The sequence below is a fragment of the Taurulus bubalis genome (genome assembly GCF_910589615.1).
Source record: "Taurulus bubalis genome assembly, chromosome: 14".
NCBI lineage: Eukaryota > Metazoa > Chordata > Actinopteri > Perciformes > Cottidae > Taurulus > Taurulus bubalis.
The window spans coordinates 12,611,941-12,684,029 of NC_136602.1; the positions used below are offsets into that span (position 1 = coordinate 12,611,941).

Sequence of the window (72,089 nt, forward strand, 5' to 3'; positions counted from 1 at the left end):
TACAACCAAATTGATTTTAATTTTTAATCAGCCCTCTATGGGAATCGTTGCATGGCAAGTTGTTAACTGCATACGAGCTGAAGGCTGCGAGAACTGGCCAGCTACTGTATAAGTTCCTGGATGATTCATGGAACAGTCTCTGGGTTGCACAGGACCTCGTTTGTTTCTGCTGTTTCTGCCCCTGGCTCACCCTGCTCCAATAACACACATACTGGCTGTGGCAGAAGACACACACATAGAGACGCACATTCATGACCACTCATTGACGAAAGCATTCACAATATATGCACATGTGCAGGCCCCTCCAAGCTGGCAGACAGAGACACAATAATGTGCGTTATCACCCCCATAATATCCCATAGTGTCGCACATATTGTAGAGACAGAACTTCGAGGCTCGAGATAAATGTTCTTTTTTCTTGTTGTTGTCCGTCTCAAAATTATTCTTGTGCTCTTTTGCTTCACTCTCTTGTTGGTTACTGGTCTTAGTCTTGGAAAGAAAATTACTACATTACTGTACAATTTGGAATTACTAATTTTCCATTTTATGCTTTGTATTTTGACTCCACTACATTTCAGAAGGAAATATTGTATTATTAATGCACAACATTTATCTGGGAGCTATAGTTACTAGTTCATTTTTCAGATGAAACCATTGATAAACTACTGAAATAAATACATTGGCTTGTTTTTGGCGTGTTACTTGTCACATTTCACTTCTGTCTATGAGTTCAATTCTAAACTTCAACGATGGTTTTATTTAAATAACCGTTTGAAGTCCAATTAGGTCAGATTATCCAATATTATTAGTATTGTAATTATATAACAACACAGGTCGTAGAAGAATTTTTTTTTTTTAAGAATGAAAATCAGCAGAACTTCAGTGCTGCTCAAAGATTAATGCAGTACTCATAATAATAACACAATTTAATAATATAACAGTATGACACGAAACAGAGTCATTATGCATAATTTGCTTTAATTAGCATAATTAGTTGTCATATTCTAGGTACAATTTGCTGTTAATAATTGTTAGTTTTTACCTTCAGTAAGTAGGATTTTGAATGCAATACTTTTACTTGTGATGGAGTGTTTTTACATTGTTATATTATTACTTTTACCAATACAGTATTTCCTCCATCACTGGTCTATGAACTACTTGCACCCTCCGAGGGGTTTCCATTTGTTCATGTGACATCACAAACCACCCTGCGATAGTTACATGATGAAACGTGATGGAGACAAATGTCTCTCACTTTTCTGGGGCCGGCCTGACAATAAGCTTGACTGCATGAATTATCTGCATTGAAGGTCAATGCAGAGTTAAAGTGCAGCCAGATGCTGAGAGACGCTTCAGAGTGTTTCCATGGAATATGTGCAGATCTCACGTCCATCGCAGACAACCCTGCCTCATCGTGACTTTTCCATGCACACTATGTTCTTACTCTGGCAATCTGTGCATAGAAACTGACATAATAGAAGAATAACTGAAGACAGAGAGACATAGAATAATGTGTGAGGAGACAAATGAAAGGAGATGATTCACATCCTGCAGACAGACAAATTGTTACAACAGCGGCAGGCTGATGAAGCTGGAAACAGTCGAAAGACAAAGCGTTTGTCTCTGGCAGTGGTTAAAGCGCTGAAAAGGCAAATGAAAACCTTCCTGTGCTTTATTCAGTTTTTTATTTCCCCCTGCTCTCTATATTTGCTCTTAGCAGTAAGCTTTTGCTTCTCCTGTGCAGGTCTCACCGTTTCCACACAGAAGACCGCCATTAGTCACCAGCTGTCTGTGAAAATGCAACAACATCCCTTTTGTTTCTAGTATGATTCTCAATGCAGAGGTTGACTGTGTGCTGCTGTGGCCGAGCTTCAGCTGCTGCTATTAAGATCGGTTACAGAGATAGATTTGACCCGCCGATGCACCGCTACCCCGATCCCATGTTATCTCATCTAATCTGGCCACTGAGGAGGATGACTTGTGATGGGAAATCTTAGAGGAAGATTACAGGCCGGAGGGAGGAGTTAGAGGAGTGTATTGATTAGCTGTTTTACATCACTGAGTACTGGACACGATGAGGTCATTCTCGTCTGCCAGAGGTGGAAAGAAACATTTACTCAAGTGCTGCACTTACAAATATTTTGAGAAAAATACACATGATTGCTTTACAAATAAAAAAAAAGTTAAACATCGAGAAAGAATGATTTCCCCTTGAAGCTTCTCAGTTTGTGACCTTTAAATAACTGTTTGAGGCCCAAAGACGTCAAATGTGCAGCAAAACTGTATTATATTCTTTCCAACTCTTGTTGATCATCTCACCAGCCCTCAGATTTAGCTAAAACAGCTGCAACAGAAACATCCTGCTGACACATTGCATCGGTATTAACAATCTTAATATAATATGTAATGATGTATACGTGTTCTGCAGTACTTTTATTGATAATACTGACATTGTCGTAGAAGTACTATAACTTATGTAAAGGATCTCGTACTTCTTCTCCCACTGGTCTCATGTTTTTCCTCCAGGTGTACACTAGGTGAAGATATTTAAGGAATGCATTAAAACAAAGCTGGAGGGCCCAGTTTTGTACACGATGTATTCAAATAATAATTTCTCCTATTAATTGTTGTAACAACAGTGTTCCCCTGAGGTCTGAATATTAAGTCTGCTCATTACATTGACAGACTTAGACAGGCTGCCCTCTAGTGAGCAGAACTGGATCTACAGCGAGCCTGACCCGAGCTCCTCGGTGGCAAGTGAAGTGCAAACTAACAGCACTGGAGTTTAATACATACCCCGGATAGATCTATCAGAGCAGCACGGGCCAATGCGGTTGCCATTGTTTTTTTTCCGTAACCTATAAGATGAATGGCCCTCATTAATCATGGCCATTTGTCTTCAGTTGTAAGAGTAGAAGGTCAGTGATTAAACCTTGTTCTCTGTAACGTCGCCAACTCTCCTGCTATATCGCTCCTTCCCTCCCTTGTTCAGAGGTTCAGAGGGAGAGTTGAATTTCGCTGCTGCTCTGCTCTGCTCTGCTTTTCATGGCTCTGATGTTGTCTGCCACCAAATCCCTGCTGAATAAAAGTCAGAAATTGAAGCAGCAAATCATGTTTTATGTATGTGTGCTTACACAATGAAAGCAGGCTGGAAAGTGGGCCAAGCATCACACAGGGCATATTATGGCAACAAAGCAGCTTTCCACTTTCTTAGAAAAAAAAACGACAGCGGCAGGAGGCAATGCCAGGCTCAGAGTACAACATGAGTGTCTGGTTAATGATAGCGAAAATGGAAAGAGAAAATGCCATATAAATTGCAACACCTGGATGCTCTATTCCTGGGAAGTGTTTCACTATTCCCAGGGACTCTAGTCTGCTGTAGAAACTGTGCTGTTGACTTGATTTAATAATAAATATGTCTGGAGATGAACAATGTGACAATATACTGAGATTTTACACAGACATCGCTTAAATATTTCTCTAGTTATAGCAGGTTGCAACTTATCTGGTGCTTACTGTCTTGATTATTGAGAAATGCTTTTTGCCCAAATAATGTCAATAAATTGGGGAAAATGGTTATCACAAGTCTGCTCGACTTCTTAAGATTGCTTTTTCTGTCTGACCAACAGTCCAAAACCCCCAAATATACTGATTATATATCTGCACACATCTGAGAAGCTGCTACCGGCTAATTTGTGGTTGAATTTTCTTTTGAAACAATAACTTTTTGTCGATCAACTAATTGTTTCAGATCTATATTGGGTTATTGTGGGCAATGTTGCAAATTATTGAGAATATTTGCTTCATGGCAATGTTGCATTTACCAAGTTTTTCCACCAATGTGACTATTGAGATTTATGCGGTATGTAAAGAGAAAGAGATATTCCTGTCTGGTTATTCTTAGAGCTAAAGCAATTCGTTAGAAACACATTTAAATACATTTTGGACTGACAAAACAAGGACATTTTTCATTATGTTCTGACATTTTATATACTAGACAAGAAAACAATTATTTGATTATTCAAGATAATAACTGGAAAAGTAGGTGCCATGTGCTATATAACATAAACAATATATTGCTATTGCAGTGATATACTGAGTTTCTGTCCCTATTACCCTATAGATCAATCTAGCAGTGTGTGCCCATGTGTTTGTCATTCTTCTCTCCTTCGTATCATTTTGCAGAAGTCACCTTGGCACAGATTTAGCCACGCCTTTTGTGTGACGGCGGCTCCTTTATCCTTCACCCTCCTTTACTCCTCCCTTATCAGTACAGCATTGGAACACAGTGGAGACCTAAAGTAACCCGATAACTATAACGATAGAAAAATGGTGATTAACAGAGTGAAGGCACACAGGCTGCATAACATTAATAACAGCCTTAGCTGAAGTTAATGCTGCAGCACGCTGAATCATAGTGTCATTGTTCTCACATTCACTGTGGTCCCTGCAGTGAGCACATATGCTGCTATAGCGATTACTCTATATTTCAGTGATGTATAGGATTAATAATCTCTATCTAATCTTCTCCCATCGGTGCACATCAGCCCATCAGGGGTGAGATGTCATTCCCTGATTAGAAATAGTGCATGAACTCCAAACCCTGCAGAGATTATTACAGCATCGCCGGTCATGTCTTTTGGCCTCTAGGTCGGTTTTATGAAAATTAAAAGAAAGGTCAGAGCTATAGGTTAATGTCTGCATATACTGTACGTGTGTGTGTGTGTGTGTGTGTGTGTGTGTGTGTGTGTGTGTGTGTGTGTGTGTGTGTGTGTGTGTGTGTGTGTGTGTGTGTGCGTGCATACAGTTCAGTGCATATGCCTGTTTCTATAAGCTTTTCCTTGATATGTAGACACACTAGCCGCGTGACTGTACGTCAATGGCAGTCGGTCAGTCAAGTACTTTGGTCCAGACTGAAATATCTCAACAACCATGCGATGGATTGCCGTTGCATTTTACACATACATGGTTGCCAGAGGATGAATGTAGGGATTTGATGATATCCAGACTTTTCCTTTAGCACCACCATGAGGTTGGTTTTTAATTGAAATGTCCCGACAACTAATGTATGGATTGCGATGAATTGATGAATTGAGTTCATACATTCAAGTTCCTCTTAGGATAATTTATGATAACGTTGTTGATCCCTTAGCTCATCTAGTGCCATCATTAAGTCAAAATGTTAATTTTGTAAATGATTGTCCCATTTAGAGTAAAATAGACCTTAAAGCAGGATAATGCTTTAGGTGTGGCTACTTTGTGATTGACAGGTTGCTACAAAGGCGTTGTCCGGTCTGGGGGTTGACAACTTTTTCGTCTTCGACCTTTAACCCTTTCACAGTGTGTTTTCAGTTCATGAAGGTTAATTGTAACCATTTGGTTACCTAACATTTCTCAGCATTACTGTGTAACTGAAGGCTTCTAAACTTCATTTCATAAACCAATGGGTGACTACATCTACAGTCTATGCTAAACACCTGCTAAATTAATGACATATGTCGAAAGTTACCACTATAACTCTCTTTCACCCTGGTCACACCGGTAACCTGCATGTATTCAACATGGAGCTTCTTTCCATCTTAATCCCTATTTAGCCCTCCATATCTCTCATACTTGTGAAGTTTATATACATTACCGAGAAAAATTATCACTTTAAAAGGGGGTGGGACATCTGAATAAACCTCCATCTTGTTATTTCACTAAGTTCAGGCCCAATCCTCCCCTGTGTCCCCAAGGGAAGACCGTGACCATCTGTTCTCCTGGGGCTCCCTGTTAGGACAGATTGATGTCTTTACCCCCATCAGCTGCAGATGATCAGGCTGTGTCACACCGGTGTGTAATAAAAAAGTGCAGGGTATGTGGCCATTAAATCAGACCTCAAATACAATAATCATCTAATGGCAGGAATCCCAGATCCAGATTGCCTCTTTAATCAGTTGTACCTTCCCCTGAAGTCTAACTGACCTCCAGATTTCATGGAAATCCATTCATGAAGTTGATGTTCTGTTGACAGACCAACATATGATTTTGTGTCATGTTTACTCCATAATAATGCTATTTGAAATTCTCTTCTTTTCTTGTGGTAACGGCTAAACAATGCATGTGGAAGCTGTGTAATGTTTTCATCCATTGTTGATCAAAGTTTGACCTGAATATCTGATTTTCTATGCAGCCAAAAGACAACATCAAACTCCAGCAGTTGCTTTGACAATACTTTTGTGTGAGTGTCCATATTCCTACATTCTTTCTGTTTATGACGATAGCTGTGAAGGAGCCCCGTCAGCATCTGTTCGTGGCTCCTAAAAGCAGCTCGGAGGCTCAAGACTGACCCCAGCACCGGGACACGAGGGCCAGAATCAATACTTGTATGGGATCACTTATCAGAATGTAGCAAGCTGACTGATTGCCTCATTGGCTGCTTGTGTGGAGAGTGGAGAAGTGGTAGAAAGGGAGCAAAGAGACAGATTGGGTGAGATGAGAAGATGAATCATGAATGAAAAAGGGCAAATTAGCATTTTTGGAAAAGAAGATACAATCATTTTGTGTACAAATGGAAGAAACCCATATTTATTTTATTGGACACCAGGGAGTGGTTATACTGTCAAAATCCAACTTCAAAAGGTTTTACCAAACAACTGATACTTTACACACAAGAAGAAAAAGTAGTTCTGTGGATATGACATGATACGTGGTAAATGCACACATTGCGCATCAGAACTCCGAGATTTGTTTAACTCTTTTGCAGCCGATAAAACCAGGAAATACTATTTCAAGATATTACATTATAACCAAAATCAATTTTAATCTCATTTCCTTTCATAATTTCATCCCTCTTTTTTGTCTACTGCCTTTTTTACACGTCAGTGAAGTTGTTCTTTCTCTACACTTTGAAGCAGCAAGCACATGCAATGACTCACATTCATATGTTTAATATGTAAGATTAGAGTTTGTATCAAATAAATGCAGAGTATTATAATTGTCATGTTTGAGTTGGAGTCATCATTAGCTGCTTGGTATTTTGGGTTGTATTTGTCATTGCGTGTTCAGGGGCTAAACTTTAACTATGGAACTAATAGTCGCACTTGAGACATCTAAATTCCTTACTTGCACAAATCCGCCGGAGTCTTGATCATCTTAAGTAGATGCCTGCATTTGGCAGAAGAGAGATGACAGGAAATGAGGAGGGATAGAGATGAGAAAGGACAACAAAGGTCTCCGGACAGAACAGACAGCGATTCGGCACCTCGACCACTCAGTGCCCCTTAATACCGAACGCGGCTGTAATCGATATTATAATGTGAAAGATGTGTGAGTATGTGAAAGGAGTCGCTCACAGGAGTCTTGTTTTTTTTGCGACCAGAAGTCATAAAAGAGGGTGAAGTTAAAGCACAACCGAACTCTGACTAAGACATTTTTGCGAGACCTAAAAGGTTGCAATTAACTTTCAAGAAGTGAAACCACACAGCAAGGGTTAAAGCTGTAAACACTGTAAACTTACAGACAGACAGGCAACTCTGTGGCAGCGACATGTCAATCACAAGGTAGTTCCCGATGCACTTCCGCATTGGCTTCACTTTTCTATGCTGCTCTCGTAGAGTTGAGTGCATTTTGGGCCAATTCCAATCCTAAAGTGCACACATACACAACTCTAAATGAATAATAATGTTGCTCTGTAACTGCTGGATGTGTAAATAAAGTCAAGTTCACCAACTTAAAAGGTCAATGCTGTGTTTACTGCTTGTTCTTGCTGCGTCCAAGCAGGTTTATTACAATGTAAACGCTGCAAACATTAGTGTAATTTGAGTCAACAGGTCAGTTTTAACGTGTTGTGTTTTTCCCCTGAGGCCAGAGTGCAGGAGGAGAGGCTCAGAGAGGAGTGAGGTCCTGGGATGAGAGCTCTCTGCGATTTCCCTGTTTCCCCCAGACCTTCAGGTGGAACACGCTGGGAGACACTCTGAGGTAAAGGGCAACACACAAAAAATAAAACACCCTCTGCAGACAAAACCCTTCTCTGACGACGTTGACCTTCAATATTTGCTGACTCACACGTCATCCACTCTTCCTACGCCTCTTGTTCTCTCTCTCCCTCCCTTTCTCTGTTGTTCTTTTTCCTCTGCTGTCTTTCTGGGTGCTGAGGACATTGATCAATGGTCTTACTTCTTTGTGTGGGCTCAGTTTGGAGTGACCCGCTGTGGTCACTTTGTCACACACACACACACACATACATGCACACACATTTATGGAAATGGGGGTCTTGGCCTCCGTCTTTGAAGTGTCCGGTTAGGGATTGGGTTTGGAGATGGATGACAGTTTGAGTGTGTGACACAAGGGGGGAGGAAGGTTTAGAGGAGGAAGAGATGAGGGGTCAAGGGGTCAGGAATTTGTGGCTGAGCCTGTGTTGTTCCATACGGCAGCCGGGTGACAGCAATATCTCAAAGGAGTCAGAGAAGGTGTGTTAGTCCGTTTTCTGTTGCCACACATCTAATTTTGTCGATACACTCCCTCCTCCGCAAAGCCTCCATTTAAACTCATTTGTGTCAGTCGGTGTTGGATAGCTACAACACTTGTTTGTGTTTGGGTGACCAGCAGTCCCACAACAATGAGTTCAAGGCCTCATAGTAAATGGCAGTGTTTGTGACATATGTAGGGTGATAATTATGTGTGGTCCACACAGCAGCAGCTGTCTTCCTCTCTTCTTTCCACCGTCTACATTACAGATCTCCTGCTCTGCGTCTTTCCTCCAGTCCAGCTCAGCCTGTCCCAGCCCAGCTGTCCCCTTCCTTCATTAGTCCTCTCACAGCGATACCCACGGCCTGCAGAGGCAAAGTCACTTTCAAAATACATCGGACTCCTACTTAGTTCCTTATTTTGAGTTATTACGCATTTTACAATTTTACACAATTTAAAGCAGCAGAAATCAATGTTTTAATGTTAACAGTCATTATAAAAGGTTATAAAAGCCTGCAAAGATGCATTTTAGCATCTTTCAGGTCTTTGTTGTGATTTTAAGCTAAAATAGAAACTCCTGCTGACTCACACACACGCACGCACACACACGCACGCGCGCACACACACACACACACACACACGCACACACACTGTAACACACATACATAATAGACTCAAAAGCTTTCTGGTGTTGTATTTTGGAGACATGGGCTGTGTTAATGGCAGTAAAGTGCCAAGTCAGAGAACAGAAGGGAACTTTCTTCTCACTTGTTACCGTGGGACCCAGAGGGAGGTACAGGGCAGTTCCAGTAAAGAGAGAGAGAAGAGACACACACACACACACACACACACACACACTCCTTAAAGCACGAGTCAGTCAGGCACACAAGATAAAACCTCAACGGGTTAATTTTGTGTGATTTGTAAGTAGCTGTATAGTCGGTATGTTTACCATGTCAATATGCTAATATCGGCTTATTAGCTCTACACACAAAGTACTACTGAGGTTGATGGGAATGTTAGTAGTTTTGGAGGTATTTGCAAAGTGTGACCTAAATATGACGAGAGGAAAAGTCCGGGGATCCTCCATAGTCGGTTTATCAGAAGTGGTTTGGGCTTTGGCCTCGCCACCTTGTGGATGGGAACCATGGATATATTTACAAACCGTCATGGAGATCTATCCACTAGTTCCTGCGATAGTTTAGCTTTCAGTCAAAATGATAGACTGACCAACAGTCGCAATGCAATAAGTGTGGCTAAAAATGCTAAATAATTTCAATGTTCTCAAGTGCGAGGATTTGATGATCTTCTTAGTTTTATTAAATTAAATTGTAATGTTATTGAGTTTTGCACCATCGGTCAGACGAGACACAACATTTTAAGACACTACCTTTAGTTCCAGCAACTTGTGATGAGCATGTTTCTCTTTTTGCTGACTTTGTTCATTAGTTGACAACCAGGTTTCGAGATGAACCCGAAAGGTCACAGGATAAAAGGATGAGAAAGAAAGAAAAACATTTTTTTTACTTATTTAGTTTTTTATGTAATTTGTCAAATGTTTTCTTTCGTCAATGAAAAACAAAATACTTTTACTTCTTCCGGCTGCATAGTTTTTTTTGAAGAAAAAAATCTTTGTTTGAACCAAGGCCATACAATATGAGAGATCACAGTGTGATGCGGTCACATGCCCCAAATGTAGAATAATGTATAATCAAAAAATGTATTGAAAATGAAAATAATCACTATTTGCAAAGAAACAGCATCAACACATCACTCAAAAATACAAGAAAAACCTCTCCACTCATTCTGTTATCTGCTGATTATTACTCTGCACAAGAGAGTGTGTGGAGTGTGCAGGCACAAGATGAGCAGTAACATGTTATGTAATTTACCCCATTTGAGTGAATTGACCCCCTCCCTCCCTCTGTCGCGGCTGCAGCTCTTAATGCAGTCGATGTTGTTTGATAATTGCACGGCTATGTTGCCAAAGGATAGATGCTGAACATTTGGGTGAGAGGACGTGTTCCCCTGAATGCCCCTGTGGGTTATCCAGCTCGCACACACACACACACACACACACACACACACACACACACACACACACACACACACACACACACACACACACACAAACAGAAAGAGTGGTTACAATTTATCAAAAAAAGTTAAATCTGACGCAGGATTGTGTCGATGAAGAATGTGTGAAAGAGAAGGGGATGGATGAAGCTCAGGCTGAAAAGAGAAATGGGTGGAGAGAGAGAGAGGCGGAGGAGAGTAGTGTGTGTGTTGAAAGAGGGGAACTAGAGGCAGGGGGGCTGGCGGACAAAAGTGAGAGAAGGGAGGGAGGAATGAGGAGAAGGAGGAGGGGGAGGCGGTGCTAAGGCAGACAGCAGGGAAGGAAAGCTGAGAAGAGGAACAGTGGAGTGAAGTGAGAAGAGAGAGGAGGAGGAGGACAGGACAGGAAAATAAGGGGGCTTCCATTTGAAAGTCCTTGTGTCAGGATATGAGGTCCTAGCGCGCTGCAGGAAGCTGGAGTGTCGTAAAGAAGAGGTAGACGACGAGGGAAACGAAGGAGAGACGGGGAGAATCTGAGCCAACAGAGACTGGAGGGATTTTTACTTTACTTTTTTTTTTTCAAGAGAGACGGAGACAAGTGGAGGCAGCGATGCAGAGCTCTCACTGGGGTGAGTGTAGAGCAGTGTGTGCTGGTGCATGTGTCTGCATAATGAGTGTGTGCGCCTTAAATTCTCCAAACTCAGGCTCTCTTTACCCTGCCCTTTATCCCAGTTTGGTTTACATTTTAAGGCAAACTTGCCTGAGGAAACGTTATATTCATGAGCACCTTGAGTCAGTGTGAAGCCACTTTTGAGGGGCGTCAATTGTGAAAAATAATGGGAGGTTTTTAACGGAAAGAGTTTGAGACAAAAGTTGCTTTGCAGGCCCATTCACGCGCCAATACTAATTTTAACAGGATTGGAAACTAGTTTTGGAATGTCAGTGAAGGCCAAAAAGTTGTTGTCTTCAAAAATCTGGAGGAACTGAGATCTAACTGGTCAAATAATGATCCCTGGAAAACTTGGTTTCCTGTCATTTTGCCAGAGATTGAAGGCAGCTGGATGATTCAGAATCAGCTGACTTGAGTCTGAAGTTAGTTTTCTAAAGTTGTTAGCTGCTCTAAATGAACCTGGAGTATTTTGGCCTGCACAAGCCAGGACAGACAGAACCGCCAGCTTGGATTTGTTGAGGTAGGATGATGATACGTTTTTGGTGTGAGCCCAGTTTTTCTAATCCCTACCCTGAGTAATCTGCTCATTACGGATTGTCGGGGTATTGATTTGAAATTTCAGCCTTTCGAAAAGCTGTCCCACCCTCTGGACGGTTGACCTGGAGGAGGAAGAGGAGGAGGAGGAGGAGGAGGAGGAGGAGGAAGGGGTTATTCAATCTGCACACACACACACACACACACACACACACGTTTAAGATAAGAAAGAGCATGAGGCAGCAGATAGATTTCTACCAGAGCATCAATTAGGCTGCATCTCAGAAGTGTGACCGATACAAAACATGTTTTTATCCAGAAGACTCAAAGGGAATCTTGGTTTCTTTTGATGACGAAGCACTTTGGGAGACACAGGCTGTAGTTGTTTCTCTTCTGTCTTCCCTACGCGTGTAATTACACGACTCCTCGTGTGCCCTGGGCCACATATTGTAGTTTTTCATCTAGTTTGTTACGGCCCAAGAGTGATGTGTCAGCATATGTTTATAGTCAGGACGGTTAGAGGGCCATCCATTTACTCAGCTCTTATAGTAGCTGCTGTTGGACCGTGTCATGTTGAGGTTTCATTTGAGAGAAGACTGTAATTACGCAGAATGGCTTTTGGCGTTTTGAAGGAGTGACGTTCCACTCCATAAACATTGCGGCTGTAAATGAGCAGGTGACGAGACACAAACGTTGACGTGAAGTTTAACTCAAGGGGAGTGAGAGTTGGGGGACACAGAGGCCGAGAAGATGTGTTACCTCATCGGCTCTGAACAAAACAAATGAAGTAAATGTGTGTCACGTGTTGCAGGTTACATACGTAACGCTTTCCAGCTGTGTTGACTCATGCTTCCTGTGTGGTTGCATGTGTGTATATGTACAGCATTAAGCAGCTCCAAATAAAAGGTAGTGAGACCTCGTTCTCTTTTGGTTTCTCATCCCTTTCCACTTCTTTCTAAGGGTCCGAAGTTGGTAAAATACTCATATTTGTTTAGATGGACAAACAAACAACTCATCATCTCTGTCTCTCTCTCTCTCTCTCTCTCTCTCTCTCTCTCTCTCTTTCTCTCTCTCTCTATCTCCCATAGTTTCTTGTACCTGATAGGAACCAAAAACATTCGTTAAAGGATTCGAAACAGGATTCAGCTTCGATTTGACTCCCTATCCTCGGCTTCGTTGTTTTCCAGTAATCCCGTCGAGCTAAATGTCTGTCATGCCAGGTATTTATGTAAAGCCTCGAGTTGAGGAGCATGGTGGAACTCTGAGACTGAGAGAGAGACAGAAACACAGGAAGACCGAGAGACAGCGAGAGATTAGACGTCGGCCTGGCCTCTGTTCAGTTTGCTGAATGAGTGTTTTCCACACCAGTCTGTCCCCCCTCCCCTCCATCTTTCTCCAGTTTACAGCGACACGGACAGTGCGTCTGAATACGTGTGCACATGTGCTTCTTTGCCTTGTCGGATATTTTCTCAGATGAGTGGAAGTGAAGTATACATCGAAGCTGGCACAGTTTAAGTGAGGCAATGCTGCTTATGTAAGAGCTGCTGTGGAACTCATTTGCCTGGCTGTATTTAGTAGCACTGTGTTTGTGTGTGTGTGTCGTAGCATTGTGTGTGTTATAGACTGTGATTTCACTCTCTAGCTCTGACACCTTTGCTGGGCAGATATTGTGGCCTACTTTTCCTCACTGAAGCCTGGTATTAAGTTAACTGCTCTCCTACAATCAAGGCACTTCCCTCCTCCTCTTCCTCCCTCACATTTCTGGGTCACATTGTCAGTCAAAGTGTTGTTGCTTTCAGTGTGAGATAACAGGCCCAGAGGACTATCTGCCCTCTGTTAAACTGAAACAAAGGCCTTCCACTGTTCATTCAGCCAAAGCAGCAGGGGGTGAGGAAGGGAAGTTTAAAGAGGTAAAACTTCTCTCCACATTTGGGGCAATGAGAAATCAGATCAGACTGAGGACCTGGATTTTCCAAAATATACACCAGTAAACGGCATGCTAAAGTCAAAATGACCTGCACTGATGAGAGATCAGAGCTGCCCCCAATTATTGTATTAAGTCCCAGTCAAAGCGTGAAGGCTGAAGCGGCCACTGATCCTGACAAACAGTAGTCCACCGGCCAGACTAATCTCTGTGTCTCTACCACCGGCATTCTTGGTATTTCCAGTGTCTGCGGGTCTGACCGCTGACTGCCGCTGGATAACTGTCAGTGACTGGAAAACCTCCTGGAAAATCCAACATTTGGAGCTGACCAGGAATGTCCCCTTTTTTACTGATACCTCAATTTCCTCCGATGCCGGCTGACTGTAAACCAGCACTCTGTGCTGTGCAGGGCCGGGGAGTGAAATGTGCATCCAGTCTCAAAAACTGTCAAGTACTGACCTCAAATGTGTAGTCCATGCTCCCGGCCAAGAAATAGTTCAGGCTCATCATCCCTCATGATCACAAATTGTAATTTTTATGCAAACAAAATATTGCATGTTAATTATTTATCTTTAGAGGTTCTTGTAGGTGCATTTTGTTCACTTTGGACAGAGCAGGCTGCCTGTTCCCCCTGTCCACAGCCTTTATGCTAAGCTAAGCTAACCAGGTGCTGGCTGTAGCTTCATCTGTACCATACAGACAGCACAGTGGTATCAGCTTTCTCCTCTAACTCTTGGCAAGAAAGCAAACAAAAGTATTTCTCTTGAACTTTGACTTCTGGCTTCTTTTGTTTAAAAAGAGGTATTTTGTTGAAAAACTGCAGTTCTGGTATGTTATTGGTACTAGTATCAAAAGAAATGTCAGATGATACCATAGTGTTACTAAAACAAAAGAATTGCATTCAGTTGAGAGCTTTACTTTTATGGTATACAGTCATTTAGTGCAGCATGGTGACGCTTCAGGTGGGCTCAAACATATGCTTTGCAATACCTTGACAAAATATTCATGCAACCCCTATTTATTTAGTCAACTATAGTTTTTCAACTAATTTCAAAGAGGTCCTTTAAATATGCATGCGATTGGCAGTTGTTGTCCCCAAATGACCAAATAGAGTTTTCACATGCGGCTGTGCTGCTACTTTCATGTCATTGACGTCTACTGCATCCCATTTCAATACATTGCTGGCTGCTCTCTCTGTCAACCCCCACAGGTACTGTGTGAGTTTCTCTGCAGTGTGTGTGTGTGTGTGTGTGTGTGTGTGTGTGTGTGTGTGTGTGTGTGTGTGTGTGTGTGTGTGTGTGTGTGACTGATAGAGAAACAGAATCGAGGCTCGGTCACCCCGCTTCAGCCTCTCACGTTGGAATTGAGGCCAGATGCTCTGAGATGCTAAAGAGCCAAACTGTCTGCTGTCAGTCTGTCACACATACACAAGCCTCACTCACTCATTCACCTTTTCACTCATTCTTTCTCTTTCTCCCTTACTTCCCTTTCCCTTATCCTGCCTCTCTATCTCATTTTGCCCTGTGCATGAAAAATGTGGGCCTCCGCTGCCATAGCAACGCTCCCAAACAGAGGCAGAAGCTAAAGTCCGTAACGGCAACAAGTCGGTTGTAAAAGAAAAGAAAGTGGGGGAGCAGGACTTTGGGAGACCTGTTGCCAATTACTCCTGCACACTTTTTCACTTTTTAGAAACCTTATGTCTGTGTGTTTTTTTTTATCACCACAGAATACCTGAACTCACAATTTTTGTTAAGCTCCAATGACCATGTTACTTTGCCAAAAAAGGACAATGTCTCTCTGGTTTGAGTGAAAAGAGACTTGGCAGTGAGGGTGTGGGTTAATGAGGACTGAGTAGGTTTGCACACATTCAGCAATCTCGTACACACACACACACGCACACACACTCACACTCACACAATCACTGCAAGACCTTAAAGCCAAGCCATGTGGGAGGAGGTGACAGTGAACGACCACTCAGACAGACAGTCATTGTTTTGGAATGGAGGCATATTATAACCTCAGGTCTTCTGGCAAAACATTAAAAGACTTCAACTCATTTTACAGTGGAGTCGACTGACTTCACTCCAATACAATTTTCTTGCCTGTTTGAAGTTTTATTGTGGACTTTCAGTGAGTAGATGCGTGACAAATAAATGGGAGAGTAGATTAGGTGTTGAGTGATCGCCTCGGTGAGGTATTGTGTGTGTCAGTGTGTTGCTGCCTTGCCTGTACATGTGGATTTTCTTTTGTTGGCAGCCGTGGAGGATTATTGGGACTCACCTAGCCTGTTGATTTCCTCTCTACCTCTGTCTCTTTGTCGGCCTTTCTCACTCTCTCCATCCACTGGGATCACTGGTCTCAGGATTAATCAAGGCCACCCAGGCTCTGCTTACCAAAATGTAATATTTCTGCTGGTCTGAACAAGCTCTCAACTTCACACCACACTCTTTTAACATCCTGCTTTATTTTAAATGTGTGGGTCCCACTGACTACTGTTTTTGAGAACAGTGAAACTCTACCAGGCAGTAAATGAAAAAAAAAATTTCCAAAATAATGTATACAAATGGTTATGAATGATTCTTATTATCACTCGTATTCTGATACTTTCGTCCAAACAGTGCCCGCCCCGATCTCACAATTTTATACTTTCCACCTGTTGCTTTCCTCTTCACACTGGCTTTGCCTTCAGTTAGTCACGCTGTGGTGTTGCTGTTAAAGAAGGGGCCGACAATCTCACTGCACACACCAGTGAGCAGGGAGTCGTAGGAGAGGGGGGATGGAAAAGGAAAGAGTGACAGGAGAGCAAGAGAAGAGAGGAAAGAGATATGGGGGAAAATAGTCAGGAACAGGAAGGAGGGATGAAAGTGAAGGAAGGAGGTTGAAGAGCTAAAGAAAATCATGGCAGTTCGTCTGGAGGATGTCGCCTTAACCACTGGTTAAAGCTGCACTAAGCCATGTTTGTTATATTAATAATGGACTGAATGGCTCAAAGTGAAAGGAGTCGCTTGTAGTGAGAATTATTGCCCAACCCTGCAGTTCCTCTTAGCTCTACTTTTGGATTCTTTAGCTTATTGTTTTTGGATGTAGTCTTGATTATTTGATTCGCTGTAATTTTGACCTGCAGCAGGCTGATGTTTTTAAAAAAGGCTCTAAAAAAGCAAAAACTGTAAACTAGTTAATGTGGCTTCTTGTCTGCTGGATACACGTAATGAAGCACCTATTTGCTAACATGCCTGTATCAAATTGATAAGGTGATAATGTGTCGATGTTGTGTGCTAAAAAACTGAATTATTGCAGATTTCAGTGAGACAGAGATACATTTTGATTAATGAAGCAATCATATAAATATAGTTATTGAGTAAGAATTTCAAACATTTGCTGGTTCCAGCTTCTGCAATTTCATCAGCCAGCACACTGGAAACTTTGCATTTGTTTGAACCTCCATGAAACAAAACCAAGCATTAGCACAATGGCTAGCACCACACTTTATCCATGTTTGAACAACCCTAACCCTTGTCTGTTATCGTTACAATATCTGAAAGAGGCAGACATGTGGAAGTAAAATGATGTCTGTCTTCACATTGGATTTACATTTTAGGAGATCTTAAGGTGCTCAGACCTCAGTGTCTGTGTGTCAAATAATGTCTAAACAGGATTATAGATGCCTGATTTTCCCCAAGAGCTCAGGCCTCTTTGGAGCCGGTCCTTAGGCTACCTGCTATTGGAATTCCTTTAAACCCCCAACCGTCGTCCCCACCCTGCCCGCCTTTGTGTTATTGCCGCTCAACCCACTTCTTTTTCTTCTGACTCATTCTTGCTTTTCTAACTTTGTCCTGAGCCCAGCAGAGTTTCCGGAATAGTTCGGAGGTTGTATGTGATTGTGAGGGGCGGTCTGCTGCTGCGGAATAATGGGCTTCCTCTCCAGGCTAATATTGGTGTCATAAACAGACTTACCATACCGGGATTATTTCCCCATCACAGACCCCGCTTCTGGATCTTGTTAGTGAGCAACCTCTGAACCCCTTTTCTTCTCTTAGTGGAGGATAAATTCCCACAACCACTTTGTGTATTTCAAGTTCCTGTCAGAAGCAGTGAGGATGCTTTAAAGCCATTCAGCATCATTTGATAGTTTCGGGAAGCGGTTTAAAGTGGCCCTGGGTTGACCCCTTAGTAGCTGGCTGCAACACTATTGGAGTTTATTTTTGAACAACGAATCAAATGCCTCGCTGACAAAAACGCCTCATGAAAGACTATCGGAATGATTTCAGGCACTTGAGATGTTTTCTATTTTTAGTGGCAATGTTTTCTCTCTGCCTGTCTCCTGCTGTTGACAGCAGAGGAGGATGTGTGTAATGAGGAAAAGGAGTGGAGGGATGTTAAAACTATTTTCACTTTCTCAGAGGCATGTGCCAAGATGTGGAGGAGAGCTTCAATAACTTTAAGAAGCACAGCGAGCAACATCAGAGGGGGAAATTAGCTTTTGGGATTTGTTGCCTGAGTAGCCAGAACAAAAACAGACCCTTTGAGGTCAAAGGGGTGGGAGGGCCGAGTCAGACCAGCTCCCCTCATAAGGGGGTCACAGGGTTAGCACTGAGGGGGGTTCGGGTTGACGGTCACACAGGGTTGTTAATTCTATTATCCCTGCCTGAGAGGTCCTTGTCAGGGCTGGGAGTGAAGAAGAGGTGGGCACGGCTGGATAAAAGGTGAAAGGAGGTTCTGAGGGAAGACATCACATACCACACATATCTTAATCTCCTTGACTCATGGGTGCTTATGAAGTCTGTCTCCTTTCTTTCACTCCTCCTCACTCCCTGTCACATAGTCACAGACACGCTCACTGTTTAGTCATTATATAGTCAGCCGGCAGGAGTTGAACCACCCTGCTGCGTGATCATTCACAAATAATTAGATACATTTTTTTCTCATCAATTCCCATGTAGTGCTAGACGATAAGACGCTTTTTGATCTGACAACCACATCATTTGAAGCATACTGAGGCCCCGGGGCTACCAGAATATAAGATATGGTTTCACAGTATTGTGCTGTACTTAAAGTTGCTGTGAGGAACTTTGAACTGGTAATGAAATTCAATGTAATACGAATGCCTCTATATGACCTACATAAGTCAACCAGATCATCAGCAAGGCGATTGGCTGGTTTCTTTATAGTTGTTCTTAATGCTTGAGTGAAGGGAAGGGATGCCGGCAGAACCAGAACCAGGACTGCACACACAGTAACATTCAAGGTTTTCTATGGATTCTGGTGCTCGGAAACACGACCACTTCACGCCAAAATTAATACAATCAATTTCAACATAAAATAGTAAATGCTTCAATGTTTTTGTGTTTGTGTTTGTTTTTTAATGTGAAAGAGTTTGCAACAAACATATTATATCAGAGGATTCTGCAATCTACAATCTACAATCTAATCTGAGGACATTTTGTCCTTTAACCACAAGATTCGCTGTTCAATCCCCGGCTCCTACTTTCCACATGTCAAAGTGGCATTGAGCCACACTGCTACGTTTTTTAAAAAAAGACCACATTTCTTGACCCATAATCTTGTAAAACGTTATTTGTAAGTGTTCATTTGACCAACCAATTGGAAATAAATTCTAAAACGGTGCTGAAACGTGTGGATTGAGATTGTTTTCGGCATTTCAAAACAAAAATGTATCAGTGTGTAGATGTAGCCTCCGTGGCCACTTTACAGCAGCCAACTACTCCTCTTATGCTTATGGGTTCAATGCAGACGTCAGATTGAATGTGTGTTCCTGCATGTACGTGACCGTTGTGATCAAACATAATTGTTGGAATGGTATCAGACATTTTCTGTTCATGACTGATGAATGATGCATGGTGATGCATCCAGGATTTTGGGTGTGGATGTTAATGTACATGCACGTCATGTGTGTGTGTGTGTGTGTGTGTGTGCGCGCGTGTGTGTATGCGTGTATGCGAGAGTGTCAGTCAGTGTGATTGCGTTAGTCCTGGCAGTGTGCAGACATAGATGGCATGGATTATTCCACTAGGCCAGACAGATTTGGGCTTGGCTCCACAGACTGAGGACATGTGTCCCCTCTCTGTCCCCCCAGGAAACTAACACGGATAATACTATCTGCAAATGGAGGACTTAATCTGCTGCCACTTTATCATTGTGTTGTTAATAATATGTATCCATGGTTCTCATCCTAAAAATAGTGCAATGACCAAGTGAAGCGATTATTCCTTGTGCACATATTACTATAATAGATAAGATAATTTGATTGGCGTATGAGCACTGTGATCATGAAACAGTGAAGCCACTAGTTTTCAGATCCTTTTAGAAGTAATACATGGATGACTGCTCACCAGGCTTAGACATGGACATTCAGGCAAGCAGCTGCAGATGATGACCCTGACTCATTCTCTCGCTCTCTGTGTCTGTCATCCACAGTCTCCACTAAATCCATTCGCTTTTTTCTCTTCCTGTCTCGTTAATGACATTAACAATTATTAGTGGCGTCACAGAGACATGGAGTGTATTTAATGAGGGATAAGCTTTTACTGGGGGGAGGGTTCTGGGGATGTGTGGGGGAGAAATGTTTCAAATAAACAGCTGTTAAGTGGCTAATTATGTTTATGAGTGACAACATGCCTAAAATCAACAAATAATTTGGCTTTATTGCCAAAATTGTTTATTGTTTTAAATTGTAATAAGTTTGTATGGAAAGTAAATGTGTCACATTTGGATACTGCAATTATTAAAGATGCTGCCTTGAATTATTTTAATTTGAACAATTTAAGAATAAAGATAAGATGATTTGCCATACTATTCAAAGCTGACAGAATAACAATTTGTTCACATAATGAGTCTCATTCACATATTTTTAACACATGGATGAGATACCAAGCACCAAGCGCAAATTAGAGACTGTCAGCACCGTGCAAGAACCGTGGAAATTATGTTTCTTGCTTTATTAAAGCATACGATATCTATACAGTAGATACATACTATACAGTAGTATCACTTAGGTGCAAATAATACAATTATTAATAGCAGATTTCTATTTAGCTGCCTCGGTTTGAGGATCCTGGTACTGTCATGCTGGCTATTAATACTGGGACACTTGACTACGACTATTGTCGAGCTATTGTCAATGTTATTAGTAACCCCCATGCTGTTTCTGCTGTGACACATCAAAATGTCTGCTGTTTTTATTGTTTTCTGCTGAACTTACAAATGGAAAACATTTTCAAACATGCAGCACCCAGAGGTTAAATGAAATGCAGCCATCATTCATTTTATTATTTACACCTGTGCTTTTCCTACTGTCTCATGTCAAAATGTTAAAAAGGCAGCAGACATTTTTGCACAGGTGTGCAGCGGTGACGAGGATCTGTTCCATTCAAGTAAAACAATATGATCCTGAAACACAAAGATGGAATCCAGTCATCATCCAACTGTCCACTGTTAAGACAGTGAGAATAAAATGGCACTTCAGTAACTCTTTAGTAGCTGTATCCTTGTCTAGAAATATGTGGAAGATGCAACTCAAGAGTAAACTCAATTCGTAATCTTTACTGAATAAAACAGCTGCTTGACAGTAATAGCTCTTAAATCATATTAAAGCATATTTACTTCACTGCCCACTTTGAAATATCAGTGAGAGTTGATCACCGAACACTAACAGTTCAGTCTAGACGTGGTATCGCTACACTCTGGTGAAATATTTTAAAGATGCTGCGCATCTTGATGATGCTGTTTTCTATCTCTACGTGTTGCTGTGCAGCCTAAATACAAACTGATGGAGTTTCACTGGTTTCCACACCGTGCAGCTCGGTGCAGCAGTCTTGGCTGGGTCCTAGTTCCTGCCTTGTTAGTGGATAATAATACTACTACGAATAAAAATATGTATATTAATGATTATAATTATAACAGGGTTATTTATATTTATAAGTACATATCAAAACAAAGTGCATCACATACAAAACAATAAAAACACACAGCAATAACAAAATAAAATGAGTCAAAGAGCAACGTACAGATGAAATCACAGAAGGCAATGCGATAAAATTATAACCGGGGACTCTTATCTCAAAAGCTCTGTTCCCCTTAGTCTTCAGAGGCTGGAATATATAGAAGGCCCCTTCCCGAGGACGAGCAGGGTCAAATGGGGACAAAAGATCTAAGATATAATAAGAGTCAGACTATTTAGTACCTTGTAAGTAATTGCCTTGAAATTAATTGTAAAACGTACTGAAAACCAAAAACATGATGTATTTGAACATGTTTATTCTGGTTAACATGATATATATGGTATACATTTATGCATTATGAATCACTCAGAAAAGGCAGAATAAATGAATTGCGGTTAAAGGGCCATGAACTTGGTTGTGACATATTGGCAGTTAGACGAAAGTGTTATGCGTTATAAATATTGAATAGCTTCATCTGTTGCATCTAGGGTCTGAATACAATTTCTCATTTTCTCTCTCAGAGTGTGTGGTGTGTCTGACGCCGTCGGGGTGCCATGGCTTTGGTTCAGGCATTACCTGTGACCGTGACTGACCACCCGAATCCAGGTCTCGACGTGCAGCAGTGCCGGCCACTATCATCCCATTCCCCCTCAGGCCCCTGCCCCGGCCCCTGTGGGCCCTGCAGCTCCGGGATCGCGATGGGCTCTGTCAGCAGCCTCATATCAGGCCGAACGTATCAGGAGAGACACTGCCGGGCCGCCAGCGAATTCACCACCAAGTCACGCCGCTCCACGCCGGCCACGAGCTGCTTCAGGCTCCAGGATAACAGCCTCCGCAGCGGGAGCTCACTGGAGCAGCTGCTGGTTATCAGCAACCAAACGCTCACCCCGGCTCAGGTTCTTCCTCCGCCGCTACCCACCAAGAAGCAGCCCCGGCCTGGTAACTCTGCTGGAGCAGACGGTGGGGCGGTTGATGGAGCAGTCGATGGTGGCACTAATGGAAACTTGGGGTTTGTGAGCGACGAGGTGCTGATTGGAGACTGGAACGACAACCTGGTAGTTGCAGCTGCAAGCCCCTGCAGTGACTCAGAGGACCAAAGGGACAACATGACTCTGAATGGCAACATTGGAGGGCCTCCTCCAAAACTCATCCCAGTGTCCGGGCAGTTAGAGAAGGTAAGAGGAGCAGACTCTAGTGATTGGTCTGGCAGATCTACTCAGCTTATTGCAGGTATTTCAGTATATATGTTGGCCGATAAGTAACAAGAACCTGCGGCACATAAAATCAAGCAAAACTAGGTTTGAGGTCCTTTAAATATAGCAATGTCACTATCGGCCTCAAAAATCCAGTATCAGTCGAGCTACTGTATAGTACTTCTGATCAAATCTTTGAATGTGGCTGAAAGCTCTTGAAAAAGCTTAAAAGCGTATATGTAAGAAAAAAAGTAACTCTTTAAACTCCTTCATAAAGCAGGCTCTGAACAATTATATTTGTATTACCTGAAATTATATAGTTTTGAATGTGATATACATTTAGGGCAATAGGCTGGAATAGAAAGTAGAAACACTATCTCACTGGAAGTGTTGTAGCTCCAATCCCTACCATAAGTGCTGTTTCTCCTTCTTTAATTACTGCTCAAGACATTAAATATCCTCACAAGGACTTTTTCTCTTCTCTCCCTAGAATACACACCGATGTGAGCATTTCTGTAACATGTGCTGATGTGTTTTAAAGCAGATTACCTCAGCTTTTTAATTGGCTTTTTGTTTCCATCGATCCAGAGAGAAGCTTAATAACTGGCTTTACGGCTCTGGTGGATCATTCGACCCATCATGTTCAATGTCAGAGCTTGCTTACATTCACTGACGTATTTAGAGAACCCTGAGGAAGATTGCTGAGAATAAATGCTTACAGAACATATGAGGAGCTTTCACCCTCTCTGTCTTTGTCTCGAGTCTTCCTCCAATCTTTCTCTGCCCTTTAATCCCCCTCCCTCTCTTGCCTGTCTTTCTATATCTTAGATGATAGGAAAATCATTAAGGAAATTGCTTAATGACGCCCATGAATATCAATTTAACCAAATTAAACAAATCAGAGCCTGGAGGGGTGACCCGCCAGCATATCACTCACCTCTTTCTAATGAGTTTTATTCAGCCGGTGCTAATTAGCGCTGCTGAGCTTTTATCAACCACTAATGCTGTTTTTTTATAATGATGTACTTTCAGAACATGGAGAAAGTGCTGATCCGTCCTACAGCGTTCAAACCTGTCATTCCCAAGAATCGTCACTCTGTGCAGTACTTGTCACCACGGCCAGGAGGCAGCAGTCTGTCAGAGAGCCAGGCCAGCCTCAACCTCCTGCTGCCCCTTGGAGGGTCCAACAGCGGCAGCGGCGCCAACGGCATCGGAGGGAGCAGCAGTTCCGGCTCTGAAGGGAAGCGCAACTCCTACAGCGGAGGTCGTAATGCTCGGGGCAGCCAGTCCTACTCTATGTCAGATTCAGGGAGGAACTCCCTCTCCAGCCTCCCCACTCACAGCAGCACAGGCTACAGTCTGGCCCCCAGTGAAGGCTCAAGCTCCGGGTCTGGCTCCGGGGTTCAGCTGGAGCCCGTGACCGGCCTGGGCCGAAACAATTCAGGTCCAAGTGGGAGCCACGGCCACACTAACTCAGACAGTGGACGTTCCTCATCCAGCAAGAGCACAGGCTCGGGGTCGCTAAGTGGGCGCGGGCAGCCGCTGTCGGACAGCGGGTCCTGCGGACACTCACCGCCACTGGTGGAGGGCTACGAGGCGGTGGTGAGGGAGCTGGAGGAGAAACTGAGGGAACGAGACCTGGAGCTCCAGCAGCTCCGGGAAAATCTGGATGAGAATGAAGCTGCCATCTGCCAGGTGAGACAAACTGACCAAACCTATAACCTTTAAAACACCACTTGAATAACTTGATACAATGTAAGTATAGATAAAATATTGACCACCGACCTCTCACTCGTATCTTCTGCTCTGGAAGGTGTATGAGGAGAAGCAGCGTCGCTGTGAAAGAGAGATGGAGGAGCTGAGACAGAGCTGTGCTTCAAAGATGAAGCAGGCTTCTCAGAAGGCTCAGAGGGCACAGCAGGTGCTACAGTTACAGGTATGCTAAATACTTAAAACCCTTTTAAAACATTTACACAGAGAGAAAGAGGTTCAACTTGTTTTGCTAGTCTTGTGCTATAGTTGGGAGTCTAGAGATTCCTTCATTGAGAGTGAGTGCATGTCTTATTCTAGATCAACATATCTGTTTCAGTATTTAAGGCGGTTGTAAAATATGGATCTCTTTGTGTCGTCAGGTATTTCAACTACAACAGGAGAAAAAGAAGCTGCAGGAGGACTTCTCTTCGCTGCTGCAGGACAGAGAGACGCTGGAAAGGAGGTGCGCCACCATCCAGAGGGAGCAGACCCAGCTGGGGCCACGTCTGGAAGAGACAAAGTGGGAGGTGAGTGAGAGTCAGGCAATAGAGAGGTGGTTGGTGGTCACTCTTTGAGACTGGCAGGAGATCTTTGCTTTGATTTACTGATAAAAGCATAAAATGCCCCCAAAAGAAAGATGTCTGAGTTGACACCTATAGTTTAAATTAACCTCATGAGCAACTACGCTTGAAATAATTTGAGGTTTACCTCGAAGGAGCAAGCAAATCCAAAATGTCAGTTTGTAATCTGTCATAAGAGACCATTTGTTCTGTATTTTCTGCACTTACACCGCTCTCTCTCTCTCTAACTTTCTTGCTCGTGACCCTTCAGGTGTGTCAGAAGTCAGGAGAAATCTCCCTGCTGAAGCAGCAGCTGAAGGAAATCCAGTCCGAGCTCAGCCAGAAGGCCGGAGACATCGTGGTGCTGAAGGCCCAGCTGAGAGAAGCCCGTTCTGAGCTGCAAGCCAGCCAGGCTCGATCCCACGAGGCCGGGACGGCCCTGCGGACACGATCTCTGGAGCTAGAAGTCTGTGAGAACGAACTCCAGAGGCGCAAGAGCGAAGCTGAGCTGCTCCGGGAGAAACTGGGCCGTTTGGAAGAAGAGTCAGCCCGCCTCCGTGACACTCTGTCTAATCACAGCGGACACTCTCTACCTGGAAATCTATCCATGAAGGGGCAGTGCATGAGCCTCAACCTCCAACAGGGTAGAGGCATGGCAGGGAGGGCCGGTCCCAGTCCATCTTTGTATCGAGATGCAGACGAGACTCATCTGGTCTGGGGAGGGGAGAGTGATGAAGCCAAGGCTCAGAGGCAGAATGCAGAAGCAGTGTTGGGATTCAGACAACAGGTACAATGTTTTTATGAAGTAATGAAACTGTCAGAGGAAAATATTGTACTTTTTATTCTCCTACATTTATTTCATGCTTATAGTTATAACTTTGCAGAACTAAAATAATATGATCAGTTTCATTCGATATGATCCAATGTTATATATTCAACTACAAAACTAAAAAGTAGTTAGTGGTTAAAAGTTAAACTATTAATTACATAAAGATGCTCCTTTAATGGTAATGCATCAGTGTTAATAATGTAATATTGTAATGTATGATAATCGCAATTTCAATTTTAAACACAAAAGTACATATTGCTGAAACGGTGCAGTTTCTAACATTTCTTTTCATTCTCGCAGGTGGAAAGGCTGAAGGGTGAACTCATGTACGAGAGGAGGACTAGTGAGGAGCATCTGTCACGGTTTGAGGATGAGAGGAGGGTGTGGCAGGAGGAGAAGGAAAAGGTAAAAAGGAGCAAGGAGAAATTTAATTTTTTCTTAGTGATTGATTTTCAATCTCTGTCATTTTCATTCAATGTCATGCCCGACAAAATAGCTTACCGGTACTCTGATCCTCCCTACTGATTTACTTCCTTTCTGTATTTCCCCCACACAGGTAATCCGCTACCAAAAGCAGCTGCAGCAGAACTACATCCAGATGTACCGCAGAAACCGGGATCTTGAGCGAGTGATGAGGGAGCTGAGTCTTGAGCTGGAGAACAGGGACATGGAGGACTATGAGGTTCACAGTGGCAGCAACGACATCCACTTTGAGGAAATCACCGCCACTGAGATCTAAACACACACACACACACACACACACATGCTATTATAGTAATATGTGCACAGAAACATGGAAACACAACACACAAAAGACTCTGAGGATGGAAACCACACATTGAAGTCCAGGCCAAATACTGCACTATCCTCAACATGGCTTTACCTGGACCACTGAGCAAGCATTCACCACTGGTCACTGTCAAAAGGGAAATCTCCCAAAGGTGCGTTCTAACTTCAGTACTCCAATAAATCCTTATAAAGTGTCCCCTCTGGCACTTTTAACAGGTTTTACTCCACTACAAAGCCAGCACAAAGACGTATTTCCTTCTGTGGGAGCAAAAGCAGTGAAGAAGGTTTTTCTTCCTTAGACCACGTTCAAATCAGGGTATTAAAAATAGTCGGGAACTTGAAGCAAAAAAATGTTACTACAGGCACAGCAGTGTGGTCAAAGTGCAGTCACCCCTTTTGCACTAGCACACAAGGTTAAACACCCGGCCACCAGCTTGTAATGATGCATCATGACAGCAGTCATCAACACCACCGCTGCTGGCTATTGATGATGATCTCATCAACCGTCCAAACAGCAACAGCAACTGCACTAGTCCTCCAAGTAACTACTGAAGGAAGACTAACACCAACTATCTGCTCTTTGTACATCATGGTGTTCAGAGGATCTGCAGTTCATTTCATTTAAAAAAGGATAAAAGAATAACAACATTGTTGTTCTTGTGCTCGATTTCCTCAGCAGTGTGTATTTAAAAAAGAATGTATTGTGACTGTTATCACTCCAGAGAAATGCAGTATAAATGGTCATCTTCGCCAATTAAAGAATCTGCTCACCCAGGGAAACATGGTACCGTTTTGCACAACTTTTCTGTGCAATTTTGTTCGGGATACAACTCGTTATTGTGGAGCAAATCACTAAACATCAACATACCAGTTTTGACATTCAAATGTGGACATCCTAATCTGTCATTTCCCAAACCATGAGGACACAGAAACCAAATGTGTAAAGGACGCTGCTCATGTTTTCAGGACCACCAACGACTCAGACAACACAGCAAGCTCTGACATGAACATGTGCATTTTACAATTATGTAGCACTATAGGAAGCAGACCGTAGCATGGGAGATATCACCAGGATGCTGTTGATTCTCCTCTCTCTCTTTCTATTTCTGCCTTTGTCTCTATGTCTGCTCTCTCTTTCCATCTCTATCTCTGCTTTTTACTCAACTATTTTTATAACAGTCAGCAGTCGGTATCAGGAAGCTAAAAATGGAGTATATTCTTTCAGTTCGGTCGGGACGTCACTGAGAGAGTTAAGGCATGCTTATTCAGAGTTTCCTTTTATTCTCCTTCATTCCCATTAGTGCTCTTTATTTAGCTTTTGCCAGCCAAAAGCCAAATATCACTTTTAAAAGTCTTCTTAGTTTCCCCTAGACTATAATCTTCACTGACTGCTATACAGGTAGCAAGACTGGCATGCCTGCATGTCTTTGTTGTATCAGATTTTAGAAGATGGTGGTTCAGATAGCGGTGAGGTGAGAATTTGCAGATGCAGTATCTCCAGCGCTTAGTGTCCTCGAGGCAAGTTGGCTGTAAACCGGTGGGGAGCATGTTCACATTTGAAGCTGTTTTTTCACAGTATAGGCAGGGCTGTGTATAACACTGAGCATGATGGGTCTCTACGGGGGGGAAAAGTAGTGGTCTGATAACTTTTATTTTACAAAGAGTCTATATCAAGGAATAACAGTGAAATGGAAATCTATATAATGGAGAAGATGTTGTATATTTTTCTATATATAGCACCTGAAGATATTTTGTTGTAGTACTGATATAAGTGTGGGTTTAATAAACAACGAATAAAAAAAACGTCTATATGTACATAAATATATATATTACACAACCAATATTTCAAATGATAGATCAGTTGTAAATGGAAGCGGCAACATAGAAGTGCACCCAATACTGTAATGCATGAACATATGTTTACATCAGTTATCTGTGTCACACAAACTCTCTAATGACCAAACTTTGCAGCTGATAAACACAGTTGGGAGCTTTTATTTTAGGCTCGTGTTTGACCTGTCGTCTCTCCATTTTAATTGATCTTTCATTTGATTGTCAGTATCATAATATCGCACCAATTCATGTCTCCATCTTTGGGTTTCGTGCTCGTCGTTAGTTTATAAAAGCATGAGACGGGTCATTTTTGAGTGACTTCTTCGTTAAGTTGAGGTCAGAGCTGATGCAAACCAAGAAAGTGTTAAGTTTCTTATACTTGAAAACTCAATAGAACCCCTTTCAGAAAATGTGATCAGCATATTTGATCAGTCTATATTTTGCATGACCTTACCACATTCACTGTGGTTTGAGAGGTTTTATAGATTACTACAAGCCTGCAACAATTTACATAAAGCCATGGGAAGTGGGCAAGTTGTGTTTGTCCCACCATATTTAGTTTGTTAACAAGACCTAGACTGTTACTCACTCACCACAGATGAGGTTCAGATTAACACAGGTGATGCAAACCAAACTGAAATGTACTGTGTGCATCCCGGACTTCCGCTTTTTCCTCACGTTTCAGTTCTCTTCATCGTTGCATAACTGTTTCTGTGTAAATATGTAAAACACTAAATAGTATAACAGAGTGACATTGTCTTTTATTTAGACAAAATATCTATTTCAAATGTAGCCACTGTGACTAGACCAAAGCAACGTAACACATTTTCTTTTTTTGTGGCATTTTTCTCATACTTTTGTGTGCTTTTTTTAATTGTTTACTTACATTGTGTCTTCAGTAATTCATAAAGTATGTAGTTGTCCCATGTATATTTTTATGTGTACATTTCTTGTACAAATGACTGTGTTTTTAATTAAAGAACAAGTTGTCACACCTTAAAGTTACTGTTTGAACTTTTTGTTTTTACCTGAAACACATCAAGTGTGAGCAAAGTATACTGAATGAGTGTTTATTGCAGTCAAATCAAATACCTGAAATCAATTTGTATTATCTCAAAGGCATAAACAGGCTCAATTTCATTTTTTTATTAAATTGCCTGTCTGAATTGAAACATTTCACCTTGAGCTTTCCAACATTCTTTAATTTAGCAATGCTTTCCCACCACTGGCCATCTGCAGAAATAAGGCACTATGCACACTCATTCCAGTTACCTTGCTGCCCATATCTCCTCTACCCTACTTTGATTTAAACTCTGCCACTGGCCTTCATGTCCTGCATTTCTCATTGACATGTTTTTCCAACTCCTCCACATGTCTGCATAAGCTCAGGCCACAGCGTGGTGTAATTAAGCCTCTAAAGTGGCGGATTGCTCCAGAGTACAAGCACTTCTGCCAGAGAAATGCAGCACAAAAATACTGAGCAGCAATTTGTAATAATCCCCCCAGACATCCACTAAACCCAAACTATCAGTTTTGACATAATACAGGGGTTTAATCTGGGTATAAATCTCTAAATCTCATAACACAGGCTGGGGTAATCTCCCTCTGGCAGGCCTGCGGGGCTGCAGGACTGAGATGCTTCAACTGAAAAGGGCAGACCACTGACTCCACAATCAGAGGTCATGTCAAGGTTGATTTGTCTCAAACAGTGGCACAACTTTAACCAAGGAGGAGTTCATGAACCACATGAGCTTGTCATAAAACACATATTACTTACTTTTTGTGTAGTTAATGTGCAATATATGCGTTTAGTAAAAACAAAGCAAAAGTAGCAAAAGTGATCTATAACAATGTTAATCTGGATAACAAACTGTTTCAACATGTCCACCTTTCTCTTTGACATATTTACTATAACTCTGCCTTACATAGGACACATGCTTCTGTGCATCCATTCCTCTCCCCTATGACCGAAGATGTACTCGTCCCGTATCCTCTCTTCTGGAGTGATTCCTGTAGTTTATTCAATCCCGCGGGAGTTGCAAGTTTCGGTGTCCTTCATGCAGTCTGACTGTGAGGCACACACAGGTTAGTCTGCAGGTCTCCTGGGGCTGCTGGGGATGGTAGGGACCTTGGAGACCTTGACCAGAAAAACCATCGGGTCTTTGGCTTTGTTGCTGAACGCTCTGCGTATCACATCCACTGCGTGCTGATGAGTCACCCCCTGCAGACTCTCGCCGTCCACAGACAACAGCTCATACCCTGCCTGCAAATGCAAACACAGGGCAAACAGCTTAATGTGCACAACTCTGTCTTTACAAAGAACAGGATTGATTATTATTCATATGCCATGATTATGTATATCTTTGTATGTTTTCCTTCCCCTCTGTATCTTTTTTTCTGAAGCAATCGGTGCCTTATGCACAGTCCCCATGAATCTGCACTGATTGTATCCCTTAGCGGGAACCGGATTTATGCCAGAGAGAATTGGGGCTCTCCCGTTAGTTTAATATATTCACACTGAAGGCCGTCACTAGTGCACATATAACGTTTCCCCTTCAGCACAAGGTTGTTGAAAAAAAAAACATACACTGAGACAACCACACATAAACACACACGCACACAGCTGGGACCGCTTTCTCGTTGTTTCCTGCAGGATGCGAACAGAGTGTGGCGGAACTTTGGAGGCCTGAGGAGAGGAACTTCCTCTGATGTCATGCCCATTTGACGAGGATGCACCTGCCTCGTGTGCTCAGTCTCAGTGAAGGTTAGCAACACACAACAGAAACACACAAGACCCATAGCCATTGTTGTATTATCACGTCTTTTCCCTTTCCCTTTTCCTTTGTGATTAGACACAAAGAGATGTGTTTCCTCTTTATTCCGCACTTGATCTACTATAGGTCAAACATATTTGTATAGGAGGCGGTTAGACTTGTGCTGCCCTGTGTTTTTGCCCAGACAGGTTTTCTTTCAGCTCATCACACAGTCTGGTGTTCACCAAAAACCTTATAGCCTTCCGTGAGGACAGTATCAAAAGATTTATATCCATTTAACCAAAGAGGAGATTAAAAGTGCTTTTTTCATTTTTGAAAAGTAATTTATTTGAATTAAATAGATCCCAACCTAATCTGCCCCATCCTCTTTACAGCCATTTATGGAGTGCATTTATGAGGTTCCTCTTTTCTCGCCAATGGACGTCACAATCTAAAAATAACACGGCCTGTAAAAATTGCTACATGAAAAGATCAGTGAATCGTTCACAATGTGGTTAACCAAGCCAATACAAATATATTCAACTAGATTATTTAGCTAAGGAGAGGAGAAGTATTGGCTCTGTGTATTATCCATTGTAATGGGAATCTCTAAAGATAAGTAGACATCTATCCATACACACAAACAAAAGTGGTGCATCTCATTGTGGAGGATAAAAATTATTACTAATTCTACCAAAATCCATATTCTCTAATTTACCGCTCATGACATCTAGCCAAACCCTTGCTCGGGTCTGTCCCTGAAACAAACTGTGTAATGTGGATACCAACCCTTTCCACACACAAGCCTACATGGAAAAGGCAGGCCCATTCCACTTTCACATTTATTACGCCCTCTTACACTGCCAGTTAAATACAGGCATATGATACACAAGCACGTACACAGGAAAGTATGTATGCATATATCCACACACTAAACAATACTGTTCACTGTATTTTATCATGTGGGGAGGAGGTAACAAATTCACTCACATTACTGTTACAAAGTTGTACTTTGTATGTGTTCTTGTACTTTTTTTTTATTTAAAAAAAGAGATAAATCAGCAGCTGCAGGGAGAAGAAGCTGCATGTGTGTCAAATGAGCAGAGCTCCAGAGAGGAAACGCTACGCAATCCGGAAATTATGAATTCACGTTTGTGTTCACGAGAATTGAGGAACACAAATGGATTATAATTATTGTACGTCCCGGCATTGTTAAAGATTGCATCACATTTAATTAATTCATATCCTGGCGAGCACGCTAACACCTACCACGTGACTTCTAGCGTTCACTGAGGATATTCTACCTTTAGGAAGGCGTGTGAGGACTTTTGGGTGATTGTGTCTGTTAATCTCTGATCTGACGTTGGTGATGATTCTGATGTTAACGTTCAGCTCAAAGTACCACTGTGTCTAAGTACAGACCTGTCCACTCTTACTGTTGCTACAATCTGTCTCTCTGTGTTGCCTTAGTGTTTTTACACATTCAAATATCCTGCTTTATTTTCCACCTCCTTCCACTTTGTTTCTCTTCGTGATTTTATGCTTTTTTTATATTCTTCTTGTTCCAAGATTGGATGCATACCATGTGTCTTTGTATTGTGTGAAAGAAGGTTCTTTGAATTTGAAAGTCTCAGAAGATACTGTATATGTGACACTCTAATGGATATTGGTAGCTAGGAAACCCACTTATTTTCAAGTATCTTAATGCAAATGTTGTTTGTCAACAGTTAGCTTGTGGTTAACTGTAGTGAATGAGTGTGTGTATCATGTGTGTTTAAGTGAACCAGGCCAAGATCACGGATGACTGTTAAGTTACTGTGCAGGCAGTATATTACCAATACATTAGCAGAGCCAGCGCCTGTGTACCTCATCCATAATGGAGGCGATCGGCTACTTGAGATGCCTCTCCACTATTTTTGTCTCCACTCCTCATTGCACACCTTCAACCACTCCGTCATAGACATACATACTTAAAGCAACAACAACTCATAACCAGAGGACAGAGGTCTGATCTTCCAATACCGAACAACCAGGATGGACATTAATGTGATTAAAACAATGGTGTTAGGAGGAAACACAAGTACATGTTTAATACTTGTGGTGAAAAGATGCATTACTATGCATTAATATAGTCAATGTATTTACCACCCTGTGCAGTACTAAGAATAATAATCATACTTTTTCATTTTTGTAATACTTTGTCATTCAGCTGACACCCATCTGTGTGATATATTGAGGTGTGTCTTCCTGTCTCTGCCGTATTTAACTCACCTTGAGAGCCTCATTCATAGATGCAGCTCCTCCTGGGAAGATTTTCTCAATCTTTATCATGGGCTGGACTCTAGACTCCATACCTCCAGAGATACTAATACCTGTGAACACATAGAGATATACTACATTCATAAACTGAGGGATTGTATGACAGTATTAGTCACGACTGTTTGCTATCCTGGCTCCTCAATGGTGAAATGAGCTCCCCATTGATATCAGGACAGCAGAAAGTCTCTACATCTTCCACCGCAAACTAAAAACACATCTTTTCCGACTACACCATGAATAAAGAAAGTAGCACTTTAGTAGGACTTAGATGGCACTTACCTATAGCACTGTGTAGTTTGGCTTTCTTCAAGAAATTGTACATTCTTGATTCTTGTTGTTCTGAGTTTGTACTCATGGTTTAATGCACTTATTGTAAGTCGCTTTGGATAAAAGCGTCAGCTAATTGAAATCTAATGTAATGTAATATTATATTCAAACTATTCTATTAGTGTATATTTGGGCATTTTTGAGTTATCATGAGAGCATTAACTCTTCCCTTCAGTTTAGTGATACCCTGACCTCTACTGGTGAGGTAATGGATATGGGAGGATGAAAACATTAAAGTGGACAGTTTACAATAGTCATTTGGCTGTTTTTGCTACTTACTACTTTACTACTTGCAAGTATATTGAACACACTGACTTCAATCAAAGTGAAAATACACAGTTTCTGTAATGAACTCACCCAGTGATTGCTTGGCCTTAGAAATGGTCAAAGTGTTGATTTCATGCTCCTCAGTTGGCCGAGTTGCTCTCCTTTTCACACCATTTTGTGAATGTCCATTTAGCTGCTGACTGCTCTCTCTGCCTGTGGATGGACTCTTGTCTCTCTGGGCCTCAAACACATCATCAAAAGGGGTTCTCCCTCGCCGCTGTGAAGGAACATGGACGCTGACCTCTGTGTAGCCCTCCTGCCTGCTCCGTCTGCCATCTATGCTGTCGGGGCTCAACTCCCTCCTCGCTCTCCCATGCCCGTTCCTCACAGGCGACCTCCCTCGTTCAGGAGTTGCTTCTCCTCGGTCGGACACTGACAACAAGGAGACCTCGTCATACTGCGACACCCCGTTCTCTCTTCTGTTTGAGGAGCGTTTGGTTTGGCGCCCACATTGAGAGCTGTGAGGTGATTCTCTGAGGAGGAAGCTGTGGGTGGGTAAGGGGCTCGGGGAGCGGGAGCGCACATTGTAAGAGACATAGTTGTCCACAGGTACATCTAGCAGAGGGGTGAAGGCACGAGATGGAGGCAGATGCCCTGACCGTTGGCTGGACAAACGTAATCTCTCCAACTCCTCAATCAGCTGACATTCCCGCAGTTTGTCCTGGACTGGCTGGAGGTGGAACCCACCCCTGTAGTCTGGGCAAACATTACATCTGTAATTCAGCTTTAACTCTGCAAAAACCTCTGTTGAACTTCTGCATATAAACACAGTGAAGAGTTAAAAGATTACTGCACAGATTTAGCATTGCACTCACGATGGACAGTTAAAATTATCAAAAGTGTTGCAGCACAACCAGAGATATTGCCTTATTTATTCTTCACATTATTTTTCTTACTTTTCTAAATCTGGTGCATACATTACCCACAATGCAATCATTTGGATCGATTATTTGGGTGCATTATACTGTTATCACCTAATGTAGCCTCGAACAGCGATGAGTCTGGTAAGTGCACGTCTTTCCATCTCCACACCACCACATATTTTTCATTTTAAAAATTCAGTATCAGCTGACGCTGAATCAAATGACATCACTTGAATTTGTCAGAACAATTAAACAACATTGTAACCTATAAGGATTACATACTTGGAATATTGATGCCACAAATAAATTAGGACAAGCTTGTTCATGCATGCAGCTCAAGAGTGACCTTCGAACGTTAAACAGTGGGTGATGATTAACACTACACAGCCTGAATGAAAGAAATATGGATTGGATTTTTATTTTAATATTTGGACATAGATTATGTGTAAAATATGAAGAAGAAATGAAGGAACAAAAATATACTGTTGTAACAAATGGACAAAGTAAGCACTCTCTGGACAAGTACTCACTAAAAGGTCTTTGAAATGTCACTGTCATCTTATGTTCATAACTTCTTCACAAAACAAATCCTTTGTGTGGCAGCGCACTAAACTGAAATAATAACGTTGACCCTATGACCCCTAACCTGTGATTTTAGAAAGTGAGACGGCTGCAGTCAGTCTAAAGTAAGACTGTATTGATTGTATCTCAATGACTCTTGAATGAAGAAAAGGATAAAAGCATCTCTGTATTGTTGAAGTGTCACAGTGACCAACCAGGCTCGTCTCAGTCCTTTCTGTTGGCCACAGAGATGTAACACAAGCCTCTGCTTCAGCGCAGCCACAGGAAACCTGAGATATTCTGTGCGTGCGTGAGTTTGTGTGTGTGTGCATGTGTGTCTGCTGTGTGTGTGTGTGTGTGTGTGTGTGTGTGTGTGTGTGTATGTGTGTGCATGTGTGTGTATGTGTGTGCATGTGTGTGTGCATGCAGGGGGGTTTCAGTTTGACACTACAGATATGAGATGAGTCAGGAAAGTAGTGAGGTGAGAGAGGAAAAATAAGAGCAAGAGGGGAAGGAGACAAAAGGTGAGAGGTTTAAGCCTCTAGTGTATCTCGTGTTGCTCTGGGATTAGATTAGAGGACATCAAGCAGAGGGAGAGGGTGGCAGAAGAAAGAGGTGAGGTTTAGACAGAGAAGGGGTGAGAGAAAGGAAGAGATGCAGCGAATGTACCTGGGATTGGGGTGATGAGGTGACGTCGAGGGGTTCCACTGCGAGGGGAGCGCAGAGCTGGAGAACGAACTAAGAAGAAATAAACTAGATATATCACTGGTTCTCCATAAATTCATTTTCTATGAACAATCTTACCTGCATTTTCTAATTTATATATTTATTTTGTATGTTTCATCCAGGAAATTGATGTGAATTGATGTTAAGCTCTATATGACAAAAGAAAAATCAGAAAAGTGACGTTAAGTAGTACATTCCTTTGCTTACCAGAGCAACTTTTGAGGATGTCGTATGCCTCCAGCTCAAAGGGCATGACCATGCTGTCAAATTGACTCAGCTCAGTAGTAGGTATCAGCATCCTGCAGAGGATATTGATCAGCATCAGTTACATGCATAACGAAACACAATGTATGTATTGATATAATAAACAGATGTGTACTGTATATGTATCTCACCTTATTTCTCTGAGAAGTAGCAGTTTCTCTGGCCTGTCCAAGATTGCCAAAATGGGGCGCACTAAATCCTCAATCACAATGTCGGACAAAAACTGAGAGGAAGTTTAGATTGGTACACAAATTAGAGGAGAAGAATAAGATGAACCAACTTTTGGGGTTGGGTATAGAGAAGGATTTCCATCAGGTTCTCTTCTGACTTTTAAATGGGTTATAGTTCAGTTTACTTGTCACAAGGAGGAATGCTCAGCATGTGAAAACAGCTGTATAATTTGCTCTCTGGATCAGGAGGGAGTTTTCCAAAGCTTGAAAAAAATAGTGTCATCAAAGTTGTCTTGGTACCGAAAGTGTGTGTTGCAAACTGAATATGTTATATTTGAAAGAAGAGAGCATTTAGGAGAAAGGGCGTGTCAGTTCACTATGAGTCCCCAACTTTACTGAAGTGGAATACTAAATTATCTTAAGGTGTAAAAATCATCAACTGTACATTTTCATGATTGATGTATGTTTCATGATGTTACTGATTTGTTGCATGTATATTCATTGTTAACGTTTTTACTCTGCTGTTTTCAGTCTTTGGTGTTTAACTATTGTATTTACAGGTAAGTCATACTGTGATTAATAGACTCAGTATCTTCTGCAAGGAGCCGCTGAGTGTGAGAGTGGTCCAAATGACACAAGAGGATCAAAAGATGGCTGTTATTTGATCCTAATCATAAACAACAGGCCAAATCCGTCTTTTTTCACAGCCGCTGCCAGACACATCTATCACTAAAGGACATTGAGCAACACGGGGAACAATATTGCACACTTCAGCCTGAAAGTAGTTTGACAGGTTTTCAATCAATGGAAGGAAAAAAACACAGTAGAGTGCCATTGAGGTGTTAGAGGTAGTAATTTCAGATCGGAGAACTCACCCTCCGGCAGTGTCTCATCACAGCAGCCACCTCGTCCTGGCTGAGCAGTCTCTTTGCCATGTCCTCCACGTGCTGCAGGGTCTCAGGTCGGGGCAGCGGGCTGCTGTCTTTAACCCCAGCACGGGATTCCCTCGGGGAGGTCAAGAGCTGGAAGGGACGACCCCGCTCCTTATCTGGAGAATTAAAGGGAAAACGAAAATAAACAAGATCTGCAGATGTCACGAGATTTCAATACAAATTAAAGATTTCACCTCACAAACCCAGGGGTGTCTATGCAAAATGTCCCAGTTAGGATGTTGTAAAGCAGAATTAATTCACATCTATGTCTGATGTTTGTCGGTTCCCGTCACATATCACCACTGATGGCCAAAACTGATGTTAACTTATAAACTTCCAGAAAAGAACGAATAGCTGCAATGGAAAAAAGGATTTGATTGCCTTGTTCCAGACCTCTGAATTGGTGCCAACATCTCTGATTTGTTCAGTAATTTAAATATAATATCTGAAACAAAATGTCAATTCAGTCCAAACCTATATTCTGCTTGGTGGATTGCAGAATAAGGGCATGGAGAGAAGAAAGAAAAGGCCTGGGACTGTGCCCTCACCTCTGTCTGCATGGTGAGATGGTGACTTGGAGCGGCTTTTCTCTTTGCGATCTTTCTTGAAGAACAGGTTGACAAAGGTTTTAGATCGCTGCAGGCTGGTTTTGCCCTCTCCAGAGCTCTTCTCCTTCTGGTGTTTCTTCTTTTTTTGTCTGTCCTCTAAAGGCAGAAAATAAATCCATTCAAGTCCCTCTGAAATCCGCAATATAGATACATTTTCCCAACCAAATGCTGTGAAACATGATGATTTTAACACCTGCAAATGTATTTAAATGAATGCAAACAAGTAGTTTAATCAAAACAACTAAATCATACACAAATCTTCCTGAAGTGGTGTTGAACCATAGCAGGACATTCTGCATCTCTGTGTTTGGAGTTGAAAACATAATTCATTAGGTGTTGTACCGCTCCATGCTTAACTGTTGGGTGATACATTCTCTCCGCTATGAGTACAGACTGTTCATTTCTCTTCCAGTCATCTCCTCTGCTCACTGCAGTAAATCTGCCACTGTGGAAAGTAACACAGTAATACTGATGAATTGCAGCCCCGCTAACCTGAACACACCCCTATCTTTTGAAGGCACTACAGCAAAGTGCTCCAGCTTACATAACAAATGGTGAATCTGCCCTGAGCTTCACCCCAGGCACCCGCTAGGTCCTGGAGGAATGAATGAGCTGGATAAATTGAAAAGGAAAGGCTAATAGCTCAACACCCCCCGCCATGGCTTGGATGAGATATTTATCCATATGCTTGTTCTTATTCATTTCTTTCAGAGGTATAATAAATGAGAGTAAAGGGCAGTGATTAATCAGGAGCCTGCGTTGAACTTTGTGCTCTTGGACAAATTGTCTGGAGCTTAAATCAACCATGTGGAGTCTGGATGTTCTTGTTTACTTCATGGAATGATAGAAATATGAGAGGTCATTAAACTGATCGACAGCCTGCAGAAAGATCTGTGAGGATTTGGGAATGGATCTCATTACACAGTGAATACAGGTACAGCCACAAACATCAGCTAGAGAACTCCCCATGCTATAACTGAAGTTGCTGACCTCAAACATGTTTTTCACTGTAAATTCTTGTAACACGTGGACTCTGTGAAGAGGACCTGCTCCCTATGTAGATATGAAGGGCTCATTCTAAGTTAACGAACACACAATTATTCTTAGTTTCTGGTGATCATACACTAATTTAAACATAGTTATGAAAATAATTCTACTTCTCTGCCCATTAGTACTCCTAAATCCTACACACTGGCTCCTTAAGTCTATTACATGTTCCCATTGAACCTGCAGGTCTCACCTGACACAGTGATGTGACTCTGGGAACGTCTGATTGGCTTCCGTGGTCGGCTCAGGGCCATCAGCGCTGCCGTCTGAGGCGACTGTTTCGCTGCTTCTTGATCCCCAGATGACAGCGTCCTTGTACGTCCCTGCCCTCCTTCTCCTGGTCCTCCCATCTCCCTCGGGCCTTCCCCTTTCCCTCGTATGACTGTGTCCTTCAGCAGCAACGTGGCACCTACAGTCCGGCGAGTTTCTGTGGCGACCAGCCTGTCGGGGTACGACCCATTAGTTGAGTGGTGGTCTGGTTGGTTTGGGGGATAGGGGTCGGTCTGTATGGCGGTGTCAGCAGTTCGCTCTGCGCTGCTTTGACGTCGGGAGCGGTCCTCCGTGGAGATGGCGACATCCACCATCTCAGAGCCAAAGACATGAGGAAAAAGAACCTGCGAGAGACCACTGAGGGAGCTGAGAGGGGTGCTGGAGGACAGCGAGGAGGCAGACGAGTTGGAGTCTGAACCCTGGGAGGATGGTGCAAGGCCCCCATTGGCCACTGTGGAAAACAATCCATAATTAAGACAAATAATGGCGATTAGTGTGTGTTTTTAAATATATTTGCGTAAGTGTAATAAAACTGTCCAATTGTTATATATGAGCGAAACAAACACAAACAGACACAAGCTGCAGGGTTACAGAGTGAATAAGCTTTGCAAAGCTTCATTTCCTCAGTTTACACAACCTGCTTTGTTTGGATCAAAGTCTGTCTGCCCTCTTGTCCTGTTAATCCTCTGACATTTGAGAGACAGAACATGAACCCAGAGTTATTCTGTTTCTTTTTTTTTTGAATGAAACTCCAAAATATATCTTGACCCAGATGTCAGGTCACGCTCAGTTCCAGACGCCTAAGCTGCCTTTGAGTACACTGAATTAATCCCTGTCTGTATTCAGAAATATCAAACTGAAAAACAAGGAGTTTGAGTCCTATCAATATGGATAAGCAGGCTACATGTGGCCACTGTTCCACTTTCTAAATAAGATTTACAAGTAGAATCAAAGTAACTTTGCAGATATGGAAATAATGAATTCCAAACTCCAAATGACAAGGTCACATCTTCATTATTTTGTTCAATAATATTTAGTTTTGTGTAAGTCATTATTTTCACACTACTGATCAAGCCATCATCTTTATTAAAACTCATCTTAAACTAACTCTCGTTTTTAAAATCATATTTTGAAGTAGTCAACATACAATTGTCGAGCCAGCCATATTCTGCCACCATCTCCTTGTATGCAGGGTATCGGCCTGCTTCCTGTTGAAGTGCAAAAACATGAAATGTTCAGCAAGAACATAAACAATTAACAAAATCACATGATAAAACTAGAAATTGTTACATATCAAAATGTGTCTACACCTGATGCTCTTAGGCACAGCGGTGCTTTGAGCTAAACACTCCTGTCCGCATGCTAACATGCTCACATTGACAATGTTAACATGCAGATGCAGTCTGTACCACATTTAATGCTCATCCATCTGTGTATGCTAAATGAGACGTTTGATTGAAAGGGGTCACCAAAGTCATTGGGATTTATCCTCTGAGCACCATAAATGTCTGCACCAATCCATGCAATAGTTGTTGAGATACTTATGGGAGTCACCAGAGTGTTGGTCCAACCGACAGACCGACATTTACATCCATTAAAACGAGACAAGCAACAGTTTGTTTGAGTCAGCCCGACAGGACAACGACACAGCGTAAGGTCAAAGAGAAGACCTGCAGATGTATCAAGGTTACATCGACAATTGTCCACCACAGCCTTGGATGCCCAGTTTAGTAACTACAATTAACCTTACACACTATGTAACTCTGTACCCACAAATTGGTCTAATATAGGACAGAGGGAAGACATAAATTTCAGCTTTCTGTTGATTATAACCTGATCCCTGACTGCCTTTAAATAATGAACGTCGTCCCTGGCTGTTTTTCACACGTGGAACCTGAGATCAGGGGAGTAAAATGAGCACCAGCAATGTTAGCGAGCTAAGAGAGCGCTCAGACACACTGCACAATACACATGTGCCCATTCATACACACACACACAATTCCTTTATCAAAAAATGACACAGGTTAAGTGCCACGGCCTTGCACACGTGCATGCGTACACAGACTTGCATAAATAACTCGAGGGCTGTACGCTAGCTGCCTGCTCCGCTGTTCAGACTCAGTCTGTCCCCTCCTGAGAAGGTGTTGTTTAACACGCTGTAACATGGATTATTTCACAGCACTTTAAAGCCCCAAATCAATTGTTATGTTCAAACTGGAGCAAACGATTAACACTGCAATACAACACTGAACCACAGACCAAGTGGGAATCAGACGTAGAGCTGCATTAACTGTTCTTTTGGACACTAAAGGGGAACAAGCTGTAAACACAACATTTATATATTGTCACCTTATGAAGTTGATGTTGTTAACAGATGTGTTGCTTATTTACATATCCATCAGACATGGAGAAACATCAGCATTAATTTGGAGTTGTTTGTGTCCACCAGATACATGTATCTCTCCTTTTAGCTCTGTTTTCTTCTCCACTGATTTCTATTTCGCTCTTTAGTTGCTTAATGAGCCACGATATTCACCAGCTATTTGCTAACAGTGTCTGTCTGCCGTCTGATGCTGAGCATGTATCATTGTGTTTTTAGAGTTCATTAGCTGAAATTAGATTAGAGCAGTGAGAGTGAACCCAAACACAGAAGTTGCATGTCAGGCTAAAACAATGACTTTAAAGAGGCTAAGATGTGTCATTGAGCTGAGGGGGACTGCAAAGTTGGGTGGTAATTCACTGTCATTACAAGCAAGCCCTTTCACATTATAAGCTATCATTTGATTCATTATAAATATAAAAACTGTAGATTTGTGGACTTTTAAATGTCACCTTAAGTGTATCTATAACAAGTCTCTCACCCTGATGGTCAACATGATATGAGTGTGGCTCTTCAGGACCTCGACTGCATTGCTATGGGTGATGTCATCAAAGCTGATCCCGTTGGCTGCGAGGATTTGATCGCCCATCTTGATGCCATGCCGCTCTGCAAGCCCGCCCGGGTCCAACCTGAAGAGAAAATGCATAAAGGCAGATAAACAGATATAGACGACTCAACGTTGATATAGACGTCTATTCAATCTAACTGTTGGCACTTACAGTATTAGCTTATACTTCACTTATATTATATTTATTTATTTATTTATTTATATATATATTATATACATTAACACTGTAATGGCATGTTCTACTCCACCAAGTATGTATACTATTTTATATGTACAAAATGTGTTTTATTCACACTACAAACTCATCAAAGCAGTTTCTTAACTTTTGTTGTAATGGTTATGAAGTAAACACAATTCACCTGCCTCAACCTTATAATTGAGGCCTAGTTGCTTTGATTCAATAAAACAAGAACAAACAAACAAAACAAAACTGCTAATGAGATTATGGGACGTTTAATTCCTGTGGGAAAAGTGTGTTCTTATTTGCCATCCGTTCTACTTTTTGCTCAAGGACACTTCAACGGGCTGAGCATCACTGCATGCGCACACTGCACCACCCTGGATCATTTTGTTTCAAACCACACTTGGTTCATACTTAGAAACATAAATCCCCAGTCCGAACTCTTTGCCTCCTCTAATGTTGAAGCCCAAACAGTAGTCATCTGAGGTGGTGAAGACATGTACGATCCTGCGGAGAGCGCTGTCTGAACTGGTCTCTGATGGTGTTCGACCGCTCTCCTCCACCACCATTCGCCGGTGAATCAGATCCACCCTACACACACACACACACACACACACACACACACACACACACACACACACACACACACACACACACACACACACATACACACACATACATCCAAAATGACACATATGCACGCCTGAAAACATTCACATAAACTGCTTTCTCTTCTTCTGCTGCAGTCAGGCCTGTCAGTATCGGTTAATCAAATAGCCATAAAGGTCACAGAGGTAATCCATCCACTGCTGCCACATGAAACCAAGATACAGAATATCCCACAAGAAAGATAACCAGTGTGAGCTACAGTCAAGTGACAAGACTTCACAAAACAAGGGCCATGCAAAGGTCAATAGTGGTAACAACAAGGTTGTAGTCTTTACATATCAATAGAGTAAAGTACAGTGATTCAGTTACAGTTTGGAACAGTTTGAAGTGTAAATATTTAATTGTAGATTTAATGCAAGATATCAATTTTGGCAGCCTTATTCACATTGACACAACTGGGCAGCACCTCTCAGCTGCTTGGCCTCACCATGTGGTCTTCTCCTTGGAGTAGCGGATGCCGGGGATCTTGCCCACCCTTCTCAACACCATCCGCAGCCTGTTGTTGCCTGTCAGGACCTTCACAGCGCTGCTCATGGTGATGCTCTCTAGGCTGACCCCGTTCACCTCCACCAGCTTATCGCCCACAGTCAGCCCGGCGTGCACTGCAGACACAGGTGGAACTCAGCATGATACACAAGAATGAATGTCACATGGAAACAGAAGACCACATACCCAGATGTACATTTACTGAGAAGTAAGCTTGCCATCAGCGTGAGAAACATTCACTCTCTTCCTCCTAACCTGCAGAGCTGTCGTCTTCCACCTTGCTGACAAAAATGCCGAGTCCATGTTCAGAGCCCCCGCGGACACTGAAACCCAGACACCCATCTGTACTCTTGTCGACTGTCACTGTGTGAATGTCTTCACTGTCTTCCCCTCCTGCAACGCAAACAAACTAAGTCAGAAAGTCATTCAAAAATCAATTTAAAACTGAATGGAAACCAAATCATTTGCAGAAATTCTTGATAAGCAATATCTTTAGGGTAAAGAGAACTGAAACATCAATATTTTGCCAATACCAGAGCCAAAAGTTGAATCAGCAATTTCACACAAACTAAAAGATATTTACTATTATAGGAGCAAATTAATATAGAAGCAACACAGCAAATATGTACATTCTGAAGAATTTAATTAATGAAATGTATTTGATATGAGTGGATGAATGATTGACGATCAAATTTGATTGACTAAACAATTAATTGTCTAATAATTTCATATCTATTAGCTACAGTGTATTGCATTATTAATAATACCTTGACTTGCTAAACTCTTATCTAAATTTGGGCATTCGTGCCTCTGCAGCCAGTGGCACAGTGTATGTTACCACGGTAACGGAGGACTGTGAGCTCACCATCAACAGGTGCGTTGATGAGAATGACTCTGCCCATCGGCGAGGAGGACCTGCGTCTGTGGCGGTGCTGTTTCTTCTGCATGTAGCGCGTGGTGCTGTGGGAACCCCCGGCCTGGCCTCCGCGGTTTGAGTGGGGGTGCCCCCCTCCATTTGTCATCTCCCTCCAGCCAGAGGGGTGAGAGGAGCGAGCCATGCTATGTGTCTGGCAATTATTCCCTTAGTCATCCAGACAGCAGGATCTATGTGGTCCACTGTCAGGATGGAAGATTTAGGGAACGCAGGTGAGAAACAAACATGGTGGAGCTGGGCTATTTTGTGTGCTCCTGCTTGTCTAAAGGGGATGATATAATACTACAGTTGTTCCCCACTGCAGCAGGCAACTTTAAAAGCTCTAGGTAACATCCCTGATCATCCTTAAAACCAGTTGCAGACCATAAATAAAGCGTAACCCAGGAAACCAAGATTCAAAATAAAAAATGTGACGTAGGAAAACTCAAAGTTAAACTCAACACAGCTGAATGAACAAACTATACATCAATTTAAAAAACAATGGCAAAAAGTAGTGCTCCATGATTGACCTGTGGACCTTTCTTTGCCGGTGAAAGAAGTTGGTATAATCCATTAGTTTAGTTTGCAGCCTCTGAATTCATCTCCATAGAGCCCATGGTGCCTTGCTTCAGCTGAGAGGCTGCCGGCCTGTCTGCAGAGAAGTCAGCGGTGCATGCTGATTCCCTCGGGTCATGTTTAATTAAATGGATATCTGTTGTGAGGATGATATGCTGTGATGAGTAATGATATGTCAGAAGTTCCAGATGGGATAATAGCGTCCCAAACTCATTATGATACAGTAATGACCTATAACCTTGAATATAATAAAACATAAAGTAAAATATATATTCTTTCATTATGTCAACAGAAGAGACGTTGTCACTGAACTCCACGCCTTTTTCTATCATTTAGCACCATGGACAGCGACACGACATGGTACACAATTAAGTGACCTAGTTTTGATGTTTAATTATCATCTATAACTAACTAACTAAACTTATTGACTGCTTGTTGATATTGTTCCGGTAAACTTTAACGCGTCTTGTTTCAGTCTAAACGTACGTCCTGTTGATACCTTGAAACGTTGTGAAACAACGTTGTAAAATTGCGTTTAAACTAAAGTAAACAAAGAATGAGAGCGTTACCTGCTGTGTCCGTGTTGTGCTCCTCGCTGAAGCATAATCGGACACCTCCCGAGTATTAGTGCCACCTCAGTTGTTCTCCCGGTGACAATTATTGTCTTAGAGGTGTAAGCCTTTTACATAATACTCTGCAGCTGTGTAGCCATTAGCGATGGACTACTGATGATTAAGCACACTAATTGCACTTATGTTACAATATCACTGCCTCAAGACTCTGTCAGATGGTCCTTGGGTAGACTTTGTTGTTATTGTGATAGTTAAGTCCATATTGTCCCGTTAAACAGAGAGGTGGATGTGGAGAAAGTGATCTGTGGATCTTCCTGACTGCCTTCACTGTGCTTGGTGAGGTGGGTAAACAACCCCACCCGGTGGTCAGATGTGTCTCAACAATTCAATTCAATTCAGTTCATTTTATATAGCCCAACATCACAAATACAAGTTTGCCTCGGAGGGCTTTACAATCTACTACAATCTCCCCCAATAAAGATAGTAAAAACCCTTTCACAGGGAAAAAAGGGGAAGAAACCTGAGGGAGAGCAACAGAGGAGGATCCCTCTCCCCGGATGGAAAGAAGCAATAGATGTCATGTGGCCAGAATGAATAACGTAACGGAGTTACAGCACATTCAATGAATGTGACAGAAATTATTCATAAAATGAGTAGTATGCATGGTCCATGATCCAGATAGCCACGATCCATTAAGCAGAAGGAGGTAGAGAGGAGGGGTGGGAGGAGAAAGCAGGGCCATGGCAGCTGGCAGGACCGGCTCCAGGCCAGTTGCATCAGCAGGGCCATGGTTGCATCAGCAGGGCCAGGGGGAACCAGGGGGAGGACAGGTGTCCTCCCCCTGGTTCCCGGCAGCCACGAATCCATGGAAAAAGAAAGTAGAGTTAGTAATATGCATTGAAGAGACAATCATTTATCCAGAAGGAGAGAAAGAAGAGGTGAAGAGGAGAGGAGGAGAGGAGGAGTGAAAGAGGAAGAGAAGGAAAGGAGGAGATCAGTGTATCCTAAGATGTCCCCCAGCAGTCTAGGCCTAAAGCAGCATATCTAGGGGCTGGACCAGGGCAAACCTGAGCCAGCCCTAGCTATAAGCCTGAAACAGCCCTAACTATACGCGCCATCAAAGAGGAAAGTCTAAAGTCTACTCTTAAATGAGGTGACCGTGCCTGCCCCCCGAACTGAAAGTGGAAGCTGATTCCACAGAAGAGGAGCCCGATAACTGAAAGCTCAACCTACTTTTTAACACTCTGGGAACCACAAGTAACCCTGCATTCAGTGAGCGTAATGCTCTCGTGGGGTAATATGGCACTATAAGGTCCTTAAGATATGATGGTGCATCACCAGTTAAGGCTTTGTAGTTAAGGAGAAGGATTTTAAATATGATTCTCGATCTTACAGGAAGCCAGTGGAGAGCAGCTAGTACAGGAGTAATGTGATCTCTCTTCCGTGTCCTCGTTAGTACACGAGCTGCAGCATTCTGGATCAGTTGGAGAGATCCAAGGGATTTACCGGAGCAGCCTGATAATACGGAGTTACAGTAATCCAGTCTTGAGGTAACAAATGCATGAATCAATGTTTCTGCATCTTTGAGATGTTCCGTAGGTGAAAAAAGGAGGTCCTTGAGATCTGTTTCACGTGAGAGCCAAAGGACAGGTCCTGGTCAAAAATAACTCCGAGATTCCTTACGGTGGTGGTAGATGCCAGAGCGATGCCATCCAGAGAAACCATATCATCAGATACTTGATTTCTGAGGTGTTCTGGTCCGAGTAAAATAACTTCAGTCTTGTCCGAGTTCAGCAGCAGGAAGTTGCAGGTCATCCAGGTTTTGATGTCTTTAAGACACGCTTGAAGTTTGGCGACCTGGTGGGTTTCATCTGGCTTGATCGACAGATATAGTTGAGTATCATCGGCATAACAGTGAAAGTTTATGGAGTGTTTTCTGATATTATTGCCTAAAGGAAGCATATATTAGGTGAATAAAATTGGTCCAATTTAACACAACTTCTATGCTGATCAGATCCATCTCTGTATATGACCAAGTCTCCATTTTGATCAGTCATATTAAGTCCCTGGGCTCAGACATGAAAAACAACCATAGGTTGAACAAAAGGAGCGAGGAGAATTACATTCACATACATGGATATATATCATAATTGTTTTGAAAAGAGATACAATACAGCCAAACCAAACATAAGAAGAAGGAAAAATAAAGAAAACAGCATGCTTCGCATACGTAGGCCTACTCCATAGCACGTTTTTACTGAGGAATACACAGTATGATTTAATTAATAATGTCAATTAGAATGTAAGTCAGTAAAATTAGTTGCATGGTGTGACCTACATTACATTACAAATATTCTTCTAAACCCTTGCAAAACTTTGTTAAACATAATCATTCAAGGATTTCGCCATATTTCAGACATGCATATGACTTTTGCTGGACCAATTGACAACGTATACAAATTCATTGAAGTATAATAACGCTCGTTGAGCCGGTCAGCTGTTTCTTAACCAATCATGTGCTGTCTACCTTCCACGCCCAAAGGATTCCAACAACTCATGTCTTCCATGACAAACAACGCCCCACTCTGTCACGGCAAGGTGCTGCCTTCATAGACCTCCACGAAGCTCCGATTTTCCATAGCCAATTTATGTGTGACCGCTTTGGCCGTGTTTGGTCGATTAAAACATTTGTTTTTAAAGAAGATAATCTAAATATACGCCAGTTATTGACCTCCATAGATAAAATTCGGTTGATACAGCAGGACAAAAGGACAGGGGCGAAATTAAGAACTAAAGTAAAAATACAAGATATGCAAGACCAATTAAAGACAAAATTACAGGAAAAATAAAAGTGGTGTGATTAATTGTAGCAGAGACATGTAAACAGTGTACACCCAGCTAATATGTAACACTGCTGTGATTAAGTAGCCTAATGCTAATTAGTGTTTGTCTTTATTATTATAGAAGTATAATAGAAGGTAGTATTATACAGTTCATATGTAACAACACAGTATAACTTATAAACATGCTATAGTGTATTATAGTATACTATAATATTGCATGGGACACAATATATAGCACTATAGGCCTACAAGGTGAAATCAAGTATGTATATTGTGTATAACGGAAAATTGTCTATACTTGTTTACCTCCCTGTCATTTGCGGTGAGTCTGGGTTTTACGATACTTTTAAAACTCCCAGAAGGCAGCATAGCTCCAGTGGCGCCGTGATATTGAGAGGTCATACATTTTCGAAAAAGAAAGCCAACCAGGTACGTGTGATTGCTGACAGCATTCACATATTTAATGAATTAAGTTGATGAAGCACACTTCGACTAAGTCAGAGTTTAAACCGCCTTAATTTTCGTCTGTATCGGTAACTAAAGCGAGAGCTAGCATGTTAGTTAGCTCGTAAACTACCGAGCTAACCTAACTAACGCTAGCTGTTTTTTAGATGACCAAGAGAGCACTGGAGTGGTTCGGATTGCGTGAAAAGGCTGTTTTATTGCCCAGTTTAACATATGATGTTGTGGGGATTGTATTAGATTTGAATGTGCTGTTTCAGTAGTGTTTTATCCAGTGTGTGTGTGTTTCAATGGTACTTTGAGCTGCCTAGCTAGCAAGCTAGCTGAGAGAAACCAACTGAAACACCGGGCAGCGTGTCGTGACACACACATAGAGTCCCATCTGTGACTGTGTGTGTCACGCTATTCCTCTGATCAGCTCCTTGCAATGTGACTCTAACGTTAGTGTCACATTGCAAGGAGCTAATCAAAGAAAGCGGATCTGTTTGGCTTCAGGGTTAAAGCGAAACAATCAGCACTTGTTTTGTGTTCAGAAACATATTCAGTGTTTGTCACGTTATGTTCTTGCATTTGTAGTTTGCAGCTATGACCAGAGAGCGGTTATGGTCTTGTCAAGACCTGAACACTGTAGGGCTGCTGATGGAATATTCCCATACAGAACATTCCTGTAATTGTATCGTCATTGTGCTCAACTACAGACATGTCTCCTGTACACTGACTGACGATGTACATGGGTAAAGGGCTAAAACAACAGAGGAATAGTCAAGTAATGGGCAACTGTTGTTTTAAGTGACTGTAAACTGAAAATATTTGGGTTTTGGACTGCTGTCTGTTGGTCTGACAAAACACAATTTTAAGAAGTCACTGTGGGCTTAATGAAATCATATTGAACATTTTCTAAATGTTCTGACAGTGATATCAATCATATCAGTATTTAGTTTTCAGTTTAGTTTATTTTATGTTGTACTCACTGCCAGAACTGATACAAGATGTTTGAGAGCAGACTTATGATACATGTTTTCAAAGAACCTACAGTCTGATAAAACAACAGTTTTTAATTTGACACAGTGAGAACAACGGTTAGAACACGTAAATGTCTAACTGTGTCCTTTGTATTTCAAAGTGTATTGAGTCAGAACATGCTAATGAAAATTCAACCTGCTCGACTAGTCTGTTTCGAGATATTTGCTCAGAAATGTATGTATTTGTACTAGTTTGCAGCTCTGAACTGTAGCCGAGCTATTAATAAAGCAGAGGTGGAGGCTTAACTGTGCATCCAAGGTTGTTTTTTATAATGATAATTTCAGTTGTATTGCTGGTTATCAGCCAAACTTACTCGATATCCTCCAAAACATGCTAATAGAACAGAGTATTGAAAACGTTCCCATCTAATTTCTTTTCTTTTGATCAGGTGGTTGCCAATTGAAATATTTATTTAGATTTTTAGACCAGACTTTAAACAATATTTTGTACTGTATATATTTGTCAAAGCATTTTAAAAGTATGGTTACAGGCCCAGCTTGTGAAGTACAGTACATAACTTGACCTCCTTGTTTGTTTATCCAGCTGATATGGCAAAACATGCAACATAGTGTGAATAATAATTAACATGTCTGCTATTAATTAAAGAAAGCCAAGATGTCTGAAGAGCTGTCCCTCAACATAAACATCAAGGAGCCAAGATGGGACCAAGGAACATTTATGGGGCGCGCCAAGCACTTCTTCATGGTCACAGATCCCAGGAACGTTCTGCTGTCCTCTGAGACTTTGGAGGATGCCAGAGTGACCATGGAAAACTACAGGTAGAGGGTCAGGAGATGAGAGTAAAGAGTAGGAGAACTAATGCATGACTGGAAATGAGAATTAATGTGGCCACGTAATGATGTGGCCAGGCATATCTGGGATGTGGAAAATGCACATTTGGTTAAATATTTGTTCCTATATGAAAATAGATGTGTTTGAGAAACAACTGCTGCTTTTAAGTATGTGAAAAATACTACATCACTCCACTGTTTTGACTTCTTCAGAGCCGGGATCGCAAAGCCGGGTCTGACGGAGGATGAACTCTGGAGAGCCAAGTACGTCTACGACTCCGCTTTCCACCCCGACACAGGAGAGAAGATGTTTGTGATTGGCCGGATGTCTGCTCAGGTGCCGGTGAACATGTCCATCACAGGCAGCATGCTCACCTTCTACAGGTACAGCAATGTATTCTAAACACCAGCATCAAAATTTGATGCAGAAAGTAGAAAAACAGAAATGTGCTGACTATGATCGTTTTCATGTGATTTAAATGTAATACAGCATACACCACTGCATAAAAATAGAGATTTTAATCCCTGCACAGAGTGACATTTGTATTCTCTAAGAGGATTTTCAGTCACTGCTGAATGCTGCTAAATCATTGGGCAGCTGAGATGACCGTGAAGTCATGTGATAATGTTGAGCTGAACCAGCAAATTGATTAACAACAAAAAGTAATCAATCTAATAGATTTCAAGAAGTGGTTAATCTCAAATTAATAAATGATTCAGTCTCATTTTAAATAAAGCAAAAGGTGGAAGTCTTCTGAAATAAAATAGTCACTGGAAAGAAATGGTGATGTAAAATAAAGCTTCACAACATTAAATGGAATTTACACAACAGGCTTTGGAAAAGAGACATTTTTAAATATGAATTCCTGGAATTAGTTGAACATGAACTGCAATTAACAAAGTTATTCCAGAAATAAGCAGAATGAAATAGTGTCCCATAATATTTAAAATGGATAATTAAATTAATTTTATATTTTATGGATGTATTATTGTATGTCTTGTTAATTTATTTAACAATTATATTTTACATTATTAGAATTGTTGGTAATACTTTGGGAATTTTGTCTGGTGATCAGATGGGATATCAGTGTCATTTTTGCATGCTACCACTGAAGGGAGCCAAAGTATAACATTTAAAATTCCTCCACGTGGTGACTTTAAATATAAAAAATTGGCACAACAAATGAAGGTAAGGCTGGAGTAACATTGATGACAGATGATTTCATAGCAGCGAGAAAAAACATCTCTCGATAAATGTGTGGCTTTGTTGTTCACAATGCTCCACTAACAGATGGTTATTGATCTTTATCTACCAACTTTATTAAAAACCTAACTTCTGGGTTTTAAAGAGTAAAATAAGTAATGATTGAGGGTACATGCGGTGTGCTAATATCACGACTGTCCCATACTCTTTCTATCGTGTGAACTGGAGACTGTGGAGTATTTTTGCTTGTATGCTCTTCCACAACAAACTTTTTCGCTGCAGTGCCAAACATTGTAATTTGTGCTGTACACTGTGAGATCTCACTTCCTCAAACACAGAACTCCCCTCTTGTTTACAGAACCACTCCGGCTGTGGTGTTCTGGCAGTGGGTTAACCAGTCCTTCAACGCTGTCGTCAACTACACCAACCGCAGTGGAGACGCGCCCATGACCGTGAAGTAGGGAGGACTTCTCACTTCCACTCTAGATCTCTGCTGCCCTCCCTCTAAACTAGTGTCTGTAAGGAAGCTGTGGAAGCTGCTGTCCTCTCCCCTTCCCTCACAGCGGTATTACGTTCTACAGTTAAAAGCATGTTCAGCCCCGCATAACCATGCACTCATGCTGATACCGGCTTTATGCTCCCAGTTGATGTCATGCCAACCAGCATTTGCATACTTCTCTCGTTGTACAACAACAATATCTGTAAAATGCTCTAGAAATGCATCAAATGTATGAAGAATAAGGGGGTTGCCTTCAGAACATGCAAATTCATATTCATGTGTTAAATATGCATGTCATTGAGGATATATGTTCCAGTGCGGATGTTCTGCTTTTTTTAATAATTGGCACACTTACTGAGGCAACTCTACTCTGAAATGTTCTACTTTATTCTCCCTGAGTAACCCGTAGCGCAAGTCATCTATTTATGATGTGTGCAAATGTTGAAAAATAAGTCGGTAATTAACGTGTGACATGCATCCACTCTGTCTCTTCGCAGTCAACTTGGTGCAGCCTACGTCAGTGCTACTACTGGAGCTGTAGTTACGGCGCTGGCTTTCAAGTCTCTAGCTTCGGTAAAGATTCTGGTTCAAGTGAATAAACGGATACAGACCAACTATCTGAATATCTATTTGTACATTTGTGTAGAGATTTGCTGTCTGAATGTGTTCTTGATTCTGCATCTTTGCAGCGTCTTCCGCCGATCGCCAGCCGGTTCGTCCCCTTTGCTGCCGTTGCTGCTGCTAACTGTATCAACATTCCCTTCATGAGACAGAGGTGAGGTCTTGTAAAAGCCAAATCCCTTTTTTTCTTTTTGGAACTCTGACGGCTGCTGCTCTACATGACTTTGTTTTTTGTTTCCTCCAGGGAGTTGAAGTACGGCATCCCTGTGATGGATGAGAATGGAAACAGGTTAGGAGAGTCTCCCAATGCCGCCAAGCAGGCCATTATGCAGGTGGTGGTGTCGAGGATCGGCATGGCTGTGCCAGCAATGGGTAATGTTGACGTGATGTCTACTGTTTTGTTCTCATGGATCTAAAACCGTACCGTCTTTGTGACATGAGAGATACAACTCTCATCCCGTTAGATGCATACTTAGCATAGAATTTTCTTCCCCTGATTTTTCTTTTCTTTTTTCTTTTCCAGCCATTCCCCCTGTTATAATGAATGCTCTGGAGAAGAAAGCTTTCATGAAGGTAAGCCGACTGCATGCGTGACTGACATACTGTTGTTTTATTTCAGTCAGTGGATTTACTGTCTGTATTTTGGGAGGCTGAAAAGAGTCCTGTTGCATTCCTCATGTTACACCTGCATTAAATTGTTACGTGCGCGCAGACAAGCATGTTGTCAAATGTTGAACTTGACTTTGTCTCTCTTGCAGCGGTTCCCAATTCTAAACGCTCCAGTGCAGGTGGGGCTCGTCGGTTTGTGGTAAGTCAATTACACATAATGGACTCTATTATCTGTACTTTCAAAGGAAAGAGAGACACTGTAATACCTCCCTTTCTATCTCTTGTGTTCAGCCTGGTGTTTGCAACTCCTTTGTGCTGCGCCCTCTTCCCGCAGAAAAGGTACAAACAGCCACACATACGCACTCCTTGGAGGAAGAGGCGGTCAAAGTTGTACATGCAGTGTTCTCCAACATGTCGGCAGCGTTTTAATCGTGTTCAACAATCTCTTTTTAGCTCTATGAGTGTGAGCGGGCTGGAGGAAAGTCTGCAGGACCGGATACGAGAGATCAGTCCCAACACCACCACCGTCTACTTCAACAAGGGCCTGTAGGACCAGCCAACACATCTACACACACACACACACACGTCAAAGACACACTCACCACATGCTATATACACGTATGTTGTCCTGTGGGCCAAGCGGGAGGGCAACACTTTATTTATGTTTTTCGTTGTTGTGTGCTACTGCATTTGTTTTGTTTTTATTTAACGGCATGGAGCTGCTCCAAGTGTACCAGTAGAGGGTTAGTGTGTATATTGTTGAGTATTAACTGAAGGAAAAACAAAACACTTTGAGAAGGAAGATCACCGAGTGTTCTCTCTGTACCCAGATGGCACTCCTTAGAAAAGAAAAGCTGACTCCTGGTTTTATTTTTCTATTATTATCGCGTCGTGTGTTTTCTGTCTTCCTTTGGTCAGAACTGCCTCCAGGAAGGCAGCTCGTGAAGTTCCTGGTTTGTGTTTCACTCTACAATATTTCATGTTGCATTCAGGTTAACTTACATTTTAAGGCCTCTGGTTAATCTTTCATAACTCCAGATTCAAATGAAGGCGTTCCAATTCCTGGCTAGTCAGCATTGCCGTATTAGCTATTACACACTGACTAAAGTATGTTGAAATTATAATTTAATTTCCTCCTTGTAATGAAAGTCCCAGTGTGTGGATTAGTTTTGAATAGTCCAACCGTTTGATGTACTCCTTGTTTACCCGTGCAGCTTCTTGCTCTCTTCAACTCTCCTGAAGTGTACTTATGCCCCTTCATATTCATAGACCAGGTCATTAGGTGCTAGGTACACTGGCAAAGAAAACGCATAGAAGTTATACTGCAAAAGCTCACAAAGCACAGCCGTAGAGCGCATCAACATGCTTCTTATCAACATAAATATGTACTGTTGCCATGGCAGTGTCGGCCTGTTTTTCAAGGCCTTTTATCATATGAGGTCACTTTATGAACTAGTGCAGTCGCTATCTTTAGTGGCATATGAATGGAATATTTGATTGATGTTGTTGGTGCTTGTTTTGAGGTCATCAGGTGGAGGAATATACTTAGTTGTGTCTAATTTCAGTTCTTTAAAGTCGGATAGCAGGGTTCTTGTGTGCAACAAACAAGCTGCAAAACTACCGTTGGCATGAGAGCCATTGATGTCCCCTTGTACCAAATGAAAGTAGCTCATGTTGCGTGACAAAGTCAAATTCATAAATGCTTATTTCTATGTAGAGCATTGGATATCTGTGCACAGTCCTTGTTGTGGTTTTGTGAAAGCGGTCAGTTTGAGCTTCTCTGATGAAATTCGTTCACATTGTCGCCAAAACACGACTGTCTGGTGTGGTTCGATAGTGGTGATTGTGTAAGTGAGGAAATATTAGCTGTATTTATCGCTGTGTTGTCTCTCTGGATTATGCAAGAATGAATATATTATGGAGCACATATGCACATATGATGTTTGTGCAAAGTAATGTTTCGAGAATGTTGGTCAAAGAGAACATTACCGAACAGTAAGATTGTTCAAACTTAAATTCACCTCCATCAAGCATCTCTAGTTTGTTTCACAAATGTAAAGTTGAATATATATTTAAAGTAAACTGATTGTGGCTGTTAAGGGACTGTAGCTACTGCACAATTATCAACCTCCGTACAGAAATGCACAATAGTCGTGTTTATATGTGATGCTGAAATTGAAGAGTTTGTTTCCAAAGTGCTCTCCAGATAATTTTATAAACACTTGCGACCCTCAAATACCGTCTGGATACGACTTCTCACTTCTGTATGAGGATGTGCATGTCTTTGTATTATTTTTAAATGGTGGATCTTATTTTGGAATCAAACTTTTTTTAACGTTTACTTTCCCATTGTCGCTAATATTTTCATTTAAACACTCAACACCCGGACATTCGCTACTGTTTAAGTCCCTCGCCTCCTTCTGTGACACCAACGCATGATCCCATGCACTGCAGGACAGTGTTTCACAGTTAGCATCACTAATGTATTCCAATATTTGAAATATACCACGGCTGCACCATTAGGACATAGTTATCGTGTTGTGTTTGGGGTGTTTTCCTGCTGAGGATGAAACTACACTATATAACCTTTGCTGTGCTGCTGTAGGGGCTAGATGGATTTGTGTTGCTAGTTAAAGGGAGCTTTTAAATGTGTATATTGAAGATTGTATTTGTTTATGGTGCTGGATGATGTTGACTGAACCTACTGCTAATTAATAATCTATTCAATGTCTGGCAGTAGTCATTGCTCATAACCAAGTCGCTTTAGCTTAAGCTTCTGCTTTTTTTTTCCTTTTGTGTTTTTCTGCTCTTTGAATTATGGCGCACAAGTGTCAAGAACAAAACTAGAGTGTTTTTTTGTCAGCATTTAAATCCATTTGTAGACGTGTGTCTCAGCTTGTGACCATAACATGTTGCACCAATAGATCTCGCCAAAGATAAGACTGGTGTGAATTGGACAGAATTGAAGAGAAGAGTGTCGCTTTTAATGTTTTTGTTTCAGCTTTAACACATGGACCTTTTTCCAGGCTTTCCTCACTTGTTTTCTTTTTTTTTTAAACAGAAATGGTCCTCATCTTTATCAGTGTCACTCAACAGCACACCATTTTTTGCCGCCCTGATTGGTAAAACCCAGTAATTTCAGAACTGTATGGTGCATAACATGAAGAAAAGGTCAAATCTTTGCATATTGAAGGCACAAATGAAAAGACAATCTGTTATTTTTAACACTCCATGAATGTTTTTGTTTGTACATACACACGAAGATCTGTCAGTGTTGGTGCACAGTGTTTTCTCCCTATATTTTGTATTGTGATTAAATATATTTCCTTGATGTGGAATGTATTTTAATCAGAGCAATAGAATAAAATATGTAACTTTAAAGTCCAAACCTGTCTGCTATATTTAACAATATTAAACATTGTATATTATAAATGTTTTAAGTGTATAATATCATCCTCCTACTTCTGAGGACCAGAAAATGAACTGAAGATCTGAAACAGCTTGTTCGTTCAACAACAAGGACGTGTGAGGCAATCCGATTGAACTGAGTAATCTGAAGTGATACAATATGTTTTGGCCGTACTAATACAAACCCGACTGTGTATTTTACATCTAGGTCTACTAATGTCTTGGTTGAGATGTCGGATTATAAAATAATTCATGGGATTAGTGATTTAATCCGGAAACCAGTGAATTTGTACGGACATGTTTGGACCCATCCTGAGCCTTCAACCTGAAAATGAGAACTTTAGTATACTCTGGATATTCTGTTCCTGTCGCTATGATACATTCATGGGTCAGATTTATTTACCAGGAAAAGAAATCTAGCTGGCATTTTTGCTCATTTTAGTTATTTTACTGTAAATTAAGTTCAGCTGGAAAGCTCACAGGCATCGATTAATACGACTTTGGATTATTGATGAAACAAAAGGAAAAGGGGGTAAATGTAATTAAATGGATCAGTCATGGTCAATGGTTAAAAATCTCTAGTCCATTCAAATATTTTTTACCATCAGTAAGAACTTCTGATATAAATACATGCAATACATAATACCAGACGAGTTGTAAGTTCCATGTTTGTAATGCAGGGTGTGGCTGCTGAGAACTTACATACCAGAGTACTCATTTTGAACGTCATGGTCATACATGCCATTACTAAACATTAATCTACTTCTGCCAGCCAATCAGAATAATTTTCACTGGTTAGTTGGAAAAAACAGGTGCTAGAAATTCAAAAACATCCATAAGAGTTGGTAGAAACATATACATGCATATTAAGTCTTAAAAACAAATCAAACACAGGAGCACAGTGAAGATATGGTGATGAGGTCTTCATTTATTACGTATGTACAGGAACACAGAATCTCTCTTACGCACAAACACACACATGCGTCATTCAGGCAGCACCGACACTCCTCAACATGACGACAGTGGCTTAACCTGTATGTGTTTGAGCATCAAACCTGCTCCTCTCAATGCTGAGTTTGGATTCAAGTTGTCATTATCACACACACTGGTCCGCCATGTTGGAGGCCCATCCAGGTGCCTGACCAGAAGAAGCAAACAAAGGCAACACATTTATTACAAATGTACCACTAAAAGACAGCGAATAGAATAATTAATCAATTGTGTAAACCAGCCTTTAGATTGATTTACGTGGTTCTCTAAAATAATTACCTTAAATTAAAAGTCCCTTACTACCTGTTTTTAATACCCGTCTCAAAAACACTAGCTGCTAGGTGTCTGCAGAGGTATAATCAGTGACACATCCTGAAATAATATTGGCTCTGTCCTCAACCAACAGTAAATTAATGTGCAAAAGACACAGAGGTATGTTGTGATATTAGACAGTGCAGACATCAATGTCATAATGTTTCAGTGATGGACAGACTTTGACTGCATCTCAGCATTTCAAGTTAAGACTAAAGTTATGTTTTGCTCTAAATACACTGTACCTTTTTCTAATGACATTTGTTTTGGGGGGAAACATTTAAAAAAAAATTATTTTGCTGCTACAATCTTCTTAACAGCCTCTAAAACATCAGCACTCTGCACTTTATTGCCAAACTCCTTCTCGCGGTGTTCCAGCAGAATCCCCTGCAAAGACAACATACAGTTAAAATACAGATTTATAAAACTATGTGCCAAATGTTCTCAAGAAGTCACGCTGACCTGGTCTCCGGCTCCGAACACAAACACTCCGCCCAGGACGAAGCCCTCGCCATTCATGTTGCCCTGGTAACCTGACCTCCAGGCCCGCAGGAAGTTCTGCCACACGCCGAGGCGAATGAACCCCACACCCCCCATCTTCCTCTGCAGCGGGCCGTAGAAGATTTTCTACAATCACATAGTTAAGTGTCAGTCAAGTGAAATAAAATAAGCCTTGTGGGATTTATTAAACTATTACTTTAACAGCCAAAATTACTTTATCACCTCTTTTGTCAACTCTCAAGTTGCCCATTGACAACGCAGAAGGACGACTTAAAACCCAGTCGTAAAGCTATGAGACTCCTTTTCATTTTCCAGCTAATGATTAACAACCTATTCCCATACAAGGATCATTAAAAAATATGATGATTGCTCATTCAACCAACACCCTAATAGCCATTTACACTCCACTGATTGATGAGGAGATCCACACCTAAACTATTAATTTCACAAGAGCTGAAACAATTTGTCAGAAAAATAATTAATAGTAAATCAATTGTTTAATAGCTTGTGTCACAGAATGGGAATAATTTCTGACGTCGAAGACCAACAAAAGTGCAACAAAAAAGGTGAGGACAGGTTGTCATTGTCAGTATGGGCTGCAGGGCTCCCAGTCCTTAAAAAAAGAAGTAAGACTGTTTTAAGTGTAGTTTAGACGGACTGAGAGCAGGAAGAGTAACAGTGGCTCTAGAACCACCGCTAACCTTTTCATCTATGTAGATGTCCCCAGCGAAGTGCGGTCTGAAGTCCTGGATCTCTGTGCCGACATCCTCCTTCACAACGGCAAGCAGAGGGACCCCAAGCGCTTCCAGCTGGGGCTTCAGAGAGGACAGCTCAGAGGCCTCCTACAGAGAGAGAGAGAAAGAGAGAGAGAGAGAGAAAGATACCATCAGGGTAACACATTTGCATACATTGTACACATTTCAACTCTGAGGCATGTGTAACACCCTCTCCTCTGTCATTCAGAAACATTTTGTATCACCTCTCTGCACAAAAATCATCCAGGCCGCCGTACGGCCATGACCACAGCCCCGTTCTTTTCCCACAGGCTCTTTGCTTTGATGACGTTCTCATCTGCAGACAAAACAAGAGGAAATGGTTTCAAGGCCGACATGTCTCTGATAAAAAAAGAAAGCACAAGAATGTCATTGTGTGGAAGATAACGGATGCTGCCTTCAAACTGAGAAAAAGCTAGATGTTCACGGGTCACATGACACATCTAAATGTATTAGAATATCACAGTAACTCTACCTTTAGCTTCGGACAAAGACCGTTACAGTGATATAATCTGTAATACCAGCAGATTTGAGAAAGCAGCTTTGCCTTAAATCCCACACAGAACCTCATTGAGTGCATGTACAATGCATACAAACATGCAACAGTCAAGACAACCGGGAATGGCTGATTCTGTGCTCATGTATCGTTAATTCTCCTCATATGGGTTTCACAACAGCTGGTGTTGAGACTAACAGGCTTATTGGTGGGTGACATAATTACACAGCCAATCAGAAAGCTGCCCTACCATCTCTGGTGGAGCGCAGGTCAGCCTCTTCCAGGTTCTCCAGGGACGCCTGAGCAGCTTTAGGAAGACACAGATCTGTGTTGGCCAGGAAGATCCCGGCAAGCGCCGCGCCGACAGCACCCAGACCCAACGACCACATCCCCATCCCGAACAGCCCGCCCTCCAGCCCGGACACGGAGGACAACACTGCAGCACAAACAGGGAAATGTGTCATATATTTCACACATGCTCAGAATGAACCATAAACATTCTTCGTTTTAACAATACGGTTTTTGTAGGTTGCTTTAACATCGCCTGTAGACTCTGTGATAGTTGATCTTTCTTTCTCTTTCTCAGTTCTTACACAAGGAGACCTCAGACCTCCAAGGCTGAGAGACCAACAAGACCCAGCTTGCAGATGTTGTCTTGCGTTTGAAGAGTGTTCTGTTTACCAACGTAGCCTCTTATCACTTCACTCTCATCTAAAGCTCATCCGTGACATTAAATAGCTCACATACTTACGAAGTAAATGGGCTTCTGCTCAACATGACGAGATAACCAGTATTTGCTATATTTACTACAGCTGGTTGTTTCTTAATGAGTCACTCTGGGACCGCTAACTTTGTGTTTATTGGCCTTTCCTTTGTATTGAATTGAATATTTTCTTGATTGTTTTTGAAGGTATTCAGTTTTCAGCAAATACTCACAAGTGAGAGGCAGAAGAGTTAATGTTTTTCGTCAATCAAAATTGATTAATTTACTTATAGTTTCAGCTACGGTATTATCTACTGTTTTTTTTAATTAGTGAAGCAATTCAACTATGAACAATGGAGGAAACTGTGAAATTTACAAAAGCTCAGTAATAGCTCTCATCAAACTATTTCACAAAAAAACACTGTGCACACGTCACAGCTGTTAAAACTGTCTACAAATAGCTTAAAGTTTGGGTTATGATCAGGAAGTCAAATATGGCAGTCAAATATGTCCTTGCCTGAAGCAGGCTTGTTTGGGTCAGGACTGGCTTTGGTTTTACTTTGGTGAAACAGAGCAGTCTGGGTTCTTAGAAACGGGGGGCTGGCTGCGGTGGAGGTCTGGCTGCTCGTGGTCGCGCTCCCCAGAGAGAGGGCCGAGCAGCGCAGGGACAGTCTCCACCTCAAAGCTGTCGAACACCTGGACAGAGACGACATCGGGACCGGGGGAAAAGACTGACCCCTCTGACTACAAACACCCTCAAGATTTCACTGAAAGAAAGAAACACAAGTCTTTTCTTTAAAAGTTAAACCACTTGCGCCATGCTGCATTTGATTTGACAGATTTAAGAGAGAAAATGACCTTGGGGTCTTTCTTCATGATTAGACTGCCTCGATAAAACCGTATACCTACAATTTAACCAGTTACCCAAGTTGTACCTGTGCTGAAAATAGGAATTTATTACCCACTCTGAAGAGTGTGCAATATAAAAATGAAAGAACTATAAAAGCGTGAAGTAGAAAAGGTGTGATTCTTATCTTAATAATCTTACTAGGGTATGACAGTTCTCCCTTTGCAAACAAACTTCCTATATGCACCCAAAGCTCTGCGTGTGGTTAAAGCAACAACGCACACAAATAATTCAATTAATATTAAATAATATCATACAGTTATACACTGAGAATAAAAAGTGGACACTCTTGCAAATATTAGAGAAGATTAAACAGATTGAAAAGTAAGAATGTCGTATACTAACTTGTCTCCATGTCCAAAATAAAAATAAAAGCTTATTCTCCTGTGATTAAGCTCATCCAGTTTCGAACAGTAAATCACCGAAATACATTTGTGTTCTGACGCTTAAGAAAAGGGAGGACAAAGGGCTGAAAGAAATGATAACAGCAGCAGCCAATAGAGACGGACGGCCACGCCTGCAACTTAAAGAAGAGTTGAGACTCCCTGAATGCGTCTGAAGAGTGAGCGGTGAGAGTAGCTGTCAGCACTGGTACTACCAGTTACGAACATGACGTAGGGTTAGACAATACCTTGGACACAATTTTAAAAATCTAATGTTGCATAACCCATTTAATGAGATGCCTGGAAGATGCTGGGATGAAGGATCGCGTTCTAGTGTTTGAAAGGAACTGTACTGCTGTACTTTTTTGAGGTGCTTTTTGAGTATTTCCTTTAGATTGTTCTTCTCCACTACCAGGTTACTCTGAAGATGATTCAAGCATAACATGATCGGCTTTTAACATATAATTACATAATGACCTCAACCTCAAACTTATACCCATGCGCATGCTGCTTACATCCATTAGTAATAATAATCCAATTAAATAATAATGCACCGCACAATGAGTAATTTTACCTCTGATACATGATACATTATTTAACAGCTATAGTTAATAGTTACCTTGAAGATTCCGATTTTTTATTCATGATTACTTGTGCCATAGATTTAACTACCCAACAACAGTATATACAATAGTTAAACAACATTAAAATGCTACATACATGTGAACACATCTTTTAAATAATAATCAAATAATATCATAGATATTATTATACACCAATATGAAGAGGGACATTTTTACCAGCTGTTAAAGTATTTTTAATACTTGTTTTGCCTGCACCGATATGGAATTTACAATCCATCACTCCTAATCCAGTAGTTGCTTTTTATGTCCATCAAAAACTGAACAAAGCTGCCTTAATAATTATTGACCAACAAACCTAAATTGATTTGTACCCGTCATTAATGTGCATGAATGTTATTTGTATTATTGTTCTGTATTCCTGCTTGTTCTGGCTTTCATTTTTGATATGATAAACTTATTAAAGATAAGTAGTAGCATTGAATGATGATGATTTTAACGCGTAAAATATGTGAATATGTCTCCACCCCTAACCCTGCATGTAAAGATGAGGACTCTCATACAGCTGAACCAACCGTCCTTTTAACGGTCAGATAATGACCTTCCCGTGTAATCAATGAAAGAACCCGGTCCACAGACGACACTCATAGTTGGAGCCGAATAAAACGAGAATATGTTGACGTTATTTAAGAAGTTATTTCGTGAGGGGGACATTATCAAGACAGACTTTCAGTGTCCTACAAAGTTAGTGTGGTCACTGTTTTCACGGTGACGACAGTGACGTGGCAAACGGCCGATAAACCAGCTATTAGCTCGGCTAATCGATGGAGTCGGCCTGTAGTCTCATTGAGTCCAGGCCTGGAGCTGTCATGGGGCTGCTAAAGCGAGTGCACCTGTTCAGAAGCTGTCGCTTGCTATACAGTGAACGGAATAGTTGTGTAATAGAGGCACACTCACCGAAACCAATGAAGGGATAAGCAGCGCCTCTCTGAGCGGACGTTTTGTAAACAGATTTCTGCGCATGCGCACTAAACGATCCAAGGGAGCAAGCAAACTAATCGAGTAAAGATAGCTGGCAAAGAAGATTTGGCAAGAATGTTTCGGGAGCAAAACAAGGTAAAACTAGATACACGGACAGCAAAAATATACAGATAATCGTTCTGTGAGCATCATTAGTGGTTTATTACATGGCAAACACAACATGCGTTTCATCACTTCAACAGTTCAATCTCCCTCATGTCATGCCAAGACTGTCTTGTTAAGTGTTGGATTTGTGTGTTAGCATCAGAGCTGTTCTCTCAGCAGAGTTTAGAAACACATCTTCATTAAAACACACAAAAGACCATCACGCAACCAGGACCAGAACAGCAGACAGTGTGTCAGTTTAAACAGCTAAAGTGACACATTGTAACCACAAAGTTGTGACACTGCATAACATATCAGCAAAAGGGAAATGAGACCAGACATTATTAAATTGACAAATGCAGCGTTTTTATAGGCTATGTAGAGAAAACTTCTGGATAAGCTTACAGAATACCGACATACAAATGGAGGCATGCTGCAACCATTATTATGTAATGCCTCACTAACAGGCCATTCATTCACATATTGAGGGCTATCTGGCCATGTGGTCTTGCATTGTGCGGGCTGTTCTGAGTACTGCCAGCATATTCACTTTATCCCCAAACTCCTTCTCGCGGTGCTCCAGTAGAATACCCTTGGGGGGGAAACACAATTTTACAACAACGATGTCCACTTTTCATAAAATATGTATTCTTTAATTTACTGCCTACCTGATCTTTAGGCCCAATGACGAAGACTCCGCCCAGGACAAGTCCTTCACCTCTTAGGTTTCCCCTGAAGCCCCTCCTGTAGGCCCGCCAAAGGTTCCTCCACACGCCAATACGCAGAAACATGGAGAGAAACATCCACCTCTCTTTAGGGCCGTAGAAATTTCTCTATGAGAAGAACATGAAGGCAGTTTATTGTCTTAGAGGGTGTAATACTACATGGTTCACTTCATATCTTAAAGCCATGTGTAAAGGCGGACCTTCTGATCCACATAGACCTTCCCAGAGAAGTACTTCTTGAAGCAGTCCAGCTCCTTGCCAAGGTTTTCTTTTACCACGGCACACAGAGGGACTTCAAGGTCCTGTAGCTGGGACTTCAGAGAGGACAGCTCAGCAGCCTCCTAGAGAGGAACGGACACAGAGAATCATATAGCATGGATTAAAGTTATCCAGTTCAGTGACTCCAGAGTTCTTATTACTGATACACTGCAGGCATGTGATTTAGTACCTCTCTGCACAATAATCATCCAGGTCGTCGTACAACCATGACCACAGCTCCGGTCTTGTCCCACAGAGTCTTGGCCCTGTATCGCTCGTGGACTGAAAGAGATACAGTCACATTATTATTACTGACTCTTCTTCACTAGGAAAAACTGAAGAAATCCATTAACTGCCCTGTACCTATTGAATGATGCAGTCCCTGTTTGGGCTTTTTGTTTTCTGAAAAGTGGACCTGGATGATGTAAAAATTGTGTTTCCCCCCCCAAGGGTATTCTACTGGAGCACCGCAAGAAGGAATTTGGGCCAACTACAAGTTTGTGGATTGATTTGTGTGCTGTCATACTCTAATCTTTAAAGTTGGATTTTGACCTGCTCGTGTTCACATTGGTCTACATTTTGTATTTAAAGACAACAGGGGTTTGTGTCAATCAATCCTAATTATGAAAAGTTCAGAGAGATAAAATAGTTAATCGACAATTATTTTAAAAAAAATCCCACACAGAGTTTCCTTGTTGAGCTGCGATGGAAGAATAGCAACACAGAGAGAGGATTTCATAATACAAATATGTAACTGTTTGCAGTGCAAAAGTGCAGCATATCTGCAAGATGATATTCAGCTCTTTTCCGTTTTCAGACTCACCCCCTCCAGTGGTCTTCAGTTCTGTTTCCTCCAGCACTTGTAGGTTGGCCCATGCTGGTTCGGACTGGAACCAGTCTGTGACGGAGCTGATGAGCTCTGCAACAAACAGGCTCACCGCCTTTAGGACCGTGGTCACACTCACCATGACCCTAAACTCGCTCCGCAGGCCACCTGCAGCGATAACATGTACAAAGATTCACTTTCAAATATGTTTCTGGTTCAGGAATTTCTTACAGGATTGAAATGTTTTACCTCATCAGTCAGATAACTTTAGCCTAGCTATTTATATCTTTACACAGCTAAATAGGTGCCTTTTTTAATTGATGTACTAGATAGATATAGATATATGTATACTTTATTCATCCCCAAGGGGAAATTTGTTTGTCACAGTAGCAAGCAAGTTACATAGAACAAATATCAGGAATGAAAAATACTCAATATCTACAACAAAACTCAATATATGCAACAAAACAGCAGAGTGTAGAAGATGATCAACATATTTCTCTTTGTTCAGAAAGCAGGAATGCACTGTTCCGTGTGACCGCTTGACACAGCATTTGATTGGATTGACAACATGAATTACACACATTAACAAAAGAAAAATACCAATATCATGAAAAAGGTAACTTAACGTTTGTTAACGTACAATATATTTAAGCAACAGTGTAAAAAGGCAATACTCACCAGCCTGTGCCTCGCTGCTAATGTGGAGGAATCTGATGTTTGCAGCCAGCCCCTTAAGCCGTCTCAACTCCGATCAGTCTAATCACAGCGAAAGCCTTGCTTATGTGAACATAACGTGATAGGAATTCCTCAAAGATTGCTGTGAAACAAGGCTCATGTTGAGCTCAATCCTCAGTACCAGACTCAGCATGGTGCAGAGTGAAGATTATGCCAAAGAGCAATCTAACAGACATTTTTAATATGTATTTAATCCGTTATGTTTCCTTGATAATGTCCAAGCTGTTACCATCCATAAATATAATAACCAGCACCTGTAATTCAGTATTTGAGAACGATGTATTCATTATACACATCCCTTCAGTTAAATTAATGATCATCTCCTGAACTGCTGATATAAATACAGTGGAGATCATCTTTTTTTTTGTTTATATGTATATATATATATATATATATATATATATATATATATATATATATATATATATATATATATATATATATATATATATGTGTGTATGTGTATATATATATATCTATATCTCCATCTCTTTCAGGTCAGTCCCAAAGTAGCTGCAGAGGTCCTGAGATCACACTGCATGGCTCTGAGCAAGTTCGACCCCTGCAGGAGGTTAGTGGCATTACACACAGGACACACCGAGTCTGCTCAGTGGCTACATTCAGGGCTACAAGCTATTTTTCTGAAATAGTTTCTGAATAGTTTCTCAACTAATCATTTCAATATTTTGTTCATAGATTGTCAGAAAATTGTGAACAAATGGCAACTGATCTTTCCCAGAGCCCGGGGTGAAATAGGATGCCTCATCCAGCCATCCAACCCAAATATATTCAGTTTACTATCATACATGACAAAGTTCAACATCAAATCCTCACGCCGCCTGGGTCCTGCATTGTGTGTGTGTGTGCGAGTGCGAGTTTGAGTGTGAGTGTGTGTGAGGTGAACGTATATTACCTCTATGACCCTGTGTCGGAGTTTTATTGCTTTTTAATTAAACTTTTTAAATACAGTCAAGTGAAGTGAATACTTTTTCTCACTCCTGCATTATGTGGGTGATAAAGGTGCATTGATAGAGGGCTACTGGGTAATATTTCACTCATTGGTGGCAGCTTCTCAGAGGAATGTGCTGAGGGTCCAAAATGGGCTGGAATAGAAACGGGATAGGATGACACTCTACGAGCCCAGCTGCTGCACTCTCTCTCTCTCTGGCTGCTCTGCTTGGCCATATGCTGGTGTGTGTGTGTGTGTGTGTGTGTGTGTGTGTGTGTGTGTGTGTGTGTGTGTGTGTGTGTGTGTGTGTGTGTGTGTGTGTGTGTGTGTGTGTGAGAGAGAGATTGTGAGTGTGTGTGTGTGTGATAGTCTGTCTGGATGCATGTTTTTGTTGTAGCAACCCATTTCACATGATCTACTATCATACATTATAGATAGCCACTGGATTTTTGTAAACCCAAATGACTTGTCAAAGTTAAGATAATGCTTGTAATTCACCTGATAATCAGTCATTTATGATAGGAATATGCTATATGACTGGTCAATGTACAGTGAAACATTGCACACAGGACAACACATTGAACATCTGTAAGGTTCAAGTGAGGCCTAGGGTTGGTCTGATTAGACTGTTATGCTGCGGTATTGTTCTCACACACTTGCAATCATACACCTAAGTGGGGCGTGTGCGGGACCAACAGCCAATCACAGCGGATGATTTGCACACCACCCCCTGTGTGCTGTTCTTGCATTGGTTGACGCATTAAATAAGGGAAGCCAATCAGAGCAAATTGGGCAGTAGTAAAGGAAGGACAGGGAGCGATAGTAATTACTGTCCGGGTTCATTTGAGAATAGTGATCTGCTTTTGGATCTGTTTGAAGGCAGAAACAGATATTGTTTTCTTTTGTTTTGAGGGGACTTGAGTGATAATATAAAACAATAATTAAATGGCAAAATTAAACCTGATAAGACAGTAAACAGGTTTTAGGCCAAAACATCAGATAAATGCAAACAGAAACCCCACAATGAATACAACAGAATGGCCTTTATCCCAAAGATAAACTCCATTCTGCTAAAGCTGTCAAAACAAAAACTGTGATTAAAACTTGCCATAAACATACAGTAAACTCATTATGATGACACGCAGAGTGGATTATCTGCATTGATATGCAATTCCTTATGTAACAAATTGTACACACTCCACAATCTCTCAATTGTGCAATAACAGTTCGTGCTGTGCCGGCCGTCCAGATGAAACTGGTTGGTAAACAGCTGAGATCAGAGTGCAGAGCTGCGGAGGCAAACTGCGTAACCTTGTACCTGGGGAAAGACAAACAGGTGTTAACATCCCTCGGACGCTGCCATGGTTCATTTATCTCATCCTGTTCTGGCAAGTTTAAGTTTGACCGACTCTCAAACCCCAAAACCCTGACTCCTGCTTTCAAATTGAAATGCAAAAGGGGATGGGGCCCGTTTCATGGAGCCAATCAGACTGAAGAAGGAGTTGCTGTCATGTGGGATTTGGGATTAGTTCAGTCACACTGTGGGTTTTTTCTTGTTAATGTGTAATATCAGACACTGGAGTTAAAGAATTTCAATGATTAATGCATACTACATTTGTTTTTTGAACTGCACATCCTTAAAAGTGTCAGCGTGAACTGTGTGTTTAAATCAAGGGGACGTTCAAGACCTCTGACGTACTGGACGGCCATCGACTGAGCTCCAATTGTCAAACAACAACAACACAAAGGTCATCGAGCCTTTATCATTTTGTACTTCATCTTCTAAGGGGCCCAATTTCTCTTACGGTCCAGGTGGATATAAGCTTTAAACTTTATTCACAGTATGTCCTCAGTAGGTTTCATAAATACACCTCTTCACATTGACTGATTACAGCAATAACTTTTAACCTTTAATAACTCTTTACCTAGAAGATTTTTCCTTCCTGGTGCACAAGGGTCACTCAGCGCACTGTAAATGTTGTTTAATTGAGACAGTTTATTAATATATTATTTATTATAATTCATTTAATCAAGACGATACTTCAGAATCACTTGTGACACACAGAGAAAGCAGTGGTGGAAATTAACTAAATGACTGTACTTAAATGCAATTTTGAGGTACTTGTACTTGACTATTTCCGTGTTCTGCTCTTCAACCAAACAACATTTCAGAGGGAAATCTTCTTTTTACTACATTTATTTCATAACTTGAGTTAAAAGTCACTTAGCAGATTCAGATTAATAGTTCAGAATGTAATGCACTTAATTGTTCACTGGGGTGGGGGGATCACAAGCTACCTGGTAGTATATGAAGTCATTCAAATTAGTCCTACCTTTACCAGCTGCAACATTAAAGCAATGTGCATACAAATCCATCAATAATTATAATCCATTAATATAATATACATTATTGTGAAATGGGCCGTTCAGAGTATTTCTATACTGTGGTATTGCTAATCAGAGTACTTCTTCCACCACCGAGAGAAAGTATATGTGGTCCCTCATTCTAGTATTTTTACATCCTTGATTATTTTATGGGATGGTTTAACTGTGCAATCATCACTTGAAATGTAAGGCGACGTGAAACCAACATCAACAAAACCTAATTTATTTCAGGAGTTTGATTCAGGTCTTCCATTAAAAGGCAGCTAAAGAGGAGAAACTATGTGAGATTTGACGTAGATTTGCTCTATAGAGTTGCAGAATGATTCAACAATTCAAATAACTGTAGTTCTAGGAAATCTGGCCTGACCTTGGGTATCATGATTGCGCTGTTTTTCCGGAAAGACTGACCTCCATGTGCATGAAAACTATTACACTCTCTGTTTTACAAATTTGGTCTTGTGTAGAAAAAGGAAAAGTCAATAAGTTACACTTTGAGGGGCACAATATTATCTATATTATTTTCCTAATTCTCCAGAACATATTCACCCTCTTCATGCTGACACGTTATCAAAGCTCTGATAGCAGTTATCTTTCACAGTAACCAGAACAATCTTGTTAGAGTTGTCCTGGTCAGTCATTAACAAATATTTAGAGGCAATTCACAGAAACTCAGAGAGGAGTCAGTTTCACAGAGATTCACGTAACAAGCGTGTCTTGAGTGTTTTCATCTGCACACACAGACTGTAGTCAGGCCAAAATAAACAGAGGTGGATCATCCATAGGTCACACTCTGTCCCATTCAACTGGCTCGTCGTTTTCTTGTATAATCTAGTTCATGTTTGTCACATTTAACTGTCCCTGACCTCTGTCTCCTTGTAGACTGTATCTGTATCCCAGTTCCATACTACGTGCCAAATCTAAGCAGGTTTTAAACGGGTAAAGTGTTAGCGCACTGGGGTAGTTACAAAATATAGTATAACACATTATGCATACTAACAAATCCTCAGTTTTTTTGTAGGTGTTTTGGCCGCAAATACAGAGGAACACACATGGAAATATTTTCCCCTTAAATTAACTAGCTCTGTGTTTTTCTATGACAGTAAAATATTCAATGAACTAAAAGAAAAAAACAGTTAATACCCAGTTGTGGTTGTTCATCCTTCTTTCAAACAATTTACAAATTAAGCTTCTCATCTGATTTGATTATTTCAACATCTAATTATTTAAAATGTGCATCCATTACTTTTAGCTAACTATTTCCACGTATAGTGGCTTGCAAAAGTATTCATGCCCCTTGAACATTTCCACATTTTGCACATTACCAGCCACAAACATAAATATATTTTATTGGAATTTTATGTGAAAGACCAACACAAAGTGTCACACAATTGTGAAGTACAAATAAAATTATACATGTTTTTAAAAAAAATTCACAAACTGAAAAGTGCAGTTTGCAAAATTATTCAGCCCCCTTTTCTCTGAGTGCAACCAATTGCCTTCAGAAGTTGCCTGATGACTGCTGAATGATTGAATGTTGACCGAATGACTAAATAGAGTCCACCTGTACCATCTCAGTACAAATACAGCTGTTCTGTGACCTCTGTGGCCTCAGAGGTTTGTTAAGAGAATATTGGGAGCAAACAGGACCATAAAGTCCAAGGAACACACCAGACAGGTCAGAGATAAAGTTGTGTAGAAGTTTAAAGCAGGGTTAGGCTATAAAAAGATTTCCCAAGCTTTGAACATGTCACGGAGCACTGTTCAATCCATTATCCGGAAATGGAAAGAGTATGGCACAACTGCAAACCTACCAAGACACGGCCGTCCACCTAAACTTACAGGCCGAACAAGGAGAGCACAGACAAGAGATGCAGCCAAGAGGCCCATGGTGACTCTGGACAAACTGCAGAGATCCACAGC

At 41.4% G+C, this 72,089-nt stretch overlaps 5 protein-coding genes across 5 annotated transcripts; 2 read left to right on the plus strand and 3 right to left on the minus strand.

The window, feature by feature from the left end:
• Positions 1-22,143: 22,143 nt before the first annotated feature.
• On the plus strand, positions 22,144-26,662 carry LOC306746511 (leucine zipper putative tumor suppressor 2 homolog; the record flags this gene model as incomplete). The annotated part of the gene is made up of 7 exons (XM_079229433.1): positions 22,144-22,764; positions 23,815-24,477; positions 24,596-24,718; positions 24,915-25,061; positions 25,366-25,881; positions 26,224-26,328; positions 26,480-26,662. 7 exons carry the CDS (start codon positions 22,144-22,146, stop codon positions 26,660-26,662), a joined length of 2,358 nt encoding a protein of 785 aa, XP_079085559.1.
• Positions 26,663-30,143: 3,481 nt separating this feature from the next.
• pdzd7a (PDZ domain containing 7a) lies at positions 30,144-45,054 on the minus strand (the record flags this gene model as incomplete). Its single annotated transcript, XM_079229711.1, has 15 exons — positions 30,144-30,808; positions 33,570-33,670; positions 34,302-34,967; positions 36,365-36,433; positions 36,629-36,720; positions 36,817-36,908; positions 37,731-37,903; positions 38,336-38,491; positions 39,636-40,163; positions 40,860-40,920; positions 42,574-42,721; positions 43,256-43,432; positions 43,938-44,112; positions 44,252-44,389; positions 44,862-45,054. The coding sequence occupies 15 exons, from the start codon at positions 45,052-45,054 to the stop codon at positions 30,632-30,634; spliced, it is 2,946 nt and encodes a 981-aa protein (XP_079085837.1). The 3' UTR covers positions 30,144-30,631.
• A 5,946-nt stretch (positions 45,055-51,000) lies between these two features.
• sfxn3 (sideroflexin 3) lies at positions 51,001-54,659 on the plus strand (the record flags this gene model as incomplete). The annotated part of the gene is made up of 10 exons (XM_079229287.1): positions 51,001-51,164; positions 51,390-51,560; positions 52,739-52,837; positions 53,377-53,452; positions 53,569-53,654; positions 53,745-53,872; positions 54,024-54,073; positions 54,259-54,308; positions 54,401-54,448; positions 54,563-54,659. The coding sequence occupies 10 exons, from the start codon at positions 51,001-51,003 to the stop codon at positions 54,657-54,659; spliced, it is 969 nt and encodes a 322-aa protein (XP_079085413.1).
• A 3,772-nt stretch (positions 54,660-58,431) lies between these two features.
• On the minus strand, positions 58,432-62,005 carry selenou1a (selenoprotein U 1a; the record flags this gene model as incomplete). Its single annotated transcript, XM_079230023.1, has 6 exons — positions 58,432-59,206; positions 59,282-59,446; positions 60,022-60,162; positions 60,300-60,391; positions 60,840-61,025; positions 61,810-62,005. The coding sequence occupies 6 exons, from the start codon at positions 62,003-62,005 to the stop codon at positions 59,111-59,113; spliced, it is 876 nt and encodes a 291-aa protein (XP_079086149.1). The 3' UTR covers positions 58,432-59,110.
• Positions 62,006-64,778: 2,773 nt separating this feature from the next.
• On the minus strand, positions 64,779-66,239 carry LOC306747094 (peroxiredoxin-like 2A; the record flags this gene model as incomplete). The annotated part of the gene is made up of 5 exons (XM_079230099.1): positions 64,779-64,880; positions 64,957-65,121; positions 65,214-65,354; positions 65,462-65,553; positions 66,095-66,239. The coding sequence occupies 5 exons, from the start codon at positions 66,237-66,239 to the stop codon at positions 64,779-64,781; spliced, it is 645 nt and encodes a 214-aa protein (XP_079086225.1).
• Positions 66,240-72,089: the final 5,850 nt, after the last annotated feature.